The 65,242-nt window shown below is 38.4% G+C and overlaps 1 protein-coding gene across 5 annotated transcripts; it reads left to right on the top strand.

Annotated features, from left to right (window-relative positions):
- The first annotated feature begins 10,812 nt into the window (after window positions 1-10,812).
- Window positions 10,813-39,342, top strand: LOC127441561 (SLIT and NTRK-like protein 3). 5 transcript variants are annotated; one of them, XR_007897331.1, is made up of 4 exons: window positions 10,813-11,184; window positions 13,495-16,206; window positions 38,513-38,755; window positions 38,916-39,342. XR_007897331.1 is itself a non-coding variant. In XM_051699132.1 (3 exons), the coding sequence occupies exon 2, from the start codon at window positions 13,519-13,521 to the stop codon at window positions 16,162-16,164; it is 2,646 nt and encodes an 881-aa protein (XP_051555092.1). In that variant the 5' UTR covers window positions 10,813-11,184; window positions 13,495-13,518; the 3' UTR covers window positions 16,165-16,206; window positions 38,916-39,342. The 5 variants fall into 5 exon arrangements, 4 of the variants coding, with proteins under 4 accessions (XP_051555092.1, XP_051555089.1, XP_051555090.1 ...); XM_051699132.1 differs by lacking the exon at window positions 38,513-38,755; XM_051699129.1 differs by lacking the exon at window positions 38,916-39,342 and having other exon boundaries at window positions 38,513-38,872.
- Window positions 39,343-65,242: the final 25,900 nt, after the last annotated feature.

Here is a 65,242-nt window from a genome sequence, read left to right as displayed (position 1 = left end):
CTTTAAATCTTTCTCCAGCATATCTCCTTTGCACTTCATTCTTGTTAAATCTCTGTGGATTGCCATCACCAGGCGTGGGGATTAACGGATTACTTGTAACTGTGTTAGGTAATCAGGATACAAAAATAGGTATCTGTAATCCGTTACAGTTAAATAAACCCCCATCATAATCAGATTAGAGTTACATTAAAAACAAATTGTGATTACTGTCAGGATTACAAGTTTTAATTTCTGACAAAAGAAATAGTGAATTTTCTTGACAAAGTGATACAGAGAGCTGTTTGTTTAGAGCAGTGTTTCCCAACCACTGTGCCATGAAAGACTGTCAGGTGTGCCATGGAAAATTATTAAATTCCACAAAATAAATAAATGCATGAAAAAAAAAAAAATTTCAGGGATCCAAACTCCTCACCTTTCTGAGAAATTCGCCATTTTGAAACCATAATCGGTCACTTTTGTGATTGTGAAGAGCATTGATTAATGTGCAAAGTGAGTGATATTTATATGCGTTAAGGGTCACATGACTCGCGTCATCACTGCAGAATACATTGAAGTCTATGAAGTGACGCACTTTACACCAAAGTGTTTTTCACACACACGTTTCTGCTTCACCTATAATGTCTTTGAGAGTACTAAGCAACAAGAAATATTTAAAAACTGTCCAAATTTGTGAAGAGACATTGAATGTCTCACAATTTCTTTTAATGAAATATTACCTTATCGTTTACGAATATCAGAGACCCCAGTTATTGAACTAATTTAAATTCACCAAGAAACATAAACGAGTCCTTTTATTACTTTCTGCTATCAAAACAACTGCAAGCTTTTTTTCTCTCTTCCAAATACATGTTTTCAATGTTTATTGTGCACACCTCCCGCTTTTTTACGTGGCAAACTCGTAAAATCGCCCCTCTGTGATGCTTTCTGCAACTCGTCATGTGGAGGGCAGTGCGGTGCTTGATGCTGACGTTGAACGGAGCGTTGACGCCTCGACTCAACTCATGTGAAATGCACTTTACAATGACGAAAGAACATTATTGAAACTCAAAATTATTATTATTTGTCTATTATTGTGGTCTTTTCTGATAAAAGTCATGCTCAGCAGTTTAAAAAGGCTACTGTAGGAAAATGATACTGTAGATCTGCTTTGTGTTTATAATTCTTATAATGAAGTCAGTAGATTTGTAGCCATGCAAGTTTTAATTAAGGAGAAGGATGTTATTGAAACTCACTATTATTGTTGTCTTTTTGGATGAAAAATAATGCTCAGACTGAAGGAAGACTATAGATCTGCTTTGTTCTTTTAATTCTTAAACACTATAAAGTCTCTTGGTAGATTTCGGTCATGAATGACTCAAAATCATTCACTGACTCACTCATAGCACATAAGACGCTCATTTGTCGCCATCTAGTGACATTTCCAGAAGGGGTCACTGAATGGAGCAGGAATAGCTGCCAATACTGACACGATTTGTGCATTATTGCTGGTACGGCATAGACATCCCCTGGTTTGCATGGTTGCAAATGCAAACTGTACTATATTAGCCAGGACGTCCTGTATGTTGTTCTATTCCATACTGAAGCTGAAAAAATTACCCCTCCCCAGGTGTACAGTACTTAAACCATCATCATTTAAGAAAAAAAAGTTTTGAATGCAACAACAAGACAAAAATCAATTGAAAATATACCCCTGGAAAACCTGCTATGACTTTGTCTCCTTATTCACCTCCTATGATTTTGCATCCCTGATCATTATTAACAAACCAAATTGTACACATAGGTACCAAATTAATTGAAAATGTGTTTTAAGTTCTTAGGAAAGAAAGTTCAGTGAAGAATTTATCTGATTTTGATAAATTATTGTTAAGAACAGTTCAAATGTCTGGGTGAGGGAGTAGACATTCTGGCAAATGTAACATACGCAGCATTTCTAGTAATTATGAATAAGTAATTGAAAAGACACACTAAAAGTTTAAATCTGTTTTGGTCTATTCTTTAAAACTAGATTTTGTTTCCTTTTTGAATCAAAACTTTTTTCCTCTTTAAAATCCTCCTTAAACAGTTAAACTGTTAGCTGGTGATGTTTATCTTTGGATCATGAGCAAGCAGAGGAAAGACACTCTCCAGCAATAATAATGACGATGATGATGATGATGATATGATCTACCTACTGAATACAGTCTGAAGTTAATAAATAGTGCAAATTACAATTGCCTATACACACTAACTACAATACATGGTAGAATTACATTATGCAGTGTTTTTGAATCTGAGGTATATCCTATCAGATTTAGTTTAATGTTTACCAAGATATAATTCAGTGCATCTGTTCTGATTATATTTGCTTTATGAGATTTTTTTTTTCTGTAGCAAACAGTGAACTCACCTGATTACATTAAAAATACTGAGTTGTTCGACGTCAACAGCTCATTTTCTGTTTTCTTGGTAGGGTGCAGTGTCAGTGTTTCTTTTCCTTAGATATAATAACAGCTACAGCAGTACTCATAATATTACTCAAGCATGTTCTATTTGCATTCAAGGCATAATTTAAAGTTTTAGAGATCACATTGATTTTATCTTGGCTAGTTCGTTTTCGGCTAATGGCTTTGAAAATCCGATTGGTCAAATTCACAATTAAGGTGAACAGAAGTATGATGCCGCCGTCAACATTAAATTAGCAGAAAACTTTTGTAAAGTCATCATGTATTATCTGGCTGTCAATTACTACAGTGAGTGTGAGATTCTAATATCCTAATTTGTAAATTCAATGTATGTATATGCCTACACACTGATGTTACAATTACAAAGATGGATGAATGGTTGGATGTCAGACAGAGACAAACAGACAGACAGACAGACAGACAGACAGATAGATAGATAGATTTACATGGATTATAATGATGATGCGTCTAAAGGCTAATTTATACTTACTGGGCGAAAAGGCTTCGCTTAGTTCGCCTACAAATGATGACGAAATGCATTGCAAGTGACATTTAAATGCAAATGACGAAAAGTGATCTTTTTGTTCTGCCATGGTGTTCGTTTGGTTTGATTTCTCCAGTTCCCGCACATCTCTGAAATTCTTGACCCAAGAGAACTCGGGTGGTCGAAGATCGTTGATGATTGGTTGAAACTATTAGTGGGTGTGGTATGGACGTGAAGCTTTTTCAATCGCACGTGCCCAGCTGAGGAGCTGTTACCTAGGTTACTGTCGTTAAAATTTATAACTTTGAAGCCTGTCTCTCAGAGATTGTGTGGAAGTATACTTTTTTCATGATTTGCAACACAAACTATACAAGGACAGCACGGCCACGACAAATGAGTGGAGAGAGATTTGAGTTTTTAAAAGTGAAAGAGGCTGTGACAATTGTAATAAAATAAAGAAGCGGCACAGCGCTAAAGTGGCGGTCCACAGAGAGAAAAAACCTGCATTATTGGCTTTACTTGTGGTGGGAACAGTACGTTAAACACCGTGACATAAACGAACTAATTTAAGAAAGACATCGCGCGTAGTATAAACGGCGGCATCGTTCGCCTAGGGTGCTTTAGTTCGTCCAGGAGAAAAAAGTATAAGTATTCTTCCAAAGTATAAACCAGGCTTAAGACTGAATAATAGCATGACTACTAATATATATACAACATACAATGTGCAATATGTTAAACCTTGAGAAAATAATGGCAAATGATCCATGGAAATGTAATTGAATATATCAGATACTGTCACGATTCACTGTTGTTTGCCTTGTGTTTTGCCCTGTCATCTGTACCCCCGGACTACACTTCCCATAATTCCCTGCCCGGCTCACTTACAGCTGTTCCCTATTGTTCTCACCTGTGTGTCATTTACCTCGTTTATCCCTGTATATATATATATATATATATATATATATATTGCCCTGATGTCTATGTAACCTTTGTCAGTTGTTATATGTATATGTGTTTTGACCTCCTGTTTATTGACAAGTTCCAATCGTTGATGTTTCTTTGTTCCCGTGTTTTCCCCTTGTGGATGTTTTCTTTGTTCCTGTGTTTACCCCATTATTCTGTACTTTGTTTATTTTATTAAATACTGTTTTGCCGCACCTAGATCCAGCTCCCGCGACTTCTTTCCTAACGTTACAGAACAACAGACCGCAAAAAATGGATCTAGCGGCATACTTCACGCAATCTATCTATAAGGGAGTATTCTCATTTCTGCTCCACTGTTGCCGTCCACACAGGATTTGATGATGAAATCCTGAAATCCATTTACAGAATCGGACTCCCAACACACCGGTGGAGGGAATTGCAGGAGACTGGAGACTACACGTGGGAGGAATATGTAATTCTAATCTTAGAGACACTCGCTTCAGAGGATCCTCATCTCTCAATCCTGGTTCCGGTTTCCGAGACTTCCACACCTGAGTCCGCTCCACTCCATGTCACAGGCACGCCTCAGCCTGCTCCATGTCACAGCCATACCTCAGCCTGCTCCATTCCATGTCACAGCCACATCAGTCAAATCTGAGTCCGCGCCACGTCATGTCACAGGCACGCCTCAGCCTGCTCCATATCACAGCCACGCCTCAGCCTGCTCCATTCCATGTCACAGCCACATCAGTCAAATCTGAGTCCGCGCCACGTCATGTCACATCCACGTCCATGTCAGCTCCACGCCATGTCGCAGTCCAGCCTTCTGCAACTCATTGCTTCAAGCATTCCGCGGCCCCTGTCTCGAAGCCCTTTACGGCCCTTATCTCCAAGTTGAATTATTTGCCACTGATATCGGTGCGTAGGGCCACAAAGACCCTTCCCCACAAACTCTCAGAGCCCACGCCTGCCACGGCCAACGAGCCAACGCCCACGCCTGCCACAGCCAACGAGCTGGAAGCTTCGTCTGTCCCATTGCCAGCCTCGTCCGTCCCAGAGCCAGCGTTACCTATGTCGGACTCCCGGAGGAGAAGAAAGACTTCCGTTCCCGAGTCTCAGTCCATGCCCATGACCACAGAGGTCGTTCCCAAGTCTCAGACCATGCCCACGACCACCGAGGTCGCTCTCGAGACTCTGCTCATGTTCACGACCACTGAGGTCATTTCCCGGTCATCCTGGACTCTTAGCCTTGAGCCTCCCATGGCTCTGCCTTCCACGGCTCTGCCCCTCGAGCCTCCCACGGCTCTGCCTTCCACGGCTTCGGTCCACATCCGCTATGGTCTCTTTGGTCTCCGGCTTCATCTTGGCCCTGCCTCCCATACCAGCCTTCCTTGGGCATCAGAAGCCACCCACTGGGGGGTGCTATGTCACGATTCACTGTTGTTTGCCTTGTGTTTTGCCCTGTCATCTGTTCCCCCTGGCCTACACTTCCCATAATCCCCTGCCCTGATCACTTCCAGCTGTTCCCTATTGTTCTCACCTGTGTCATTTACCTCGTTTATCTCTGTGTGACATGTCTATATAAACTTTGTCAGTTGTTATATGTAAGTGTTTTGACCTCCTGTTTATTGACCAGTTCCAATCATTGATGTTTGGGCAAAAATCTTATTCTTGATAATTTTTGTATTGTTTTCCTGTAAAAATATCTAAAAATCCTTAAACACCAATCTGATTTATATTGTTTTAGAAACAACACTGCATAAGATGTTTAGGTTTTTCAGAGAATATATTTTTAACATGTGTATTTTGTCTTACTGTACTGGCAGAGATTTTATAGTCAAAACAAGTGAAAAAAAAAAAATCTACCAGTGCTGAAGTAATCCAAAGTATTTAAAATACGTTACTGACCTTGAGAAATCTAACAGAATACGTTACAAATGACATTTTACAGCATGTATTCTGTAATCTGTAGTGGAATTCATTTCAAAGATAACCCTCCCAACCCTGATTATAGCTCACCAGTATAACGCTCCACTTGTGGTGGTCATGGATGCATTCATCAGCCTCTCTTCACAGGATATCTGTAGGTAATTAAATAGCAAGGAATTAGGTTCAAAAGGACACTTGAGCTCTGCTGCAAGATGCTGTCATATTAGCAGACTTAATGTTCTCAATAATAAAAGTCTGTCAGCAAAGATTCACTGAAGCCATTTCAAATAAATCGCATGTCTCTGAATAGAAGAGTTGAAAGAATATTTTAAAATAAACCATACCCTTTGAATTACTATCAAAGAAATACTGTATGTTTGTATGTATCTGTAATGTTAGGAATGAAGTCACAGGAGCTGGATCTAGGTGCGGCAAAACAGTATTTAATAAAATAAACAAAGTACAGAATAACTTGGTAAACACAGGAACAAAGGAAACATCAAAGATTGGAACTGATCAATAAACAGGAGGTCAAAACACATACATAAAACAACTGACAAAGTTTACATAGACATCAGAGCAATATATATATATATTGCCCTGATGTCTATATATACACACAGGGATAAACGAGGTAAATGACACACAGATGAGAACAATAGGGAACAGCTGGAAGTGATCAGGGCAGGGGATTATGGGAAGTGTAGGCCAGGGGGAACAGATGACAGGGCAAAACACAAGGCAAACAACAGTGAATCGTGACATATCAAAGTTCTTACTAGAAAAAAAAAGAAATTATGATCCAACGTGAATTTTCTTGATAAAAATATGATAGTGCCTGGTAACATGTGCATGTAAAATGGCTAGAAAATAGCATTTTAGCTTAGCGTAAAGATGACAATTTACAAGGTTTATTTCTACTTCAGACTTCTCTGTCTGCTCGTATGAATGTAACACATCATAAAGTATTTCACCGCTGTTCAAATGCACTTTGGATCGCATCATTTATATGGATAAATGTTTTCCATCTGAAAGGACTAAATATTAAATGAAACAAATGACAATAAAATGCAAAGTAATCTCTTCAGTAATCAAAATACTTTTTGAATGTAACTGTATTCTAAATGATTTAAACTGTAACTGTAGTGGAAACAGTTACTTATATTTTGTATTTTAAATACGTATTCCCGTTACATGTATTCTGTTACTCCCCAACCCTGTCTATAATACCATCAATAAGCGGTAAGAGTAGATTTCAGAATACTTTCTCTGACAAATCACCTCGTTGCTGCATTCGTGGATTAGACCTATTAGTTTGCACATGCATCTAATGTGATGTATTCAATTAGTTCTAGAGACTACTGAGAGTGAGAGAATTGGAAAATGGCGTTTGGTTATTTCTTAGAACAGGTGATCTGGGCTTCGTAATTAATTCTGCTTATTTGTTTCTGAATTTTACCATTTGAAAGCTTTCTGAGTGGAGATAATCATATTCATTGGATCCCCTGTATAATCTTGTGTGGGTATTACATGCCCGTAAACACATTTTCATTGTTCAATGTAACAGTTCAATGTAATGTATGGCTGCAGCTCTATCCGTCAGTAGGGGGAGCCCTCGTCATGGCCTATTTTCTGCTTCATGTTCTCTGTGCCTACATTAATGTAATTTTTAAGATTTCAAGTATGGTGATTCACATAAGAGATGATATCCCTCTGAGCACGCCTCCTGTTATATGAAATGCTCTATCCCAATATTTTGAGTTTGGGCCTGTGATCTAGAATGCTTTTTTTTTTTTTTTTTAAACCAGGCCTTTTGACAGGAAATCACTGAGGTTAGAATAGAGAAAAGCACCAACACATAAACAAAAAAGACACTAGAAATCATTTTTGCAAGAATTTCTTAATGTTAATGACGATAACAGCATTTCCTTGAGAATTTCCCAATGACACTAAATAGGTTTGATTCACAAAAACAGTAATAATTGTGCAACAAACCTCTTAATAATCCTGAATGGTTTAATTGAAAGGTTTAAGACTATACATTGCAAATGCTGTATTAACACCCTCACTGATTTTGAACTAAAGTTAAATGTGCATCATTCTTTAAGAAATGCTCTGGGTTCAATACAAGTTAAGCTCAACTAACAGCATTTGTGGGATAATGTTGATTACCACAAAAAGTAATTTCGACTCATCCCTCCTTTTCATTGAAAAAATAAAACATTTGAGTTACAGTGAGGCACTTACAATGCAGTAAATGGGGGTAAACATTAAAATACTACTTCAAAATTATAGTCACAAAACGTATACAATATGCATTGTAACATGAATTTAGTGTTCTAAAATTGCTTGCTAACTTTTTTCTGTGTAAAGTTATTTTAACTTATTTTTGCTATGATGGTGTAACGCCTTAAACCCTAAAATGACCATAAAAAAGAAAGCAAAAATGGCAGTAACAGTAAGACACTTACAATGGAAGTGAATGGGGCCAATAAACGCAAAAATACATATGTTTCGCCACAAGATGTAAACAGTATGTGAACATGATTTTAGGAAGATAAAATTACCTTATCTGTGCAAAAATATCCAATATTACAACTTTGTTGTCCTGACAACGAAACCCTGTATTCCCAGATAAGGTTAGATAGCGATTTTGTCACACTAATATCTTGTGAACACGTATAATGTTTACATCTTGTGGCTATAGTTTTAAACAGTCTGTATATTAATGTTAATGAACTGGCACCATTCACTTCCAATATAAGTGCCTTACTGTGACCGCTTTTTTTTTTTTTTTTTTTTAATAAACGAGGGGCGGGTCAAAATAATTTTGTGTTCATCAACAATATGCCACAAATGCTGCTGATTGAGTTTAACTTGTATTGAACACGGTACACTCCTTAAAAATGGGCGTCATAATTTAAAATACAGTAGTTTGTTAAAAAAAATCTGAGAAAATGCAGTGGTGATCTGTAAGTAATCACGACAAGCCATTAAAATCAACTGTGAAATCTATACTTTTAAAATGTATGTTTTAGCACCTTTTTGTACAGACCCTTAAATGGGTTCTAAAATAGCACCATTCATTCACTGCACTTAATCCACACAAGAGTTTACATGGGGACTCCAAAGGAAAGGTTCCCATGGCAACTGATTTATATCCTAATTAAAATGGGAGGGTAGTTTAATTAGCTTAACATTGGTTATTGCTCAAGGCCGACCGTCCTTGGAGGAGGTCCATTTGCGTCAGGCATATGCCAGAGGTGCACCTAACTAAATGGTAAAAGCACCTGTGGATCCAGATACCCCCCCTCCTCCCAAGCACCTCAGTGTCAGCTACGCCCTTCATCGTCTGATTCCTACAGCTGTGTAATTAATGACCATCTTAAGGCTAAATGAGCCTCAAATGGTCCGACCACCAGATTATATCTCGCAATTTCTTTATTTTTTTCAGGAAAAATGACACCTCTAATTGTGATTCCCGATTGTTACAAATTAAGACATTTGCTTTAGTCAGACTCTGTGTTGTTGTTTTTTCTGAGGGGGATTTATAATTGAATGAGAGTGCTTGAAGTGATTTGTTAATTATTTAGAGGTGCTGAAAAACATGTAAATCCCTAATACAATCATTTCTCAAACAAAGCTAATCTTTTGTAATAATATTACATACATTTACTTGCCTAAATTGAAAGCGTGCATGGCTATTTTTAAGAACAGAGAGATTTAATTGTTTATTTGATGACAGTTGAAAGATCCTTCAGGATCTGGCACTCGTTTTCAGAGATGGTTGGGTTTCTGGACCCCATTACTATCCTGTCAATCATCATGCCCTCTTCCACCTCACCGTGTGATGGCTGCAGAAAGAAATCTCATACATCAAGACTAACTAATTTAATAGCATATAGCAAGGCAGTGTAAAAGTCTCTCATAATTTCAACCCCGCAATGTCCATGAAGGTGTGTTTACATTTTCTCTTCAAAGGACCATTTCTCTGTTAAAAACTCTTGCACCAATTTGATGGAGAAACACTGCTTTAATCACCTTTAACAGGCTTTTGAAGAGAAGCTGCTGTCACAAGCTAATTCACTGGAACATTTTCAGATCTAGCACTGATCTGTGTGACGGCATTAAAGATTTTTTGTTCTTGAGATCTTCAGGAAAATGCTTTAATGCTCAAAGGCACATAGAGCTGCTGAGAGTATTAACTAGCTTTAGCTTAGATTCTCTGTTACCTGTGGGAAATTTACAATGAAGGAAAACTAAAGTCGATATGCCTGTGTGTGCAGAATATTACTCTAAATTTCGAGGTTTGGGGTTTTCAGGTGTACAATTTTTCTGACAGTATAAGATATTGCATGCTTTAGTTGTAATGCGGCTGAGGCTTTGAGAATATTCCACTATAAACAATGATAATCTGATAAGACATCTTATGTATTTATGTATAGCACTGTCAAATGACAAACTCATTAGAGCAATTAACTGGTGATTTATAGGATAATTAATTGGTTGTATGATAAATCAACACATGTGAGCAAGTCAGCATTGTTCATTCTCACTTCCAAAATAAGCAACATGCACAAATATGAAACGCCACATTATTGTGCAATAGCAGATGGCACTATGTTTCCATGGTAACCAGAATAAGGTTTCATTAAATTGTTAGGGCCCTAATACCATAAGGAATGATGAACAAGTCACCCAAGAAGTCTTATCGCTCAAGGAACATTTGTTGTATTATTTTGTTATGCGGGCGTGTTTGGTTAATTGAGAAAAAGTAATTCAACTGTCGCCTGAGTTAGGAAAAAAAGGGTACAAACTCTACAAACCTCAACTAGCCTAATTTATTTCTTTAAATCGTCGAAGAATTGTAGAAATGTGTTTACGAGAGCGAGCTAACACATTAAAATAACGCCTACAAAGCCCCTCTGCTGCTTTGATATTATTCTCATCATCTCGCGCATGTTTGGAGCGGGGCTACGGGTGCGCGCGCGCGCTCGCGCTCGGTGCAATTCATTTGACTTGGAAACCGAAAGAAGTCTGAGGTAGCGTCATCCTGTATTTTTTTGTGATGGCAACTTGCACACTTGTACTGGTTTAGTTTCTTTAACTGTCACACCGAAGATAACCGAAGATATTGCTCATCATCAGTCCTCACACTGGTGCTGAACTGCAGCTTTCGCTGTCTTGACTGTTGAGCGCTCGTCAGGGGAGCGGACCTGCATCCTAAAGCAAACCTTTCTAAGACATTGCAGTCTTGTCACGTCTTCGGCTCTCCCATTTGCCTCAACCACGAGAGCGGAGGGGAGGAGAAGAAGAAGTGGCTCAACGGTGGTGACATGGCCAGAGAGCTAGCATCATTTAAAGTGGTCCATCTTCTGCTCTTTTAATTCCACTGCAGCAACCTGAGTGAGTAGCGCACATTTCTGCTCGGTTAATGCCGCTGATATGGATCCGGGCGCGGGTGGTGGTAAATCCAGACAAAGGCAAATGCTGTAAACAATAGATTGCATTTTAGCGCAGTGGATATCACGGTGTATTCATAAATAAATTATGTCTGTCACAGTTATAGTGCAAGATAGTGACAAGAATCGCTAAGCTAAAGAAAATGAATTGTAACGGGCTTCTATAAGTTCAGTTTTTACACGCAGTGCTTGAATGGTTTCCTTAAGTGTCTGTATTGCATACCACTCAGTGCTCAGATGTTTAGATCTATTCTGTTGAGAAAGCGATGTGATGATTTAGGTTGAATTTGAGTTAACTTTGTTGATATTCTGTAATCAGTGTCTCATAATTACATGAGCATTTTGCTTCTGATTTCATCTTTTTGTTTTCTTCTTTTTAAAGACAACAACATGAAAATTCTCTTAACCTAGAAATTTTGCTTGCCTACATGCCTTAGGTACTGTACAATATTTCAATGACCTATGCACATATACCCCATTACCAATCAATAGAACCTTGGTCTTATTAACATTACATTCCTAAGTGCCCTGCTGTGCACATTAGCTAATAGGTGCTCCTGGAGGAGGGGAGAAAGAAATATTTTCCATAGAGGTCAAATTGATATTCCAGAGTCATTAGCTGATTTAGAAACTAAAGCGAAACCTCCAGAGAAGCATGATGACTTTAAATGGATTAGGTCACCAATATATTACATCTTCACTCTCAAAATCACTATGGTGAATGAAGTAGGCTGTGTCAGAAACCGAAGGCAGCTGCCTTGATGCCCAGACAGTCAATGACTTAACAGGCAGTGTTTTTATGAAGGCACCTTTTAAAGACACTGGTTTCAGACTGTCTTCCAAGGCACTGTAATATCACGTCTAATTATCTAAAAAGTGAATATTTAATGACTACAATGCATTTTTCTTAATAAAACTTCACACGAAACTAATTATTTCTTCTTTCTAATACTGTACTTCTTTCAACTGCTCCATCAGACGCCATTTTTAATCTTACAACCACCTGTCGACCCACACAGACATGTATTGTAGACATACATCTATGCGGCCTTCAAAAATCAATCAGATGGAAGCATTTAGTGTACAAGGTGTCATGCAAACATTCGATTCAGCAATGCCTTTTTACCTCTGTATACTGCCTGACAAGCCAGCATTTTTCAGATTTCGGACATAGCCAGTATAAAAAAAAATGTTCCAGGCTCAATATAAGTTAAGCTTACTTGACAGCAATTGTGACACAATGTTGATTACCACAAAAATAATTGACTCGTCCCTCATAAAAAAAATAAAGAAGCTAAAATCATTTACAGCAAGGCACTTACAATGAAAGTGAATGGGGCCAGTCCATAAACGTTAAAATATAGTTTCAAAAATATAGCCACAAGAAGTAAACATTATGCGTGTTAATATGATTTTAGTTTATTAAAATCAAGGATTTACTAGCATTAAGACGTTTAGCAGGTAACAGGGTTTACCGGCGTTATGTCATCATGACAATGAAGTTGTAATATTGGATATAACTTCACACAGATAAGGTTAGTAAGTGAATGTATCACATACTGTATAATTTTTTACATTGTACTATATTTACTAGTTTAAGTATATACTATATTTTTGAAACAATGTGTATTTTATGGACTGGCCCTATTCACTTTGTACTGTACAGTAAGTGCCTTACTATCACAGTGTTTGCTTTTTGTTCTTTTTTTTTTTTTTTTTTTTTTTTTTTTTTAAAGAGTAACTAAAGAGGAATAATTTTGTGGTAATCAACATTATACAAAAATGCTGTCGATTGAGCTTAGCTAGTATTGAACTCAGAACATTCCTTCAAACTCTGGTGCATTTAGCTGACATTGTTAAGTGAAGCCTTGAAGGGGTAATTCACCCAAAAATGTTGTCCTCATTCACCCCAAAATTCTGTCCTCATTTACTAACCGTCATGTCACAAACCTATTTTTTTATTTTGTTGAACACGAAAGGAGATCCTAGGCCCAATGTTAGTATGAGTCACTATTCACTTACATTGCATCTTTTTTTATACAATGAAAGTGAAGGGTGACTGAGGCTGTCTTTCTGCCAAACATCTCCTTTTGCATTCTAACATTCTGCTCTTTCTTACAGTATAGATAGATGACAATCTACCCTATACTTATGTCATTGCTCGATTGCTTTGTCAAAGGTCAAGATAATTTGGATTAAACAGTATTCATCATCCTCTCTGTATTCAGTCACTAAAACTGTTGTATTTTTTCAGTGCAGTGAAGGAGCTCTTGAGGCTATGCACTTGCCTGCTTTTGGTGAAAGCATGTTGTGGGTTACACTGCTAAGCACAATTGCACTTGGATGGATGACTCCTATCCCTCTACTTGATGACTCAGAGGAAATAGATGAGCCTTGCTTTGAACCCTGCTACTGCGAGGTGAAGGAAGGCCTGTTTCATGTTCATTGTGACAGCAAAGGATTTACAAACATTAGTCAAGTCTCACAGACATGGCTTAGACCATTCAAGCTGTACCTGCAGAAAAACACTTTACGGAAGCTCTACTTCAACAGTTTTCTGCACTTTAACAATGCGATTGCCATTAATCTGGGCAATAATGCATTGCAGGACATCCACGTTGGGGCTTTCAATGGCTTGGGCTCCCTGAAAAGATTGTACCTTCATGAAAACAAACTGGAAGTGTTTCGGAATGACACATTTCTTGGATTGGAGAGTTTAGAGTACCTTCAGGCTGACTATAACGTTATCAAGAGAATAGACAGCGGGGCGTTCCGAAATCTCCACAAACTCAGAGTGCTCATCCTCAATGACAATTTAATACCTGTTCTGCCGGCTTTTCTTTTCAGATCTGTCTCTCTGACGCACCTGGACTTGAGAGGCAACAGACTAAAGACGTTGGCTTATAAAGGTATTTTGGAATATATTGGTCGCAGTCTTATGGAGATCCAGCTGGAGGAGAACCCTTGGAACTGCATCTGTGATATCATCCAGCTCCAGGCCTGGTTGGAGCGGATTCCATACACTGCTGTTGTTGGAGAGATCACATGTGAGTACCCCTTCCACCTCCATGGAAAGGATCTTAGAGAGATCAAACGCAGTGAGCTCTGTCCCACATTGAGTGAAGCAGAGATTGAGTCAATTCTAGGCATCCCTCACATGCCAGTCTACACAGGGAGGGTGAGGCCTACTAAGCCGTCATCAATGGTCTCCCCCAATCAAAACACTGTTTCCTCTGTTGAACAAAGGGAAAGACCTCCAAAGCCAACAAAAAGACCAAGGCCCTCAAAGACACCACCAACACCACGTAGTGTGTTCCCTAATCAGCCACCTATAGCCGGATATCAGACAAGGCCACCTATACCAATCATTTGCCCCATTGGATGTACCTGTAATCTACATATCAATGACCTTGGTTTGACAGTCAACTGTAAGGAAAATGGGTTTCGGAACATTTCTGAGTTGATGCCTCGACCCTTGAATGCTAAGAAACTTTACTTAAGTGGAAATCTCATTCAGAGAATTTATAAGTCTGATTTTTGGAATTTTTCCAGTCTCGATTTATTGCACTTGGGTAACAATCAGATATTTTATGTCCAAGAGGGAGCTTTTGTTAATCTACCTAATTTGAGAAGCCTTTACCTGAATGGTAATAACATTGAGAGCTTAACTCTTGATATGTTTCATGGGTTGCAGAACCTCAGGTACTTGTATTTTGAATACAATGAAATAAGAGAAATCCAACCAGCTGCCTTCAGTTTAATGCCCTCCCTGCAGCTAGTCTTTCTTAACAACAACCTCCTGCGTACACTGCCTGTGGGAGCATTCGCAGGGACCTCGCTCACACGCCTGAACCTGCGCAACAACTACTTCCATTGCCTCCCAGTCAGCGGGGTTTTAGAACATCTGCATGCTGTCGTCCAGATCGACCTGAATCAAAACCCCTGGGACTGCTCCTGTGACATCATCCCTCTGAAAGATTGGCTGGACACACTGAGCTTAGTGGTCATAGTTGGAGAGGTGGTGTGTAAGACGCCAGAGCTGATCGCAGGAAAAGACTTGCGCTCTGTGAATGCCGAGGTCATTTGCCCTGAGCTTCGACAGTCCTCGCTCTCTCCTGCTGAACTAGATAGTGGGCTTATCACAACGTATCCCGGGGTGGGGTTGCACCCACCAAAAGGTGCCATACCTCTCTCTGTCCTCATTCTCAGCTTGCTAGTTCTGTTTGTGTCTGCCTTCTTTGCTGCTGCAGCTCTTTGTGCATATGCTCTAAAAAAGCGTGAAAAGCTACCCTTTAGGAAGCAAGGGGAAGTGGGCCTGGCAGGCATTCAGATGGAATGTGGAATATTTACTGAACAGCCACCCACCTTACCCGAAACTCCTCCTTCCAATCACGTGTATGATAGCATTGGTGCTCCTTCTTCGCAGATGTGCAGTAACCCTGTTTGTAAAAGTGGACAGGAGTCAGGGCAGAAGCATTTGTACTCAGAAACAAAAGAGGGTGGATCACACTACCGAACACTTGTGGAGAAAGAAAAGGAGTGGACCATGGCAATCTCTAATTCCCCCATTAACACTATTGTCGGTGTTGGAGCACCTTGTAGTGACATTGCTGGCTTTTGTGAAAATGGAATACTCTGCCCAACTGTCATTGACAGCCAAGGTCCCACTCCCAAGGTGGGATTAGTGGACAGTCTTTTTGGCACGACTTCCCAGTTTAGCAACCTGCCGGACAGGCATACACACCCTCCCTCAGAGTACCCACATGCAAAACAGGATGCCAGACAAAAGCAAATGATAACAACCACCACAGGGACATGGACAGGATGTTCTAATCAAACCCAAAGTGATTACCCTGAGCTGAGGGCTAGACTCAAAACAAAGATGGATTACATTGATATGCTGGAGAGGTCATATCAATTCTAAGACATGTCAGACATAAAAGACTGCACATCCAAAATGAAAATGGTAAGATGGAAAAAGAATTAATGCGATGTAAAATGTACGGTTTTCCCTCAAGTTGCTCTGGAGGAAATCCCTCGTTCCAGTTTTAAAGTGCCTTCATAAGAGCATCCAGCAAAGTTGTAAATGAGTATTTTTGTATCACAGTTTTATTTATCTAATATACATAGATTTACATTGGAAGGGAAAGGATCAACTGCTGTTTCGAGACATTGCAATGTTGGTAAACATAAGGAGCAAAGTTATAAGTATGAATGCAGGGCTTGTGGGCTTGGCTTTTAACTTGTTTGCATTGAAAAATTATGAGATATTTTTATTTAACTGAAAATTGTTCTTCAGCAATAGAGATACTGCAGTTATTGTATAACTGTTAAGTGCTTTGTTGAATCTGTGTTTTCAAATTGAGTAGATTGTCTTTATTGGGACTTATTGAATGGTTTTTTTAGACCAAGGTTAGGTCAAATCATGAAAAAGCTTGAGAACAATCGATCATGCACTTACATGATAGATCTTATAAAAGCAAGGACAGATATGTGCATATATTTATTCTTAGATTTCAGTGTTGCAATTATTATTGTAAGACATCATGTTAAATCAGTGTATAATGATTATGCCTCTGGTTTAGCCTTCCTTGAACAAAATATTCATGAATTCAATAAAGGGGGCTAAACTAAACCAAGTCTAAACATTCTACAAAATGTACCATTTTGAGTAGTAACATAAGTTGCGGGCATACAGATTTTGGCCTCTGCATAGCGTGCACGCACACACAGCACTGTATCCATGTGCTTACAGTACACTTCAAAAGGGATTCAAAAGAACACAGTATTTGTGTCCCCCCATTAACACTATAACAGGCACATAACTGGCACTAAACAGAGTGGAATTTGTCATAAATGGCATGTTATTGACAAATCAGTTTGTAAAATAATCTCTCAAGTTACACAGACCTGGGGGAGAGGAAGCAGAGAATATGTACAGCATTTTTCTACCATCCTCTGCAGTCTCCAGTCCCCTGAGTGTCCATGGGAGGGCATCAGTTAGATACACCTATTCACCATGCATAAGCTGGCTTAACCTAGTTACGCAGCATTGCATAAGGGAGAAAAATACTGTTTTGGCATTATAAAAGCTTTCAATAAAGCCAACCCTGGAAAGAGATGAAACTGAATATTTATGAGTATTGAAGTCCTGTCATCCTACATTTTGACGGTTTTTCATTTTGTTTTTCCTCATCTCATGATCATGCTTCATAATTTGTCTTACATTCTCCTCTCCTTGCTTGAAATGCGATAACAAGCCTTTACTTAAATCCACTTTTAGCCATTTAAACACATGCATTCCCACATCTACTTTACCATTTGGGTTCGTGCATTATTCCAGCTTTTTTTGTTGTTGATTTTCTCCCCTTTTCTCCACAATTTGGTATGCCCAATTCCCAATGTGCTCTAGGTCCTCGTGGTGGCGTAGTGACTCACCTCAATTTGGGTGGCGGAGGACAAATCTCAGACAGTCAATCCGCGCATCTTATCACGTGGCTTGTTGTCTCTGCGGCATCCATGCACAACTCACCACGTGCCCCATAGAAAGTGAGAACCACATTATAGTGACCACGAAGAGGTTAACCCAACATGACTCTACCCACCCTAGCAACTGGGCCAATTGGTTGCTTAGGAGGTCTGAATGGAGTCACTCCCTGGATTCAAACTTGTGACTCTAAGTGTGGTAGTCAGCGTCTTTACTTGCTGAGCTACCCAGGCCCCCGATTATTCCAGCTTTTTTAAGTAATTCTGTAAATATTAAAGTAATGAAATGCCATGGGCCTGGGTAGCTCAGTGGTAAAGACGCTGGCTACCACCCCTGGGGTTCGCTAGTTCGACTCCCAGGGTGTGTTGAGTGACTTCAGCCAGGTCTCCTAAGCAACCAAATTGGCCCAGTTGCTAGGGAGGGTAGAGTCACATGGGGTAACCTCCTCATGATTGCTATAATGTGGTTTGTTCTCGGTGGGGCACGTGGTGAGTTGAGCGTGGATGCCGCAGTGTGTGGTGTGTGGATGCTATGTCTCTGTGGCAACGCGCTCAACAAGCCACGCGCCCCACTGAGGACGAACCACATTATAGCAAGCGGGTTGACAATCTCAGACGCGGAGGCAACTGGGATTCGTCCTCCGCCACCCAGACTGAGGCGAATCACTACGCCACCATGAGGACTTAAAAGCACATTGGGAATTGGGCATTCCAAATTGGGAGAAAGAAAAAAGTATGAAAGTGTGTGCTGGGCATAAAGAATGATCATTTTAGGTGGTCACAAAGCGGCTTTGCTATTGGTTCAGCTCTACTTGAAATTGGCCAGTCGACGATTTGAAAGTTCGAGGACACGAGTGTGTGAAAGGAGGATAATATCAGAGCCCGGACTGACTCTTATCGCGCTGCTCCTGTTTATTATTGCTAATGTTGTACTTGGCAGATTCCATCCCTTACAGGCCATCCATCATTTACACAGTTGGACGTTTATAACGGCATTTCTGCCTCTGGCATCCAAACCTGCCTGTCAAAGAGAGCAGTTTCCTAACCACCTTTCCTCAGTGATAATTCACCAAGCTTTTGTCCAAAGAGTGAGGAGAGATAATCCTCTCAATGGCACTCCAGTAACCTTCATTATATGCCACTGCTGCCCAATCCCACACACGGCCCGGCCAACTGATCCTGTATGCAGAGAATGTGATCACAGGGGCAGTCAGCTGCTCTGCTACATAGTGTGCCTCGCCAAGACAAAGTGGCGTTTAACCATGAGAGCATGAACAGAGAAAAACGGGCAAATGTGAAATGATAGCTTGTGTTTAATGGTTGATGGAATCTAACTAACAGGCAGTTACTTTCTTTGATAGTATTGTAAGTTTTTATGGCAATACATATACATAAAGTGCCATCATTATAAGGTTAATAATGACTTGTGAAAAATGCTCTAAGAAAAGTAATTTAACAAAACACTGTTATTATGAATTCTGATCGTGACATTTGGTGATGAACGTGACAATGTAATGCACAGCACCACAGATAATGTGTTCCCCACACATAAATGAGCCACAGAGTACCTGTGGAATGTTAAATGGAATACAGTTAGTCAGCAAACGGTGTGTACCGTTGCTCTCTGACATTTGCATTTTTACTGGAGACTGTGGCCTTTTCCTCTGGCTGTCATGCCTGTAATGTGTCTGCTCAGACATGCCGTCAGAACCCTAGCCCCTTGGGAAATTCAGGGACACCATGGTGCAGGCAGTTGTCATTTTACTTAGTTGAAATGCTGGACAGCTTGGACATGGTTCAACTGTTTTGCTGTCGTCAGTGCTGTTCTTTCTCAAAATGCATCACCAAGCAGGAAAATCTCAAGAATTTTGCTCTATCTTGTGTACAGTAGATGGTTTCTCCATGACAAGTGTTAGGAATGTTGTTATCACAGGCTATTCTAAGACTGATAATACCTTCCTATACTAACTGTTATTGCTGGGGTATTATGTTCAGTAATGTTTGCTGTGCTTTAAACTTTACCTATATTGAAGTTGCTTATTTGAGAGTAAAGAGCAGGAATAAGAATGTGTTTGAAAAGGACAGTGAGATAGGGATAGAGAGAGAAAGAAATGGAAAGTTTCTTTAGAAGATAAAAGAACACGGAATCTGACTAAGCCCATTGGGAATCTGAAATTAAATTCCACCCATTTAGTTTAAAATTAGAAAGCCACAAAAAGACTCTAGATGTAAGATTATAATTTTATTATTATCTCCCACAGCACATCTATTTTATTTAACCAATTTAATCCCTAAGTATTTCTTTACTATACTATATTATACTATACTATATAAAAATGAAGTAGGGTATTCACTAAGGGGCAACCCCATGAAACTACATTTTACAGGAGTGCATTTTTTTTATTTTACTTAGTGTGGCTGTAATATTAATATCATACATTTTACAAATGTATTCCAAATATAGTGTAACAAATGACCAAATATGGTGGAAAATTATAGTTTGATTTCAGCTGGGTAACTACCTTAAGACAACAAAGTTGGACCCTTTTTTAATTAAACAGCTGAATCTTCTACACTGGAAGGGACAAAACATGTCTTGTCACTCCACAATCGTACTATTTAACAAAAAAAAAAGGACAATTTTCACAACAAAGGAGAAGAATGTAACAGATAAATCTTTTTCCAATTCTAAATAATATTCATACAAAACCTGCATTTTAAAAATATGTGGATTTGGGCCCTTATTGAATTCACTGATTCATATATTTGTTGATTTCAAGTAACATCAAGTCCTGATTTCCCCAATTCCTATCACACTCTGTTGTTATTCTCTCATCGATCCCTGCATTGTCAGATCAGCTCACAAACCCTGACTGAATGATAGATATTTGTTCCAAGTACAGGAAATGCTAAGGAAATATTGCCTCACGCATGAACTGTTATGATCTCTAAATGTTGGTGGTGAAGGAGCAGGCTTGTGTTTTGTATGCTGTACGGGTTCAATACCTCTGCTCGAAGCAGCTCTGACACCATGCTAAGAGCTTTGTCTTAGGAAAAGAGAGGAGGATGCTGTCAAACCAGATCTTTTGTTTTATCTCCCTACTTTTCTTTCTTCATCTGGAATTAAACTCACGTTTTTACAACGAGTAACTGCAACAATGAGAAAAGTTGAGTTTTAGTGTCTGAAGAGTGACTTTGATGCCCAGTTTTCTTTTATAGCACAGAGTAATCATGTACCTTGTAATATGTTTATTCGCTGTCCATGGTCCTGAATTCCATTTGTACAAAGGGGCATTTTCTGCACCGGTATGTGCTGTGGTGTGCAGCTTTTGCAGTGTGCTATTTCCTGCAGTGGGAGCTGTTTTTGTGCATTTGAGGATTAATCTAGAATCTAGTACACTGTGATGCAGCCATCAGCACTGTCTCTTAAGTCCACCATCTACTGTAGTTCTTGGACATTTATGAGAGGTCTGTCAGTGTAATTGTGTTTTTGTCTTGGCTGAGAGGGCATTGATCTTACCCACAGCATATAAGACGTTGCAGCAGTCACTGTCTACACTCAGTAATTGCATGTTTCCATTAAGAAGTCCTGGTCATTGTACAAGGGTGAGAAAAAAAGAAAACAAAGAAAATTATATGTGTTTGTTTATCTGAATGGCCTGACTTTTTAATTTAAACATTTGAAAGTACACGTAATGCTTTTTTTCTGTGATATCTGCCAAAGGGTTTATATTGGATATAGCTATATTAAAAAAAGAGGCTTCTTGGAACTTTAGACAGCTTTAGCATGCTTTTAAATGGGGCTTTATTTTTAATTAGGTTTATCCGGTATCCTCAGTGGAGAATTTTGCTGATAATATTATTGGCAGCAGCGTGTTTTCTTGGATATATGAGAAACCTGGCAAATTCAACAATATAAAGAGAGGAAGAAACAGACAGACATACACACTAATAGCGAGATGGTTTTTTATACTAGAGGCATTTATGCCTGTGTCAGATTGAGCTGCTTTGGTCAGGTGGGAACTAAATATGGAAAAAGAATGTCGAACAGAAAGAAAAAAGCAGAAATGCTCAGATGAACCACAGACAAAGAAAGTGCCTTCATTTTAAATCTTCTATCTACTCCTTTTATGTCCTATTTAATCACTCATGTTATTCATGCAATTACAGTATGTGTGGAATTTTATTTCATAATGTAACACTAGTTTCCACATTAAGCTAATTACGAGAGATTCTGTTGAGATGGATAAGAGGGGAACAGTAGTCATAGCCCAACATTTCCTTAATTATTGTTTTCCAGACTCGTGACAGAAATAGTTTTGCAATCAAATGTTGAATGATGAAAAGCAACCTGAAGCTATGAAGTGTTTCTGCATGATAAAAAATATAAAAAATAGGCATACGAAGTGGGACACAAGGCATAATAAAAAAAATACAATAATCAGGGCAGGTTTTTAATTACACATTGGATGCCACAATATGAATATAAAGAGAGGAAAATTTGTTTTTTGCCCTACCACCTTACAAGATGCAAAAACGATATCTGAGAATATGTCATTTCCATCTCAATTTTAGTCAGTCCCGAAGCAATCAAAATAACTGTGGAGACATCCACACACTGTATTTTTTTCTGTTCCCTCCATCTTCCTTCATTTAAATGAGAGTGCTGACCCCATTAGATAAAAAATAGAAGAGGAGACAGACTGCATTCATTTTGAGAAGAGTGATTAATTACAGATGTTACGGAGACAATGAAATATAGATCATACCGACTGGAACTCCAGCCGGGTTTACTCAGTGTCAGGCTCTTCTAATTTTGATCAGAGGGAGAGAAATTCATCGACGAGTAATTTGGCACAGGTTTTGGGATCATTAACATTCTCTTCAAAGGCTTGCGAAAAAGCATGCAGCGAACCAAAAATTCCACCCCAAAAGATAGAAAGTGTGCTATGACTTTTTGTGGCATGCTATGATAGATTTATCTCAAGAGATATTTTGTTTTTGCAGAGTGTTGCAAATCATATTGCACTCGTGGCTTGTGTAAATGGTGTTGTAAAATGAACTCTCTAAACCAAATCCAAATGAACATTTGCTTCAGCCGACAGATGCAGAGAGCAAACGAAATGGAAACGAGAGGACGTGCAGAGGAAGAGCTGAGAGAAGACATACTTTGGATGGCTGAGATAAAGGACAGATCATTAGTCAGGGCTCTTAATTTAACTGCAGGTACAGGAGAGCACGGCACTGTCAACTTTTAGAGATTCAAGATCTATTTCCGCTTAATGTGTACACATTTCACAACCAGCTGTAGAAATGTAACCTCTAGCTATGTTAATGAAATATTAAGAAGCGTATGTATGTTTACATGCCTTATACTGACAACATGGCTCAGGGCTGCCTTTTTTTTTTTATCATTGTTTGAACAATTTTGCTCTCTTTTTTACATTTTGCTCTCTTTGTAATTCCTCCTGAAAAAGCAATCACTGATTGAGAACTACATTTTGGAACCTCCTTTAAAACTAATCATGATGTTAGAGGAAGTAGTAGTACAACAGATTATTAAAGGAATAGTTTACTCAAAAATAATAATTCTCTCATCATTTACTCATTCTTATGTTGTCTCAATCTCGTATGACTTTCTTTCTTCTGCAGAACACAAAGGAAGATTTTTGAAGAATATTATTATGTGTTTTTCTTTACAATGCAAGTCAATGAGGTCCAAAGCATTCAAGCTCCAAAAAGGACATAAAAGCAAGCAGCATAAAGGAAATCCATACAAATCGAGTGGTTAATTCCATGTCTTCTGAAGCGATACGATTAGTTTTGAGGTATGAAATAGACCAAAATTTAACTTTTTCACCATAAATCTTGACATCTGCATTCTCCTTGGCACAGTCATTAGAGAAGATTTATTACGCTTCCTCATGCTTGACACATGAGCAGAACATGTGTATGTGCAGAGATTATCTTTATGTTGCCTTTATGCAGGGTTCCCACACATCCTGGAAAACCTGGAAATTTGCAATGCATTTTTCCAGTCATGGAAAATTTGAAAAATACCAAAATATCCTGGAAAATAAGTATTTGTCCTGGAAATAATTTTAATATAATAGAACGGTTTGACTGTGTTGCTAACAGAGGTTTTTCATACATGTACAAAAAAATTATAACAATCATGACACAAGTGCACAAAATTGTGTCATTTTGTCACTGCGGCTGCGCATTGTGAAACAACATAAACGGTTAACTGTAATGAACAAATCCCTGTGACATACTTTCTCTGCTTATCTGCTATCATCTCTGCTTTTTTCAAATGAAATAGATTAAGTATTGACATAGTTCAAAATATGACTTTTTTCATTCCAACATTGCTGTTATGTTAACCACAAAAATATTTGAGCTGTAAACTCTAGACAACGATGATGGTCGGACCAAAGAACCAACTGAGCACAGAACTGGTAATCAATACCCACAGCCACCACCATTGTGTCCTTGAGCAAGGCACTTTACTCCAGGTTGCTTCAGGTGGATTGTCCCTGTATTAAATGCACTGTAAGTCACTTTGGATAAAAGCATCTGCCAAAATGCATAAATGTAAATGTAATATATATTGTCTATATATATATTACACTTTTTGGGCACATAAAATGTCCTGGAAAATTGAAAAGAGTGGGAACCCTGTTATGTCCTTTTTGGAGCTTGAAAGTTTTGGACCCCATTGACTTGCATTGTATGGGCAAACACGTGTTCTCACGTACAATAGTTTTATTTTTTTTTATTATTTTTTTTGTGATAGGAGAAACAAGTGCACACAGAATATTACAGTGAGACACAAAATATAAAACAAGAAAGAGTATAAACAGACATACAAATAATAGGACAAATAACAGAATAGCATGAGAGCGACAGGTCTATAGTCATTAAGTCCTGTGATTTTGTTTTTTTTTGGGGACCGGAATGATGGTGGAGCAGCAGGGAACTTCACACTGCTCCAGTGATCTATTGAAGATCTGTGTGAAGATGGGGGCCAGTTGGTCAGCACAGATTTTCAGACAGGCAGGCGAAACACCGTCTGGGCCTGAAGCTTTCCTAGTCTTTTGTTTCCGAAAGACCGGGCACACATCTTCCTCACAGATCATAAGTGCAGACTGAGTAGCAGGTTCCAGGAGGTGTGGGTGTGAAGTGAAGATCAGAGCGTGGAAGGGGTGTGAGACTGGGCTTTTCAAACCTGCAGTAAAACACATTCAGTTCATTAGCTATTAGTTGACTCTCTACAGAGTGAGGGGGAGGTGTCTTATACTTAGTGATGCTTTTCAGGCCTTTCCACACAGGTGCAGGATCGTTGGCTGAAAACTATTTTTTAAGCTTTTCTGAGTAGCTTCTTTTAGCCACTCTGATTTCCTTAGTCAGTGTGTTCCTGGCCTGGTTGCACAATATTTTATCCCCACTTCTGTAAGCATCCTCTTTGGCATGATGAAGCTGTCTGAGTTTTCCTGTAAACCATGATTTATTGTTATTGAATGATAAAAATGTCCTAGTAGGGATGTACATATCCTCACAGAAACTGATATATGATGTCACAGTATCTGTGAGCTCGACCAGGTCTGTGGCTGCAGCCTCAAAAACACTCCAATCAGTGCAGTCAAAGCAGGCTTGTAATTCCATACATAGTTCCATACATAATTACACATAATAATATCCTTCAAAAATCTTCCTTTGTGTTCTGTAGGAAAAAGAAAGTCAAATGAGTTTGAGACAAGTAAATGATGAGAGAATATTAATTTTTGTGAACTATACCTTTAAATAGTGATAGACACATGTTTAGCTATTTATCAGCAGTAGATGGGAACAGTGTTCTGATTACAGATAACATACACGCACATGTGGACACTTAAAAACTATCTCCATGCTGGGCTTGTTTAAATGCACATTGTCAAATATAAAATCCAAGCCTGATATAAAATTGAGGTTATGTATTAATCATGCTTTACTGGAAAACACTGCTCTTCAAACAACTCAGACAAGCCCCAGGTGAAATCTGATTTGAATTTTTGGTTTAGAATCTAGAAGGCTATTGTTCTACTAATTGCAAGACTTTCTGTCAGAATGCCACACGTACCAAATTCTGACCCATACTACTAAACATTATGCAAAACATCAAATTCTATAATAAGTGAATTATAGCCAACGACTATATATTCGAATGACAGTACTATACTGGAATTATGGATTAAAACATTAATTAAAAGTATCCAGTATAATGGCAGTGGATCTGGCCCTGTAATTTATTTTGCAAGTCTAGTTTAAATTCAAAACACCATGCAATCCAAGAGTACAGTGGAGTGAGAAGGAATGGTAAAGTACTGCATTAGTACGTATGAATTCTTTGGATGATGCCTGCAGAATGCTGATGATGGTTTGATGGTGTCAACGGATGAGCTTGCATTATGACTTAGACTTCATTATGAGAGTGAGCAGAATCTCCACTCATTAGTACCATAGTGAAAGGAAATTTGGTTCAGGGGCAAAAAAAATAAATACCAAAATACTCCCTTAATACTCAAATAAAACCTTAATGATTTCCTCAGTTGTAATGAATGGGTACTTCTATGCAGTCAGAGTTTAGTGGCTTTCATTATGAGTCTTTTTTTCCTTTCATCGAGCAGGGTAGGCGATTGTTCACATCATCGCTAGTCTTAATTCCAACGGTTAGTTTTTCAGAGTCCAGTGTCTTCAGAGATTCTTCTCCACTCTAAAGCTTGCTGCCAACCGTCTCTTAATTCTGACTGCTGGAATAACACCCTCACAGTATCAGTTATTCCAGTCTATTTCCCAGTCTTCCCTGTATTCACCATTATCCTCTCAGATATCATTGCTGTCATTGAAATTGAGCCAAGGAGGAAGCGTTTGTCTACCTGGGAATTTGCGCTAGTTTATCCTTGACATGGAATGGATGCACAGATGTCACATTTCAATGATGGCTCGTCTTTTGCGCAACCCACATGTTCTATAGCCCATCTTCAGCAACACAGACCACTGTAATACAGTAACATGGCGGGCTTCCACTTTGTCTAGACTTTTAGAAACGTGGCAACATGATCACACAAAAAAGTCGGCATGTTGATACAGAGTTCCAGTACACTAGGAACAGACACATTATGCCGACTCACTGACAAGCATCATCTCCCATCAGACATTTTTGCATCGGCTCAAGTGTGTTTACCTTCCCTTGGGTTTACCTGGGTTCGGATCCCACATTGAAACCAGAAAGCAATCGAGTTCGCATAATCAGTGACGAGCGTGAAGAGGGGTATGATGGCCAAATTGATTTACTTTCAGTAGGGTGCACACATCACATGTGTGATCATAGCAGTGTGCTTTACATGATATTCAAATTATTTTGAAAGTGTTTAGCTTTGAGAGAAAGTAACAGGGAGCAGTTCTTAAAGGGATAGCTCACCGGAAAATGAAAAGTCTCTTATCATTTACTCACCCTCATGCCATCCCAGATGTGTATTACTTTCTTTCTTCGGCAGAACACAAACAAAGATTTTTAGAAAAATATCTCAGCTCTGTAGGTTGATACAATGCAAGTGAATGGTGATCAGACCTTTGCAGTGCCAAAAATCACATAAAGGAAACATAGAAGTAATCCATATGACTCCAGTGTTTAAATCTATATCTTCAGAAGCAATTGAATAGCTTTGGGTGAGAAACAGAACAATATTTAAGTCATTTTTTACTCTAAATCTCCACTTTAACTTTCAGATGTGAAAGTGAAACTAAACAGGCACTACATGGTGAAGTGGAAATTTAGAGTAAAAAAGGACTTACATTTTTATCTGTTTCTCACCCACACCTATTATATTGCTTCTGAAGATATGTATTTAACCACTGGAGTCTCATATATTACTTTTATGTTTCCTTTATGTGATTTTTAGAGCTACAAAGGTCTGATCACCATTCACTTGCATAGTATAGACCTACAGACCTGAGATATTCGTCTAAAAATCTTTGTGTTCTGCTGAAGAAAAAAGGTCATACACATCTGGGATGGCATGAGGGTGAGTAAATGAAGCCAGCAATGCATTCATTTAGTTGCTCATGAGTATTTGAGGAAAATAACTGTGAATTCTCTGATCTAGGAAGATCTAGGAATTTACTGGGACCAGATTAATAATATGGGAATGTTTTTTCAAAGGTAGTTTTGCATATGATTAAAATTCCATTAAGGTCAATTATAAAAGGAGCTGCAAAATGAACAGTAATTTTACTGCTAATATTGTCCTGTTATGAAACTATTAAACATGTGAGCGCAAGTGAATCTGTGAGTGTATGTGTGTTTGTTTGAGCAGGACTGACCTTGGATAAAGCACATGAAAGGGAAAATGACAGTGGCAGCTGTATGATATGCAGCGGTGCTGTCTTCTGCAGTCTCTTATTTAGGCCTAGTCCCCGAAGTCATTTGCAAGGATAATTAGAGAGGTACATGAATTGTATCTGCAGAGCTTCTCTCCCCGTGCTTAATAAAATATGAAGTTTTTAATGACAGTGTGGTGTTATGCACCATTCATTATTCATCACTTTACGTAACCTTTATGTAAATTCTAAATTAATATGAACTTCAATATGTTTGAGGGATAGAATTTGGATGTTTTGCAGCCGTTATTGATGTGGGTTCTGATTTAGAGCGGGACAGCACTATGGAAATCCAGTTTATAAGATGAGCAAACATGAGCAAACAGTCCTAGTGTAAAACCACATCATAGATGAATTGATGAGATGAATCATTCAGTGGTATTTGTTCATGTGCTAGATACATAATCTGTTTCACACAAAAAGAGATTATAGTTGTACTTCAGTCATGTTTCAAAGCATCACAAGCCTACCTGGTTAACAGATTTCATGGCTTCATAGAGATAGTGAGAGGGCAAATTTGCATTTCCATGAAAACAACATACAACAGGGTGTTGTTTTAAGGGAATTGACCTTTGATGTTAATGAAGCACATTTCCAAAGCACATTTCAGCAGTCATACCTGAACTCTCCATTGCGCACTATCAGCTACCATCAGTTGCCACAAAGCAAACAGTTTTCTCAATATCTCTTTCTCCGCAAGGCCACTAGCCAGATTTTGTATCCCATGAGACTAAGAGGGAAGAGTTCACTGAATTATGGATGTTTTACAGTGCGAAGAATTCTGTGGAAATCTTCTGCAAATACTGTAAGCTTTAAATCAATGCAGTGTCAACATAGATTACCATACGACCACAGAAATTCTGAAAATGTGGCCAAAAACTCTGGAAACCAGCATTAGAGAAAATATAGAAGGGCAATTTTGCAGACAATGCAGCAGAAGTAAAAACAAAAATGCTTATGCTAATTTGTTTAATATGTTTGTTTAGCAATAAATAAAACAGTAGCAGAATTATTGATCACAAAGTAAGAAGGAAAATTAAATGAGATACATTTGGTGGAACTTTAAAACTATAATAATGAATTCCCTGTGTTTTAACTGAAAGCAGATGTGTGCGCTTAGCCACCGAAAGTTGAATGTGGAAGTGAAAGTGTAGATTTACAATACAAAAAGGACTTAAATATTGTTCTGTTTCTCACCCACACATATCATATTGCTTCAGAAGACATGGATTTAACAACTAGAGTCTTACAGATTACTTTTATATTGCCTTTATGTCCATTTTGAACCTTCTGAGTTCTGGTCACCATTTACTTGCATTGTATGGACCTACAGAGATTCTGCATATTCTTCTAAAAATCTCTGTTTGTATTCAGCAGAAGAAAGGAAGTCATACACATCTGGGATGGCATGAGGGTGAGTAAATGATAAGAGAATTAAAATTTTGGGGTGAACTATCCCTTTAAGGGGCCATTCACACAAATGCGTTTTTGCATCTGTATATGCTGTTGTTTTATTCTTTTTCTATGTAAACATGAGCTAGATGGACATCTTTGAACGCTACACCTTTATTCAATGTTTTTTAGGGTTTCATGCAGGAGCATAGGGTTTTTTAGATGCTGTGTCAAGTTATGGTGTGTTCACTTCATGTCGGAATTACTGTAATTCTGACCTGTAAAAAGCTTTCATGTCATCGTAGAACTCGTAAATAAAATTGTAAACATTGAATTTTATTAAAGCTCTGACTTCAGTGGCAGCGGCCTCAACAGTTAATAGATATTTTTGTTTGATATACCGTTTTATTATTCCATTGTTACCTGGAGCGCTTTCTTTGTTCTTAAACATTTTGCAAGAGGTGAATTAATTAGTGAATGTAGTGATAAAAATTTTAAAAAACAAAACCGTTTTGCCATTATACTGTAATTATTGCCATGGAAACTAAAAACTTGCAAGGTCCGGGGACGTAAAAGGCTCTGAGTAGAGTATCTGAGTTGCCATCTCGTAATTACACTAATTTGGATGAAAAGTGAACACAGCATTAAAAAGAACTTTAACTTTCAAAAAAGCATCTCAAGACTAGCGTTCTGTTCTACTCATTGCGTATAGTGTCTAGCTTTTTTTTTAACTCGACCCGGCATCAAAAAATTGTGCCACTCCTGCGCTAGATGCTGAAGTGAACAGAGAGATGAGACACATCGGTCAGAGATGTCCATCTGTCTCATGTTTACATAGAAAAACTATTGAAAAACAGCACAGACGGATACAAAAACACCTGACAAACGCCTTCAAAGTTTGCCTTCATTCACTGGAAAATCAGCTACGGTTGTTTGCCAAGCTAACCCAGCAGATATACCTCAGCTCAAGCTTAGATGTGTTCTCTCCACAGCAGGGGCGGTGCCAGCATTTTTTCACAGGGGGGGCCCCGGCCAGTGTACCTTGATACCTGGGGGGGGGGGGATCACAATGGGGTTCTCACCCCCTAGAACCTCATTGCTCCACAGACCCCTGTGGTCCATTGTTAGACAGCCAGCAACAATATGTTTCTGCCACAGGCCAGTCTTTATTTTCTTACTGGGTTTGGTCTGAGCACTCTGGGTTATTCCTCTGCATCACTCTTCTTTCCAAAGCATCTGACACTCCAGTTAAAGATGTTTTTCAGTGGACGTTTCACCTCTCTACAGGATTACAACTGAAGCTAAACACAAACCAGCAAACCACAAATTTCCACACATTGGTTAATAGAATAAGCATTTCATTTGTTGGATGTTGGCCACCATTGAGTTTGCATCACATTCACAGATCTTTTGAGAAGGTTTGATCTTTAAATGTAATACTCGGCCTCAAGAATTATTTTCAAATGCAAATGAGCTTGTGATTTGCTGCAAATGTTTGCCAGAAGTTTGCTGCTCTTCACCGGTAGTGAACCAACAGCAAACCTTTGGCAACAATGGACAATTTGCTGCAAGTCTGCCACAAAGATCATTTGCATTCAAAAATTATAAGTGGTGAATTTGCCATGATCTCTTGATTTTCGTAGTGCATGGAACATTTCTTTGGTATCTCATACTGATGTGAAGTGTTCTGATATGGAACAACAAAGAAGCCACCAGAGCAAAATGGAAGATACTGGAGCCAGGGACTGCTGCAATGCAGAGAAAGATTTATCAAGACTGTACTTGATATGTCTGTTTGGTATATTGTTTAAACATATTTTATCATCGTGGCCACCACCACAGTGATTGCATCATTTCTTGCACTAAAAATTTGACACCCTAGAATCCAGTAGAATTTCCCTTCGGTTTTTCATTTAGCATCTATTTTTTGTATTTAATTTCAACACTCAAAGATCAGTATATATGTATGTGTGGGAAAGAATGTATGAATATCATTGCATTGGACATAGCATTGGCTTAACAATTGCAATTCTGTTCAAAAGTTTCAACACGGCGAGTGTCACAGTGTGCTATTAAGTATTGTGAAGTTCAAAGAATTTCGTAAATTGCTTCACACAATGGCTTTCATCTAGATTAATTGAAAATTACTTCAGTTGAGTACAGCCTTTACAGACACAATGTCTGTGCAGTGCTGTAATTATTATCCGTTGATTTGGACCATACTGTACAATTTAGTCTTTCTCCTCTCTTTTTTTCTCCTATCCATTATTGTTGTTTGGTAAAGTACTGTAGAAATACAATTTCACAGCTCAGAGGCTGGATCAGGACTAGAATTATGATTAATATTCAACAGAAAATGATTCAGCACTCTGTGTTTTTTGGTGAACTGTCCAAAATATTACAGCATGAGACACAGACATTGAGAATTAGAAGCACTAGGCTTCAACCGGTGCTTTGTAACAGCCTCTCAAAGGCATATTAGTTGTCTGCAATTATTGATAATTCAAGAGAAATTCCTATTGAATTATTCAGAAACAGTCACATGCTTGTTCGGTTAATGTCTCAAACTGTCTTCTTTATAGTCCTAGTTCCCCATTCAGATAATTGAGCCAATTCATTTGGCTTGGTAAGGTGATAAAGTCTTCAGTAGTGTGAGCCCAATTATGACAGTTCAGTTATTAATTACTGCATCCTAAATTTGGTCATTGACTGTAATGCAAGGATATTAAATTGCCACCAGAACTCCATTTTACATTGTGTCAATTTACATTAAGTTAGGACACTTTTGGAAATGCTTTATCTTTCTAACTTTTGCCCTGTAGCTTAGTTATTTTTCCCCTTAAGCAATACACTGAGGGAGAATAATCTGATCCTTTACAGAAGCAAGCACCGTTTATTTGTCACATGACCAGGGTTGCTTGGCAACCCAAAGCCTTCAGTTTATCCACCAGCACAAGTAATAAACCCATTATACAGAAAAGCAAAGTAGCCGGCAAAGACATACATACAACTCACTCCATTTCCACTCTGCCACAGAACCACAGAACATATAATGTATTTTTTATGCCATTATAATGAAATACATTTATTATATTATGTGTATTTAATGTATACTATCTTTATGGTATAAAAGTATTCCAAATGATGGGAGAAAAGTGTGTGAGTGTGTGTGTGTGTGTGTGTATATATATATATATGTGTATATATATATATATATATATATATATATATATATATATATATATATATATATATATAGGGGTGTGGGGAGGGGGTGAATGTCCAATCATCACTCCAGCACCACCACCAGCAAAACGAAATCAACACCTTGCTTCATGGGCGCCAGCAAGATTTAATCTGAGGGTACGCACAGAAATCTGCCATAGAGGTCTGCACGGGCCTTAAAATGAAACCCAACCCTTACCCGAGACCGTGTGGCCCAATCCTACCCGGCCCGAACGATAGGCTACCATCAGATTTTAAGCCCGAACCCAACCGCAAAATCGCTTACTATCTAATTTCTTCTCCTAGCAAGTACTGTTGCAATAGGCTGTATTTTATATAAGCATAGAGGCAACATTTGTAACAATTCTGAATCAGTAAACATAGCCTACACAGTTTTAACAAGGCACAACAGCCCCTTAGTACACACTAGAGCAGAAGAGGGGACTTCACTTGGTGCAGCACAATCTGGAATAAAATGACAGTCTGACAATCTGGAAACACTGCAACAGTCCCCTCTATGCAGCCTGAACTTGTTTAGAATGTTGAATCTTTGTGACAACTGCGCTAAAAACAATCTAGACGCAGCGCAAAGAATGAAACAGAGCTCAGGTGTGTTCTTTTTAACTTGACATGGTGTTTAAAATGTGCCGGTCCTGTCTGAGACGCTGAAGAAAAAGCGAGACGCGGTGCAAATGTCAAAGACATTCGCCCAGCATATTTAAACAATGGGAAATCAGAACAGACGCACGCAAAAACACATTCCGTGTGAACGGCCCCTAACTCGTCCGTTCACGCGTGTCTAGGAGTGAGAGCTTGACAGGCCCGGTTCCTGATCAAAATCACTGAGGGCGCTTCTGAAAATAGTGGGGGTGCTTTAATAGATTAAATCATGTATAAATGCTACTAAAACAACGTAAATTAAATTATTCTTTTATTTATTTATTTTTATGTACAAAACATTTATTTCTTTGTTTTTTCTACATGATCTGTCGCTGAAAATGACAGCAGAATGCTGCGCCTGTAGATTAGGACATACATTGATGCAGTGTTCACAAAATGCAGGGATTTTTGTGTTTGCTGGGATTCAAGGAAATCTGCTTGCCGATTTACAGTATTAGTCTTACAGGGGCAGTGGTGGTTCAGTGGTTAAGGCTCTGGGTTATTGATCAGAAGGTCAGGGGTTCAAGATGCCACTATTGGGCCCTTGAGCAAGGTCCTTGACCCTATCCGCTCCAGGGGCACCGTATCATGGCTGACCCTGCACTCTGACCCCAGCTTAGCTGGGATATGTGAAAAAAAAAAGAATTTCACTGTATATGTGGTAATGTGTGATAAATAAATACAATTATTAATTATATAATTCTTATATTCAACTGATCTGGGATGTGCAATTATTTTGGTATGGGGCCACATCAGCCATTAAGTAGAACATGGAAGAGAGAAGATAAAAATATCTACATAGCTGTATCTTTTAAGCCCAGAAGTAGTAGTGCACTCATGCACTCAGTGAATAATGCACAATTTTCTGAATTGTATACAGACTGATGGGACCATTCTATGATTGCTTGAAGTTTTGCTGCTACTTTTATGTGTTGAATAAAGACTAAATAAAATTATAGTTTATTTTACCATACTTTAATAACCACGTAATTTAGTGTTCAATTTAACACTCTACATCAGTTTGGTTTAATAGTAAAATAAAATATTCTGAAATTATAGATTCTCAAAGCTTATTTTAATGTTTGCCGCAAAGTGGATAAAGTTGTTTTATTCTCAAAACATTATCAACTCATGGGTCATGATCATCGTCATGAGTCTCGTCAATGAGTCTCGTCAGTGGTTTGTTTGGCATCCCATTCAGCACACAACTGAATAAAACAGGCTGTATGACACTGATAAATGATTACTGCCACAGTAATGTTCACATACAGTTGTGAGGGACTTCAGGATTTTACAAATAACACAAAGAACAAACATATTCCTCTCTCGCTTGGTTTTGCTCGCGTGTCCCCTCCGAGTGCGAATGATGTGAAGATCTATTGGGATTTTACTAAAGTTCATCACTGAAAAGGTTTGCTCGCTGACTAGGCAATACACAGCACATGGACCCTCATGAATGGACACGGACTGGATGCATCACACTTTTCTTTGAGCATTATATTGCACTATTGAGCGCTAAGCTTCTTTTCCTTTATTTTTCTTTTTTTTTTCTTTCTTTTTTCAAGAGGAGAGAGAAATCGCGCACTCGCATGCATGGTTGCCAGATTGCATAAAATAGGTATGACATAAGGCGAACTATTTCCAATTTGTGCAAGTATAAATCTCTGATTAGGGTATTGCATCTATTTTCTGGCAACCCTGAGCACATTAAAAGTTTGTAGATTAGCAATAGGTCCCAATGCCAGATAAATTAAAGATCTAATAAAAAGGTTCATGATAAATCGACCCGTGGGCAGTAGTTTGCCCTGGTCTGCAACTGATGGTGCTTTCACACTGTGCACATTTGCTGCGGTCCGATTCCAAGTGCGATTGTTCCCGGTGCCCCCAGCAGCTTTGGTCTGGTTTCACACTCACTTGATTCTATCGAATCCCGGTCCATTTGCGTTCATCTTACGTCATCACAAACACGCACGGAGAACACAACGCGACTCATCATACTTGTTGTTTTTTTTTTGTTATTTTGGTGCCATTATGCACAGCTGAGTGAACGACAATTGCGTATATGTGCGCTTCTTGGTGTAACTCATCAGATGTCCAGGGGAAGATGGCTTGCTGCTGCTCGCAAACGGCGTATTTTGAGGAGACATCTGACTGCGAGGAATTCATTTGCATCTTTGTTTACACTGCACGCTTACTCACGCTCGTGTCCAAGGTGAAGTTATCGCCACTGTCATCTCCTATTATACCCTATATTTATAACCTATAGCATTTATATATAGTATTTATACGGTGTATAGATAGATAGATAGACGTCGTCATCAGCTAAAACGCATGCGCAGGTTACTTCACTTCCTGAACAAGTGCGCACCCGAGTCCGAGTTGCTTTCACATTCACGCGAATCGCACAACAGTTCCATTGCAACCGAACTCAGACCACCTCCTATTTGTAGTCTCGGGTTCGGTACCGCGATGCGCTCCCCGGTCCGCTTTCACATTACCAATTCATGCGAACCGTGCTGTGTTTTGAACTAAACTGCCAGCGTGAAAGCACCCTATGGTTCGTTTGAGGGTGCTACCGCCATAAAACCGGGCCTGGAGCGCGAAACATGTTTGGTAGACCTGTTTATTTTTTCATTCATACAAATCCGAACCGAAGTCCTACTTGAAAAACTGACCCGAACCCGACCTGGGTTGCAGACCTCTAAATCTAAATCTAAATCTAAATCTAAAAAACAAAACAACAACAACAACAACACCAAAGCCTTCAATTCTGGTGACTTTGAGATAAGCATTTTTTTATTTTCTCGAGTTTGAGTAGCGTTCATGTAACTATTGGCTAAAGCGTTTCTTCCAGTATCCATTCAGACTGACGTGTTTTCGAGCTAAAAAAGCAAAACTCACTACAACGAATAGAGCAGAACGCAGTTGTCTCGAGACGCATTTTTATCAGTTGAAGAAGCCTACTTTTTAACTTGACACAGCGTCTAAAAATGCAGAGCTCACATGAGAGATGCAGAAAACACAGTGAAACGTGACACAGTTGTCAAAAGACATCTATCTAGTGAATGTTTACAAGGAAAACGATTGAAAAACATTGCAAGCAGACGCAAAAACATTGTTAGTTCTTTTAAACAGCCAACAGAAATACGGGACACATTTCATGATTGGTGAAATATTCTGAGAGTAAATATTTCTCAGGTCAGTCGGTGCGCTCATGCTCATGGTACGGCCGTACAGCTGCAGTCGCCACTGCCTCGCTTTAATTATATATTATAGACAAAGTCTAAAAAGTAAAACAATAATGAAGCACAAAACCATTCATGAAACAATAAAAATGGAAAAGGTAACATACAAAAATATCTAAACATTGTTTTGACCAGCAAATATTGGTATTAAAATGTTTTATTACTAAATGAGTGACATTTAAAACATATGTAATAACCTGCCCAGATAAAAATGTGACAACATGCCCCAAAGAATACCTTTGTCTTAAGAACATATTTAAACATTTCAGCAGAGATATGTCTTCATAATATGATTAATCCTTGCCTTAATTTATGGAAGTGTGGTTTGATTGGGTTAACTTATTTTCTCAAGAGCTATAATGCAAATATGATAGTATTGGAATTTTAGTTTGGAGGACAGAATTCACAAAAGTTCATCTAATTTAAGAGTGTTTTGAACTAGATGTTTGAAACCAATATACAAAATGTCTGCTACTCACATTTGCACTATTGACTTATGACTTCAGATGTCTTTGTTACTGAAATATAGCACTTGTGACAACTAGCCCATGGCCACCCCTGCAGTATATGTATGTTACTCTCTCTCTCTCTCTATATATACATACATACATACACACACACACACACACACACTATATACATATACACTATATGGCCAAAAGTTTGTGGACACCATATGTGCTTGATGAACATTTAATTTCAAAACCTTAGGTATCAATTTTCCCCTTTGCTGTAATAACAGCTTCCACTCTTTTGGGAAGGCTTTCCACTATACTGTATAGTAACATGGCTGCAGGGATTTGCTCTCATTCAGACACAAGGCTATCAATGAGGTCAGGAACTGATGTTGGTCGATGGGGTCTGACTTACAGTTGCTGTTCCAGTTCACCCCAAATGTGATCAGTGGGGTTCAGGTCTGTGCTTTGTGCAGGCCAGTCAATTTCTTCCACGCCAGACACAGTAAACCATTTCTTTATGGACCTCACTTTGTTCACAGGGAACAGAAAAGGGCTATCCCCAAACAGTTGCCACAAATTTGGAAGCACACAAAGCCCAAGCCATTATATAAAGAAACATTAAGATTTTTCTTTACTGGATTTAATGGAGTAACCAAATACGTTAATTAGAAGGGGGTGTCCACAAACTTTTGGCCATATAGTGTATATACTGTATATGATTATATATATAGCAAATAAAGACATGCGCTTAAAGGAGCTTATAAGAACACCTAAAAGTCTGACCATATATCCTTTAAATATAATTTTGTGTTCTAGTCAGTTCTGGGTGTATATGAGAGCAGCAAGTCTATGCTATCTGTCACTGGGACAAAAGGATGAGTTTTGTCAATGCGGTTCATCTTATCAAATCAGCAAAATGAGTTTTCTGTAAACACCTGTGAACCTGAGAGCAATCCAGACAGTTCAAATAGCAGATAAGAGAAAAGCAATAGCTTTCTACAGATACAATCTCTCTAAAGTGTCCACTTGATTTTTTAGATTGCATCTGTGCTATCTGCTGGCAGACTATCCTGAAATCCTGTCACCAGTCTAGATGCACTGAAAAACACAGGTGAATAGAGGCCATCTCAGCACTAATCTGTAAAAAATACCTCTGGATGTGGGGTGTATATTGCTTTATGCCACTTCAACCACAGAGAACCAAGAAAGAGAGCCGGCTTTTAATGTTTTCTGACTTCCAGCTCATCCTCTTCTACTTGGCTCCACACATTCGGAAACACGATCGAATGTGACCTTTTTTCCTACACAGAAGTGGGAGTATGTTTTTGAAGAGTTCATCTCATAGGCTTTGACTTGATTACTCAAGCTGTGTTGTTTGTGCTTGCAGGCATCATAAAAGACAGAGAAGCCTGGCAAATGGGGAATCTGAGTGCTTCGATTCATGCTGTAGAAACACAGGTCAATGACAGAGCAGAAATGCTCAGCCATTATAACAGCAGAAACCCCCCCCCCCACCCCCAAGTGAATAGGTGACAAAATTTTGACACTCCAAAAAGCGCATTTCATAAAATGAATCCATACGATTCCAGTGTTTTAATCCATATCTTCAGAAGTGAAATGATAGGTGTGGGTGAGTGTTACATCCCAGGATGTATTAATTTCTTTATTTCTTTCCATGTTACATCTGTGGATGTAGTGGTTGATTGTATATTGATTATACAGTGTTTGTATGTTTTCTGTTGTCTTCCTTGTTTTTCCTTGTGTTCTCTCTCTGTCATTTTCCCAAACAGATTAATTGACATCAGCTACCAATGATTAAGGTCACGTGCTAAGCTGCTCTGATTGGTGGACAACATGGGGAACATGTGGATAAAGCTGAGGTGGAAAGTCAGCTCAAAGAGACTCCTTCCTCAGCATGTGCAACTTTGGTTTTTAGTGCTGTTGTAACTTGAAGTTGCACTATGATAAACTGTTGCTTTTTTTATTTTTTTTATACAATCTTGTGAGTATAAAATCCTGAGTTGGATATGTGCTTATTTCCATCCCTTAACATCTATGGAAGCAGTAGAGAGGTGGTCACCATTTTTGTTGTAAACCTTGTTTTCTCCTGTTTATGGCTAGATAGGGAGTGAGACTAGATTTGTTAATTTTCCATTTCTTTTAAGGGTAAGTAGTTTGTGCCCCCATCAGCTAGACTCCTTTTGTTTATTATTTTGGCCTGGTCCCCTCTTGAAGTCTTAATGCTTCCTTCTGTGTTTATAGAAGAAAATAAACTTGTAACTATTGTAACCTGTTGTGGTTGTTATTGGCTGGGACAGGAGTGAAGACCTCCACATGATTCATTTAAATAATTTTATCCTTTATCACCCCTAGATGGGGAGGAAATGTAACTGTGAGAAACAGATAAATATTTAAGTCCTTTTTTTTGCCTGAGATTATTCTTCCTGCCCAGTAGGGGGCAATATGCATAATGTGAATCACCAAAAACACAGGAAGAATGACTGAGCAGTAGAGGTCTTCATGGGCTTTAAAATGAAACCCAAACCCGACCTGTACCCGAGACCAAAACCCTGCCCGAACGATACCGTCAGATTATAAACCAGAACCCGCTCACTATCTTTATGATTTCTTCTCCTAGCAAGTTTTGTTGCAATAGGCTATAATTTATGTAAGCATATAGGCAACATTCGTAACAGTATTGAAGTTTTAACAATGCACGGCAGCCCCTCAGTACACTAGCGCAGGATGGAAAAAAAGCATTGACTTAGTGTTTATGTGCTGAAACTTTGCTTGGTGCAGAACAGTCTGGAATAATATGAAACAATGCAACAGTCCCCTATTTACAGCTTAAACTTGTTCAGGAAGTTGAACCTTTGTAACACCTGCGCTAAAAACAATCTAGATGCAGTGCAAAGAATGAAACGGAGCACAGGTGTCTCGACATGCGTTTTTGAAAATTTCACGTTCTTTTTAACTTGACATGGTGTTGAAACAGTGCCTGTCCTGCGCTAGACACTGAAGAAACAGCAAGACATGGTGCAGCAGTCAAAGACATTCGTCCAGCATGTGATTACATAGGAAAACAATGGAAAAACAGAACAGATGCGTGCAAAAACACGTTTGGTGTGAACGGCTCTTAACTCGTCCTTTTGCGCGTGTCTGTGAGTGAGAGTGCATGTATGAAATAAGTTCAGTAGGCTTGTTTAATTTTTCATTAATTACAAACCTGAACCCAACCCGAAGTCCTACTTGAAAAACTGACCCGAACCTGGACCGAGACCCGTCAGGCCCGGGTTGGGTTGCAGACCTCTACTGAGCAGGGAGGAGAGTTTATAGTAAAAACAAAGGAATTAAATATTTATCTATTTCTCACCCACACCTATCATATCACTTCTGAAGATATGGTTTTATCTACTGGAGTCATATGGATTACTTTTATGCAGACTTATGTGATTTTTGGAACTTCAAAATGTTGGCACCCATTCACTTGCATTGTATGGACCTAAAAGCTGAGAAATTCTTCTAAAAATCTTAATTTGAGTTCAGCAAATGAAAATAAGTCACACACATCTGGGATGGCATAAGGGTAAGTAAATAATGAGAGAATTTACATTTTTAGGTGAACTATTGCTTTAACTTGTATTGAACCCTGAATATTCCTTTAACACTAATAATGCCTTCTGAACACTTCCTGTTGCACACAAGGCCTGTTGCATACTAAAAAAAAGTTGTAACCTGCAATTGTTACAGTACCTCAAGAATCTATTTCTGCTTGATCTAAAGCATAAAAAATTACTTGTTGTTGTAACCTAATTTGTCATGTTGATTTAGTTAGATTAAATAAAAAATTTTACTTAGAAAAAAATGTTACCTGACAAACAATCTTTACAGTGCAGCTTTGATTGTGTATAGTCATGGTACATTTCTGTCTCTTTTACAATTAATTATATATGTAGAATGTTCATTCTTGTATTTGTAACTTTAAATCTCACAATTGCTACAAGAGGGGCCTTCCAAAGAGGACATTGCAGGATCACAATCTGTCCTTCTATGTGACATTCTGCATTAGATATAAAAAAAAAATATTTATCAAGCGCTATGTTTTATTTTTCCAGCATGAATTTCTATCAAGGAATCCTTCAAAATGGTTCTGTGAGCAAAGGCTGCAGGCCAAATGAGATATTAACCATACAGCCCTCGGCACAGAGCAGGCAGAGAGTGGACGCCTATTGTCTGTGGTCACTCACTGGCTATGAATGCAGTTAAAGTTGGAGGACTGCAGCATCAAGTCCGGTGCTTACAGGAGGGTACAGTAAGCCCTTAGCTGTTTGACCGAGAATTCACAAGGATACTTGTGGTAGCGAAGGCGTGGTGGAGCGTGCGTCTGGGGGAGAGAGAAAGTGGTCAGGCTTCACCCCTGGGTGATTATGACAAACAGCTGTTTCTCTTTGCAGTAATCCTGGAAGAGCAATAAGTGGGGAGCCAAAGTGGCAGGAAGGGAGAGAGAGAGAGCGAGCCAGCACACTCATGCCCAGACTCTGCTCTTTTGAGTTAAACATTTGTGTGAAAAGAATAAGTTACCTTGTTTGAGTTGAAACATTGCCCATTTCCTGCTTCCTCTGGGGTAGACAAGAAACTTGTCACAGTGCTAATTCACAATAATGCCTCCTACCTGTATTTCATTTAATGTGTTTCTCTTCTGTAATGAATGATGCAGTGGGTTGACGTCGTCCCCATGACTGTCTGCCTGCATTGATTAAAATAATGATCAATCACAGTGCACTGGATGGGCCCTCATCACGCTCACATTCCCACTGGGGCTCGAACACATTGATGAGTGCGGTTGATCCATTCACTAATGATTCAGAGCTGAGTTAGAGTCAAGACTCATTACAATAACAGATGATGTGCTCTTTGTTGACATGGAATTGCTCCAAGATGTAGATGTCGAAGAAGCCCTCACTGAAATGAACCGTGAGAAGCTTGTGTTTGTGTAGCATAATGGTGCAACCTTGAGATGCAAAGGAAACAAATGCAACATAAAAGCTTTGTGTGTTCCTGATTCCCCTCTTATTCTCCATTATACAAGCAGCCATCATGAGCTGTCTCTCACTTTTACAACAGGTGGGGGTGATTTCTGCAGAGTTTCAGCACAAAAACCTGTCATATTCACTAAGCACCCGCAATCCAATTTAACCAGATGCTAAATGTGCTGAATAAGCGCTGATATGAGTATTTAAATTAAAAGACTTAAAGTCATTCTTTTCAGTGCAAACATACCTCCTTTATATGTAAATTAGGCCTGGTGCAATTAACGTTATGCTGTTACCACCTGCGAAAGGCAGGCAATAAACAGAATTTCGTTTGAAAGAAATGGGCTGCGTTTCCCAATGTCTTACACTTTCAATATCATCTTAAAGAACATCGTACTTTATTTTACGATGGAGTAACACTAGTAATCCAAACCATCATGTAGATCGCACGTTATTAAGTAGAACATAACTTCTCGTTACAGGAGCTATCTGGTCCAAATATGTTGAACTAATGCAAAGCTTTTGCCAGTACGTCCAGGAGTTTGTCTTCTCAACCTGAAAATACTGCCAAATATGGAAATTGTATGTGATCTTGTCGAGGCGCAGCAGGTTATGAAAAATAGCTGAATACTTAGTAAAAGAAATGGCTAAATTTCCTGCCAAAACAATAAATAACAACAAAAACTACCACAGTACTTTCCCTAACACCAGAAACCCTTTGTCACTTTGCACTTCTAAATGTTCCTGATCCATGAGGTATGATTTGAGGTAATTTGATTTCATATTTAAATAACTTTTAAAATATTGCTAATTTATGTAGCTAATGAGAATCCTTGAAATTGTCATTTATTTTGAGGGAAAAAAATACATCTGTAATGTTCAAGGTGATTCAATCAAAAGTTTTTCAATAACTGTCCAATAAGTAAAAGTATAGTATTTGGAGTAGCCCCCTTGTTGCAGGAGCTAAAGGCCCCCATAAAACAAACAGTTTTTCTTAAGTGGGGGGAACAGATATGATATGAAGATTTCACATCCCTTCGTGTTACGATCCCTTCATGTCACCATCCCTTCATGTTCCCGGACTCTTAGTTTTACTCTTTCATGACTTTTACGTTGTAGTTTTTCACACATTACATTTCCCAGCAGGCACCGTCATCATTACATTCACCTGTTTCCCATCAGTATTCGGGAAATGTATTCCATTACAGAATACATGCTGTAAAATGTAATTTGTAACATATTCCGTTAGATTACTCAAGGTCAGTAACGTATTCTAAATACTTTGGATTACTTCTTCAGCACTGGTAGATTTTTTCACTTGTTTTGACTATAAAAACTCTGCCAGTACAGTAAGACAAAATGCACATGTTAAAAATACATTCTCTGAAAAACCTAAATATCTTATGCAGTGTTGTTTCTAAAACAAGATAAATTGAATTGATCTTGTTTTAAGGATTTTTACAGGAAAACAATAATAAAAAAAAAAATGATCAAGAATACGATTTTTGCCCTTATATCAAAGGTCTTTCTAGAAAAAAGAAATTATGATCCAACGTAAATTTTCTTGATAAAAAAAAAATATGATCGTGCCTGGTAATGTGCATGTAAAATGGCTAGAAATAACATTTTAGCTTAGCATAAAGCTGACAATTTACACAAGGTTTATTTCTATTTCTTCTGCTCCAAACTTACTTCAAACTTACTTCTCTGTCTGCTCGTATGAATGTAACACATCATAAGAAAGTGTTTCACCACTGTTCAAATGCACTTTGGATCGCATCATTTTTATGTATAAATGTTTTCCATCTGAAAGGACTAAATATTAAATGAAACAAATGACAATAAAATGCAAAATAATCTCTTCAGTAATCAAAATACTTTTTGAATGTAACTGTATTCTCAATACCAATGATTTAAATAGTAACTGTAGTGGAATAGAGTTACTTATATTTTGTTTACTTGTATTACTCCCCAACACTGTGTGTGTGTATATATATATATATATATATACACACACACACACACACACACACACACACACACACACACTACCGGTCAAAAATTTTGAAACACCTGACTGAAATGTTTCTCATGATCTTAAAATATTTTGATCTGAAGGCATATGCTTAAATGTTTGAAATTAGTTTTGTAGACAAAACAAATTGTGCCACCATATTAATTAAAACTAAAACTAAAATTTAATAAAAAAAAAAAAAAAAAGTTTTTGAAATTGATGACTCAGACCAAATAATAAAGAAAAGCAGCCAATAAGTGCCCAACATAGATGGGAACTCCTTCAATACTGTTTAAAAATCATCCCAGGGTGATACCTCAAGAAGTTGGTTGAGAAAATGTCAAGAGTACATGTCTGCAAATTCTAGGCAAAGGGTGACTTTGGGCAAAGGTATTTTTATTTTTTTTGTCTGTGATTCTTCATTAAACTTTGCATTTGTGTTCAAACTTCATCCCTCTCCATGCTCATGCGTGACAGAAGAATGTTCAGAATTGGCTCACTTTGACTGATCCAATCAAACTGGAGATTCATTTGTTTATGGCGATGTTATGAAACATCAAATGTGATTGAAATTAACAGTAAATGTTGCACCCTTTATGAAAGTAGTTATTTTGAAATAGGCATTATCTTATTTTGTTACTCAAAAAAGCATCTTGCCATCTTAAAAGTATTTGTATAAGCTGACAAATTTTGCCCTGTAACTACTGTCACTTTTGTTTTACACTATATCACTATAAACCCAGGGGCCTTTAGCCCTAGGTGTGGAGGCCTTTTACCCCAAGTTTTTGAATGAATTTTAGTCAAAAGAACCTTCGGCTATTATTTATTTTTGCTCAAATTAAGTTGCTCCATCAATATTCAATAAAAATCTATTTATTTTTTCTAATCTTGAGACACTTTACAACCAGAAAAAAACAAAATTTTCCTTAAGAAGTGCCTTTAGCCTCATTGTACTCTAATGATGGCTTTGGTAAGACAGGGTTTCAGATATACTAATGCTCAACTTCATAGAGATTAATGAGTGACCCAGGTTACAAATGCATATAATGTGATTGCACATGATGTGAATCATTATAAAGGGCTCTCACATAGACTATAGCTAGTTTTGTTCCTTTGGCTGGAAACTTAACAGATGACCATCAGTACTGAACTTCTCATAGACACAGTATCTCAATATAAAGAGACACTTGGTGCATTCATAGATCATATGGTTAGAGTTTGAGGCACCGTGCAATTGTAGCCTTAGTGCCATTATGCAACATGTAATTTGTGACTGCCACAAATGGACTACCAGCTGCTAAACACCTTCTTACTGCCATTGGTCCACGACATCGGTAGGTGTGACCTAGAGTTCCACCTACTCTGAGGCCGACAGCAAATTGCAGTTCAGTCAGTTCAGATCAGTCAACACGAACACACCAGTGTGCAGAGTTATTAGCGAGCTGGTGCAAATTTCGTTCGTCAAAAGCCATTCACACATCTGCCCAAAGTAAGATATGCCCTTCAACATTCTTTTGTTTGTATCCTACCCATTAACACTCTTTTATACATCCATCTTTGCAGTATTAGCAGTGTCATCATAAAGTACAATAACAGTATAATCGGTGCAAAGCCTTCTTTGCTGGTGTTACATGCCAATAAATAAATATTTTTTCATCCTTTCATTCTCATTGACCTTTTTGCCTATGTATTTTCAATCCCTTTCCACTCCTAATCAATCTACAAACAAATAGCAAAAAACAAAAAAAATTATCCAATCAGAATTATTATAAGTGTGACAACTGTTTCACAAATCACACGCCCGAAGCAGCACGTGAGTCTGAGCTCCACCCCATCAGGCCTTCAGAATTTCCACAGAATCCCTCAACAGTGTAAGTGAATAGGCATCTAAAGTCTGATTGTCAGATTCAGTCGGATTGATTTATTTGTTCTTGTGGGTGTGGTCTTTAGGATATGTCCCAGTCCAGACCTTCTAGCTGAGTGACGCAATCACGCTTTAAGTGATTACGTAATTTGAAAGCGAAGAGCGCGAGATCTTGTTGACGAGTCGGCTGTCATCACTGCTGGTATCGCCGTTGAGAAAGAGATCCTTATGGAATTAAAAACCTAAGATGTTCTGCATGATCGTGCGATTGATTAATTAAACAGGAAGGGAGGACTGATTTTCACTTTAATCAAATTGGTAAGTGCTTTTTGCATTGTTATAGCAACATCAGTATTTTTCTAAGTGTAAATTAGGCTGCTTGAGCATTCAGTGTCGGATCAAGTTTTGAAAAGTAACCGTGTACTCTGACGAAACAAAATTTATTGCAAGCAAAATTTTAATTGTAAATATTATTAGAGAGCTTTTTCTTGGTATTAGACATCCTTGGTTCCGGCTTTCGTGTGTGGACGTATTTTTATGTCAGTTGGTATTATTATTTGACTGCCACGTAATGTATGATAGGCATACGGTGTCTTATTCATTGTGAAACTGTGTTTTCTTAATGGTATGAATCGCACTGCAGGCCTAGACTTAAAATGCATGGGCCGCAGCTAAATCGGTGTATATTATGGCTGCACATAGCATGTTAGCGCAGTAGTGCCAAGATTGCAAAAGGTAAACATGACAAATTACACATTATCTACTGCATATGTATTACTTTAAATCATCATCGAGTAGTTAAAGGGTTAGTTCACACAAAAATGAAAATTCTCTCTTCATTTATTCACCCTCATGATATCCCAGGTATGTTTGACTTTCTTTCTTCTGCAGATAACATTTGAAGAAAAATAGAAAAATATTTTAGCTTAGTAGGTCCTAAAAATGCAAGAGGATGGTGATACGACTTTTGAAGCTCAAAAAAAGAACAGACAGTTTGCATAAACATCATCCGTACGACTTCAGCTGTAAAATTCTAAAGCGACACAATTGCTTTTAGTTTGAGAAAGATCCATATTTGAGTACTTTTTAACTCTAAATCATCACTGGTTAGCAGCAGTATGCACATGTGACGTAATCGAGAAGACACGTGAGAACTGATGCATGTGCGACACACCCGGAAGAGCAGTGCTGTTTAAAACTGAGTAGGCAAACCGCTGTACAGAATCTTCATTGGTTTTGGTTTAGATCTGTATTTGTATCTATTTCTTTACTCATGATCGTGAGTTTGTGTACTTATCCTGGATGTCTCAACCGAGAGAAGAACATGAGATTACGTCTGTAACATGGCAACGTGAATATGTCACACGAGAGACCGCGTGATCTCCACCTTCTTGTGAAGCTTACCGGAAGCATTGGATTATAGTTAAAAAGTACTTAAATATTTATCTTTTCCGCACCAAAAGTGATCAAATTGCTTTAGAAGACATTAATTTAAATGCTGGAGTCGTTTGACGTTGATGAAGTTTACACTCAATGACGTTTATGCTGACTGTCTATGATTTTTGGAGTTTCATAAGTCTGATCACCATCCACTTGCATTTTAAGGACCTACTGAGTTACAATATTTTTCTATTTCTCTTCTAATGTGTTCTGCTGAAGAAAGAAAGTCATATACACCTGGGACATTATGAGGGTGAGTAAATAATGAGAGAATTTTCATTTTTGAAAATTTTTACTTTAGTACATCTTCTTTTACTGATCTTGTGTGAATTCTAATCATAGAATGACACATGAAGTCATCAATGATAACACATTTTAATGTTACTTATGTTTTACATGTAGTCTTGAGCGTCCTCATATTTAAATCTCCAACGCCTCCCCAGCAGTGTGGCTGATGTCTGAAAGTTTGCAAACTTCTTTTTGGCTCTGAGCGAATAATGAAAAAGCACTTCGACATAAGTGCGCTGGGGCCTTAGCGTTCTAGTGCTTCAGGAAACCCAGCCAGTTTGTGTACATTTTCTAGTGATTAAGTCAATAGTAATTAAAGGAATAGTTCCCCCCAAAATGAAAATTCTCTCATCATTTACACACCCTCATGCCATCTCAAATTCGTATGACTTTCTTTCTTCTGTGGAACACAAAGAAATTTTGAAGGATGAAAGATTTTGATGATTCTTACTGTCCATACATTGTAAGTCAATGGTGTCCAGAACTGTCTAGCTCTGAAAAGGACATAAAGTCATCATAAAAGTAATCCATATTATTCCAGTGGTTTTATCTATGTCTTCTGAATTGATGTGATAGCTTTGGGTGAGAAGCAAACATCTTTATGCGCAACGCATGATACAATGTCCGGTTATAATGCATGCACGTCAGTTCTTGCATAAACATGCAAGCATGCATGCATCAAACAAGAGGACACATGAACAAGCAAGACAATTGCGTTCAGAACAGATTTTGTGGGCACATTTGCGCCGTTACCTGCTTGCATAATTTCTTTAGTGAACTGTGCACTAAAACAATGCAGACAGCATGTGAAAGTATATCAGACTGATCTCACAGTGAAATCGTAAACAGTAGGTTGACTTTTCTTTAGCTGAAATCAGTCTGTGCATACCAGAATTTAAAACACTGCCCCCAGTGGCCAAAGCAGTAGTAGTTGTTGGGCGTATGCATATTTTCAGCTGTACAGGCTGTAATAGACCTTTTTCACAGACTGTGATGATGCGTTTCCGCCTTATTTAGCATAACATTATGCTTATTGTTATATTACCCTAGAATTAGTTTAAAAAACAAATTACCACAGCTGCGAGGGGGTTTCTATTACAACTGCTGAGAGAGTGACAGTAAATTTGGCATCTTCTCCCATCTGACATCTGACTTGCTTAATGCACCGCTATTTTTTTCCTCTTCTGGAAAGTCATTCAAACGTAACAGTGGATTTTTTCTTTTGCTCTTGGAGCAAATGGGTAAGTAAAAATAATATTTGCTGTGATTTTCCATTCACTCCCATTCACCGCTGTTGAAGTTTACCCTGCAAGTGTTTTCTTCTGCGTTCCAAAACCCGGAGTGTGAAAAAGGTCTATACAGTGAAGAGGAATGCATATTTTATAAACCATACCCCTCAACCTAAACCCCAAAACTACACCTAGCCATCAGTGGATTAAAAGTGTAATGTTAGAGGGAAAAATGCAACCTCCGAATCCCGCTTGTCACTGTTTATGCGAACGCAAATACTTCCTGGTTTCAACGCGTGATTCAAGCCCGGGTGCCCCATGCTGCTGACGCAACATGCTTCCGGTTGCACCACAGGGGAAGGTAAACACAATGAAGCCTATGCAAAAATGTCTGATAGGAGATGCCACTTGACGGTTAGTTGGCCCGACCAGAACTCTTGGGAACAACATGCCAACTTCCCATGTGATATTGTTGAGTATACGGCAGTAACAGCAGGTGCAATTAATTCCTAGTGAAGTGTTATAGCTTAGGCTAGTTTAGTTTACACACATTGAGCTATGGTGCTCAAGTGGACGGCACAAATTCCAATCCGGTACTCAACTGTCCTTATAATTAACAATAGTAATAATAAAACAGTTTTCAAATGTTAATTCATGCTAATGCAAAATACTGAAAGTGTGCTCCGTTCCCACACATATGCTTGTGTGCACTACATCAGCATTCCCCTTCAAGATCCACAAACACTTGCTCTCTCTCACAGAGTATTTTTATTTATTCTTTTACTTTTTTTTTTTCAGGAAAAATATCTGAAGCTCTAAGCTCCTCATAGCTACAGCATGTGCGGAACGATAACAAACAAATCTGCCATTGATTCTACAAACCATTTATGAATTACTTTGAACTGTATATATTACATAAACCATTTCCCATAGACCCTGTATCAGAGCATTAAATAGATAAACCCAATTTTTCAAAGAAATTTACAAACCAACTCGCTGCCTCATTACCCTGGAATTCAGCTGAACTGCACACAATCTGTTAAAAAACATAACCATATGCTTACGATCAAATTGTCTGGTATTTTTAGATACTGTGTTGTTGTCCACCCAGCTATTGCTTGGTGTAGAGGGGTGGTGCGCAGTGCAGTGTGTGTACAGCTGTGTTGCTTCTGTTTAGACATGACTCCAGGGACGATGCTTGACAGTAATCCTACTCCAGTCGTGATCTTTCAAACATACTTACAGCTACAGTGTACCATACCAAAACAAAGAAACACTTCAAACTCAAAATCGATTTTGTCTATAAATAACGCTAACTGGCCATTTGTTAAGGTCACATAACTGGAAAACATCAATCACCCAGACCATTCAGTCAATAGGTTCTCATTAATGTAATCCATCGTCATTATCATCCTGGTGTTAAGTGTTTAACTTAACCTACAGAGGTGGGAATTTCCCTATTATGTATCATGCTGACATATGCTTCAGTTTCATCTATCCATCTATCACATGCATGAAAGGCACTTTGTAAACTGGAGAAAGGAACCAGCTTAACTGTGCTGAGAAAACGGGGTTAATAAAACTATAATAATAACATTTTCTCTGCATTTTGCATTACATGATTTTGCTTTGACACTGATATTTTGCTTTCTGAAATAATTAGGGCCGCTGTAATTAAAGCAAGATCATTTATCCATATTTCTTCATCCTGGATTAGGAAAATACAAAAAAGAAAAAGGAATGGTTGTATATCTATGGTATTACTGCAACCTTGCAACTTCACTGTTTATCTCTGTACTTTCTGAGAACTTATGCATTTAAAATAATTAAAATACTTGAATGAAGCTCAGCATGCAATAACAGTCTTGGAGCGTTTAATTAATTTAATAAATTTAATTCAGCTGTAATACTACGCTCTTCATAGGTGAATTATATGTCCCATTTATCACAAGCTTTAATGACACATTTAGCAGAATCATAGGATAACTATAAATAAAGGTCCTCTTATGTTGTTTCTGAGGATTGTAGTTTGCTTTAAATCCATGCTCCAGACATCTATGGATGCCTATGTGCTTGGAAAGAAAATAATTCGATGTTTTACCAAAAAAAAAAAAAAAAAGCATCTGTTTACATCCTTAAACATAAAAGCCTTCCACAAGCTTCTCACAATAAGTTGCTGGACTTTCCCATTCCTCCAGACAGAACTGGTGTAACTGAATCAAGTTTGTAGGTCTCCTTGCTCACTCATGCTTTTTCAGTTCTGCCCACAAATTTTCTATCAGATTGAAGTCAGGGCTTTGTGATGGCCACTCCAATACCTTGACTTTGTTGTCCTTAAGCCATTTTGTCACAACTTTGGAGGTATGCTTGGGGTCATTGTCCATTTAGAAGACCCAATTGCAACCAAGCTTTAACTTCCTGGCTGATGTCTTGAGATATTGTTTCAATAGTTCCACATAATTTTCCTTTTTCATGATGCCATCTATTTTGTGAATTGCACCAGTCCCTCCTGCAGCAAAGCACCCCCACAACATGATGCTGCCACCCCCATGCTTCACGGTTGGGATGGTGTTCTTCGGCTTGCAAGCCTCACCCTTTTTCCTCCAAACATAACGATGGTCATTATGGCCAAACAGTGCAATTTCTGTTTAATCATACCAGAGGACATTTCTCCAAAAAGTAAGATCTTTGTCACCATGTGCACTTGCAAACTGTAGTCTGGCTTTTTTTAAAAATTTTTTTTTATGGCGGTTTTGGAACAGTGGTTTCTTCCTTGCTGAGCAGCCTTTCAGGTTATATCAATATAGGACTCATTTTACTGTGGATATAGATACTTGTCTACCTGTTTCCTCCAGCATCTTCATGGGGTCCTTTTTTTTCCTGAAGTCTTGGCTGATTTCTTTTGATTTTCCCATCATGTCAAGCAAAGAGGCACTGAGTTTGAAGGTAGGCCTTAAAATACATCCACAGGTACACCTCCAATTGACTCAAATTAGCCTATCAGAAGCTAACTGGCTAATTGCCTAAAGGCTTGACATCATTTTCTGGAATTTTCCAAGCTGCTTAAAGGCACAGTTAACTTAGTGTATGTAAATTTCTGACCCACTGGAATGCCTCCCGGCATCCCAAAACAGGAACATCAAACAATACACAAGATGGACAAAATGAGCACTAACATAAAACATACAACAGAAAGGGAGGGCTACCAAGGAGGGAACTTATGGAAAGGGGCGTGGCTCATCGGCCTGGGGGGAGGCCTCAAGGCGAAGGTAGGGTCAGAGGACTGGGCAGCAGCTGCTAAACAGGGATCAGAGGACTGGGTGGTGGCCGCTGGACAAGGATCAGAGGGCAGCATCCACAGGACAGGGTTCAGGAGGGAACTGCTCAGGGGGCGGAGCTGAGGAAGGCTCGGGCGGCGGAGCCGCGGAAGGCTTGGGCACTGGCCGTGGTAGGGGAATGGACTCCATGGCCGTCAACACCGGCAGAGACTGGGGAACGATCTCCTTGGTCATGAGCACTGGCAGTGACAGGGGAACGACCTCCTTGATCGTGAGGACTGGCAGTGACGGGGGAGCGGCCTCCGTGGTCGTGAGCACAGGCAGTGACAGGAGAACAGCCTCTATGGCTGGGGGCACTGGCAGTGATAGGGGAATGACCTCCATGGCCGGGAGCGCTGGCAGTGACTGGGGAACGGCCTCCGTGCTCTGCAAGTTGGCGATCAGGAGAATCATTTAAAAAAAAATCTCAGCTGGGTCCATCTTGGCCAGTTCGTTCTGTCAAAGATTTGCAGAGACAGGACCCAGGTGCAGAGTTGAAGAAATAAAAGGAAATTTTTTTGATACAAAAAGGGCAAAAATCAAACCAAAACTCCCACAAGGGGGAAAAGCAAACATAAACAGGGCCGTAGGGGAAAAACAACAAAGGAAGTAATCCAGGCTGGGGCAGAAGGTAAACGGGGCACAGGACCGACCAGACCAAACAGGGATGGGAAACCAGACTGATAAGAAACCAACTGGAATATGAGACCAACGCCGACTGAACAAACAAGACACACAAGACTGGAAACAAGACAAACTAAAATAGGGAGAGAAATCAAATGGGTTAACAGGGGACAGGTGAGGCAAATGAACTAATAATAAGCAAATAAAGAGGCAGGGTATGACGTAAGACAGAGAGACACACGGTGATACAGAAACAAAACAAAGCCACATGCTCTCACAAGACAAAACACCCGAATGGCATGAGCGCACATCGCCAAAACAGTAAGGCAACATACGCCCATGCCAACTGACTAACAAGATGAGAGAATGCGTAGCAATGCCAAACAAAGCGATGCCACGCATTTTCACACTAAACGAAACCTGAGCGTACAAACGCATGGCAAATGCCACACGATGCACGCAACAGGCGACAAAAACAAGACAGGACACCTGTGTGAGAGTTTGGCCACACACACACCTGACACCTTAGACCGAAGTGACTGAACCCCAGCAGAACATGAAGACATCTTGCAACCTGGAAACGCAATGCGCACCTGTGTTCGCGAGAGACAGACAAACTATTGGCATGCTGCCAAGATGACATAAGCACTATGCATCCACGTCAATAACAAACAGACATGGAGCACAAGTGTCCGGATCCCGACACAGACCGAAACCAAACCAGACAGGAAGTCAGGATCCAGACACCATACTCCAGACATGAAACAAGACAGACCGAAGAGCGCATGGCAGGGAATACAACCGAAACCATGCGCTCACACAAAGACATACAACGAAACACAAGATAGACATGGGACGAAGATGCCACGGTCTTGTCAGACAAAAAAACAGACTGACAGAGTGACAGGTCCGTGACAATTGTATTATGGAAATATATCCTTGAGAATTTTTTTTACAAGGCTTTCACATTATAGAGATTTACACCACAACTACAGCTTAGAAAAATAGGGCTTGAACTATTTAATGACAATTATATTGTGTTACCTTTTGACATTATAATGTGGCCCATGAGTCATCACTGTTAAGTAATGCTTGACAAAGCTCAACATTGCATTGCGCTGCTGGAAGTCAAAGCATTCCTAAGGTATTAGGCGAAACATTCTTCAAAATACTCACTTTTAAATACGCATTCATTTGAAACAGATCAAACTGTGAGCTCAAAATGAGGTTCTGAGAGAGGGGGAAAAGAGCGAGAGGAGCCACAGCTCCAGTATTGAGCAAAAGGCCTGTTTTGTATGTACAGACACAGAGCTCATTACAGAAGAGGCAGAAGCCAAATCCTTCAGTGCCCGTAGGCAGGGATTTACTGAGGAGATAAAAGCTGGTTCATGATCTCAGTAGAAGTACATGCTTGGTCACTGCACTTAAACACTTCATTGTTTTGGCATTCAGTTGGAATAGTGCTTTGAACAGTGTGAACACAATTGTTTCTGTCAAATTACATCTCTGTTCTCATTATAAAGAGGGTTTTTGCTGTTGCTGTGAAGAATGTGAAATACAAATGTGCAGACCAGCTAAGTTAGGAATCTGTAAGAGGGAATATTTAGAGGGTGTTTTACACACATCGAAGCAGTCATTGTCAACATCTTCAGTGTGCTTCGCTATTGCTTCTAAAATGTGTGACCTCTAGCTGTATGAATGCATTTCATTAACACAAAGCAAGGGCATCCGTCAAGACTTCTGCTTAAAATAGCTGTAAAATCAAAACAAAAAAAATAATAATAAAAAAAAAATCCTTTCTTTCGCATGAATATGAGAATCAGTATTCTCCATAAGGCAAAGTATAACAAACATTTTTGCAGTACCAACAAAATGACTCTCTGCAGCACTCTCCTTCTACTGTATGCATCGACATCGATTCCTAGATGAATTCGATTTTCTCCCCTTCATTCTCTTTAATTGTGCAAGCTGTTTGACATTCCCTGAAGAGTCAAGAATTGTTAGGAATTCATCGAGAAATGCATCAAGGCAAGAATATGAAAGATATTCTTGTTTGACAATGCTGGCTTTGTAATTCCACGGAAGGATAACTACCTAGAGGCTGCGTTTGTGCAGGCTGATATATACAGTATGTTTTCCTTGCTGTCTGATTATAGAATTAACAATTTGCCGAAAATCAAAGGGGGGTGAACAAATAAGCAGACACAAGTAGAGCCTGTTTTTGTGTTGTGTTCTTTGTTTCTCCTGTCTTCCATATAATGTTTAATATAGAGAAAATAAAGTATGCAGACAGTACATTACAGAATATAGAGTAGGTATCATAGCATATCCTTCACCAGTCTAGTGTTTAATGTTTGTAGGACACTGTAAAATGATGGAAATTAAACTGCTCAGATTCATTAGCTCTAAGTCTTGCAGCAATAAGAAAGTAATTAAACTACTGCCGGCATTATGATGCTCCAGTTAAGAAAGAGGCCATGTTCTTTGAAATTGTTTGTGCTGTAATAAAAAAATGGATCTGCAGATTTTTGGTAATGTTATTTTAAAAGAGCAGAAACGCAAGATCATAATGTCTTTTTTTAAAGTACTCACTATTTACAGTGGTCTAAATGTTTTACATTTTTATGAAAAAAGACTCTTCATCAAAAATTTACAAAGAAATGAGAAAAGCAGCTGCTAAAGTAAAATGCAAAAGTACAGAAAGAACAAAATGGGGATTTCATACTATAGAGGAACAGTGTCATATTTTAAGCAAAGTCTTACTGGCTTGTTTACTGAAGATGCTGAAAAACTCATTTTATGGAAAGTAATAAACCACTTCATTGAATACACAGATTATAGACTGGGGAATCAAAACTGTAATCTTTTTCCTTCCCGTGAGCATAGACCCACACTTCTGTTTCGGTTGATGACAAACAAATGAACCTCTGTCTAGGCGTTTTATTATAGAGTCTAGATATAAAAGAACACAATGATAACAGAGGTTGAATTGAATTCTTTGTCTATGTCCATTTGAAAAGAAACACTTTTTTTCCCCCATCTCGCTTGTGTCACGAATGTTTCATGTTTTTCATCCATCTCATATCAGAGAGCTTTGGCATGCGGCTTTAATCTGTACTCTCCTTCACTAGTCTGCATTTGTTCTGACCCCAACAAGGACAAACATTTTTGAATATACCTTGTTCAGAGAAAAATGAACATCGTGTTGCAATTAGACTGGGAGATGAAGCAAATTAACACTGCAGCTGCAACGACAGAAGTCTGATATGAAACAAACATAGACTATTAGAGATATGGTAATTGCATGATTCATAGTTCAAGGAGGCCACTTGACATCCTGTAGTTTAAAAAAAAAAAAGACAAAAAGGGCCCCTAAACAAGTTTAGAGTAAGCGCTGCAAAAGACATTCAAGAGCTGTTGGTTCTCGGGGACCCAGGTTTGAGTCACACCTGGGTCATATCTAATTTTCTCATTTTCACCCTACTGTCCTGTAAATAAAGGCAAAAACAAGAAGCAAATTTATATTATAAAAAAAATAATACAGTTTATAAAACAGCTAGTTGTATGGATTTAACTATATAACTATGTTTATAGAACTTCTGACTGCAGAATTAAATATCATCTGACAGTTATATTTAAAAATATTTTCATCCTTAAAAAAAGCATAGCAAACAAAAGCACGAACACACAATTGCAAAAAAGCTCATTGTAGATGATCAACCAAAATGGGAAAACAACATTTATTTATTATTTAAAGAAAAAAGTAAGCACATCACAGCTCCAAAGAATAAATAATTTAATATAATTCCACCTCAGTGATGTTTCAAATCACATAACTTTTCATTATTATACATTACTTGAAGCAGTGATGTTAAAAATATCCTTAAATAGCTTTAATGTAGTTTAGTTTGCTAGTAAACTGAAGTTTTGCAAACTACTTTTTCAAAAAAGTAGCTTGCCTGTCGTTAAGCTTTTTAAGTAGTGAGTAGCATGTAGCATAGAAGGCAAAATTTTTAAAGTAGCTTCCCCAACACTTGCTAGACAGGCTGTCAGCGTGTTTGTTGCTCACTTGATCCTACTTCGCATTATCAGAGAAAATATAGAAACAAATAGGCCAAACCAGCCAAATCACAGCCATGCAGATATATCCAGTGCAGCAGCATTCTTCCTCATGTGATATTGCTGAAAGGAATAGTTCACCCAAAAATGAAAATTATCTCATTATTTACTCACCTCATGCCATCCCAGATGTGTATGACTTTCTTTCTTCTGCAGAACACAAACAAAGGTGAAAGTGAATGGTGACCAAAAGCTCAAAAAAATCACATAAAGGTAGAATAAATGTAATCCATTCAACTCCAGTGGTTTAATTCATGTCTTCTGAAGCCATCCCATCGGTTTTGGGTGAGAACAGACCAAAATATAACTCCTTTTTCACTGTATATCTGGCAATTGCAGTCCGTAGGCACGATCATGATTTCAAACTCAATTATACTTACTAACGCATGACGCATGCACAAAGTGCTAGATGGCGCTAGGAAGTGTAATCAAGCTTGAAATCATGATCGCCAAGCAGACTGCTGATGTCAAGATTTTGTAAAAAAAGGAGTTACATTTTGGTCTGTTTTCACCCTTAGCAGATTGGATCGCTTTAAAAGACATGGATTAAACCACTGGAGTCTTATGAATTACTTTTATACTACCATTATGTGCTTTTTTGTTACTATTCACTTGCATTATGTGGACCTAAAGAGCTGAGATATTCTTCTAAAAATCTTCATTTGTGTTCTGCAGAAGAAAGAAAGTCACACACTTCTGGGATGGTATGAGTGTTTAGTAAATGATACGAGAATTTTCATTGTTGGGTGAACTATTCCTTTAAATATGCACTGATTTGGTAGCTTCCAAAAGCAGCTCTGACTAGCGCTGGGAACTGTGATGGCAAATTAGCACTGTTGAGACTTATAATGCTCTAAATCATGTAAACCCCCCACTGATGACTGCCCTGCATGTGTGCTCTGAACTGAACTCATAAACACAGACAGCTGGCTGAATTTTGAAATCTGCCTATTTGATTAATATAAAAAACAATAACCATCGATTTCGTTTTGCAGCGACACACTGACAGTTATTTGCCCATAAACTCCAATATTTGATTTCATATTAACCAACTGCTTATAAGAACTGTGGCACATTTCATGGTAGCTGGCAGTTCACTGTCTGTTGGCAAATCTGTTTCTTATTAATGTAAATAACTGGCAATCGTGACATCCTCTAGAGAAAATAAAAACGCAATTTAAAGACATTTTTGCTCTACGAACTGCACTTTGTGACAAAGTGACTTAAATTGTTTAAACATTTGTTCAATACAGAGATGTCAACAGTAAAGTGTGTGTTGATTTATTTATTAATTGTGAAAATAAAATCTGCAAATAAAATTTGACTTTCTGACACCTGCTTGTATAATCAGTAAGTTAGGGAATTGCTTTCAAAAATCTTTCTAACAGATAGAGCTTATTGTAGCTAATTGTAGCACAATTGCATGGCATTGAAGTGTAGCAATTTCAGAGTAGCACAATGCTAAGAAAACAGTTCTGCAAAAGTGTCTCCATTTTTGTTTTATTGTTACTCTATAAGAAAGCTGAACTTGAGGAATGAAGTATAGGTATTATTATTTATCATTATTGATCATACATACAAGCGGGTTTTAGTTAGACCTGAATACTCATCAACAACTGTCGTGTGGTACTGTAAGAAAAGGAGTGATAAAGTCAATGCAAAAGAATAAAAAAATGAAAGGAAAAGAGAAAGAGAGAGAGTGTGGGGAGGAAGAGAGACCTCTCAAGAATCGACTCCTCTGTAAATCAATTCTCAGACTGGTTTCTCAACTGCCTGAAATCTTCTATCATCATGATGAAGTATGAAAACACAAAGGAGAAGAAAAAACATGACTTTTGTTAAGCTTTAAACATCAATACTATATCTGTGCTGATATAAGAACACTGCCACTCATATACACTACAAGGACAAAAGTATGTGGACACCCCCTTCTACTTTGTATTTCAGTGTGGAAGAAATGGACTTGCTTGCAAAAACCCCAGAACTAAACTGCTCTGAACACCTCTGGGATGAATTGAAATGCTGACTGGGAACCCCATCGCCCAGCATCAGTATCTGACCTCACTGAAGCTTTTGTGTCTGAATGGGAGCAAATCCCTTTACCTATGTTCCAAAGCCTTCTAGAAGAGTGAAAGTTGTTAGGGAAGACCAACCTCCTATTCAAATTAAACACTTAACAAGCAAATATGGGTGTGGTGTTTGGGGGTCAACAAACATTTGCCTTTATAGTGTATGTAAGAGGTGCATGTAGCCTGAAGTACCTCAGATCTGACCAAGAACTACTTGTCCTTCTCAAAACAGATCGCATTGAGGTGAATAGTCCAGGCTGCCTATTTGAATGATGCTGGATGTATGTAACTGATCTTATACACTTAGAAACCCCAAAACAATAGTGACTCATGAAAGTTCTAATTTTTTGGACGACGTTGTGGCTTTTATTTGGAGCTCTAGGGAAATTGAATCTATTTCATGAACATTACTCTCTCAGAGGCTGCAGATGGCTCTCACCGGGTTACATGCTTTTGATAATTGCTACTGCAGAGAGGCCTGAGGTTACAGCTGAGTAACGGAGCATCCCGAATGAGAGCCATCAAAGTGCTTTTCATTATCCTCCTCCAGTCTCCTTATCAATTAAATCCTTTAAATCACACATTCACAAAGCTTCCCAGACACACTCCAAATGTGGAACTGAACGTGAACATCGTTATCGCGGAGTACCTTCATCAAGACAACAATCAGACATCTCACCGTTATTCTAGAGGGAGCGGGGCCGTATTTGATGCCTTTTACTTCGTGGTGGTCTAATTGCTGTGATTATGTGTTATTAGTTATGCAGACGTGTTGGATTGACTTTATCAGCTCAAAAAACACAGAGATGTGGGAGTTTGAGAATGAGACCCTATTTTGTCCCTGCTTGACAATGAGGTTGCAATTACTGATTTGCCATTTCCAGTGAGTCCCAAACCCATTGTTTTTAAAAGGTACTGAGGCGATGATTGATGCAGATGTTTTTGTAGCTTGAATAGAAGCCCTGTCACTGACAGTGAAGATGTGATGGCTGCATTGTGTTTTGTGGGGTATCCATCTATCAGACTGTCATATGGTGGCATGCTTTGCACAGATAAGCCAATTGCCTTTTATCCAATAAAAGAAAGCAAAATTTGTGTGATCGATAAGACTACAGTATCTTCAAAATTGCCCAATTGCTTAAAAAGGGGAGGAGAACATATGAATGTGCAGAAAGATGGCTATTAGAAATGTTTGGAGGGATAATTCACTCATTAAATCCATGCCTTGATCTACAGATGTACTGATACAGTTACCACTGAAACGTATCTGTTCTACATGCCAGAGGTTCACTTCAACATTCACAGCACGTGTGATGGAGGAACATTGCAGTCTCTAAATGACTCAAGATAACCTCTAACTTGTCTAATACATTTATAATAACAATCTTCTATCACAATAATTCAGTTCTTAAAGGGATAGTTAACCCAAAAATGATGTACTTATCCTCAAGTCTTCTGTGAAATACTCAAACCTAAGGTTTATGATGTTCATTATTATTAATTAATAAATGTTAAGAGCCTCAAGTTTTAACATCTCCTTCTGTGTAATGGTCTTCAACCTGATCCGGGCCTGACGGTACCTGACAAAGCTAACAAGCATAGGGCAAGGAAGGGGCTGTTTACATGTGTTTTTGCAGAAGTCTGCTCTGTTTTTTAATAATTTTTCTGTGGAAACACGCGCTGGACGGACGTCTTTGACCTTTGCGCTGCATCTCACTTTTTTTCCAGCATTTTGCCAAATGTTTTCGATACCGTGTCAAGTTTAAAAAGAACTTCAATTCACATTGCACTGCTTCTATCTTTTTTAGTGCAAGTGTCACAAAGATTTGACATTTTTGAAGACATTCAGGCTGCAAAGAGGACTTAATGTGATAAACTGTTACACATTCCAGATTATTTTTAACCTGACAAAGTTTCAGCGCTTGATAAACGGTAAGCCAATGTTTTATTTCCCTTTTGCTCTGGTGTGCAGACAATAATTCCTTAAGTTAAATGCTAAACCATTTAAAAATCAAAGCATCCCAAAGAGTTTAATAAACTGCAGCAGTGTAACTCCACATGAGCGAAGTAGTGAGTGATTTTATCATTTGAAGATCTATGTATCGCGCTTTTTAGGCTCATAGCTCACTTTACACTTTATTCCCTGCTATTTTGAGTAGTGTTTGACGCACATTACAATAAAATTCTTTATTCCCAAGTCTCCACCCCTGACAAATAAGTGAATAACCATCTGTGAAACCTCACGATTAACCAATTATTACAAGCGGTTACTGTGGACATCCCTATTAGGAGCAACATGAGGGTGAGTGAATGATGACATTTTCATTTTGGGGTGAACTATCCCTTTAAGTCCCACAGTTCCAGGCAACACACTACTAATAACAATGCATAAATCACATACAAAGTGAAATGAGTACAATATGCAATGAATGAAAAACAAGTGGTAAGAAACTTTCTAAAAGTGCAATTGGGTTCTCAGTTGTTCCATTTAAGTGTCAACTTTGTCTGAGATGTTTCTCTTAAACACTGTGGGAAAGGTTTTTCAAAAAAGTAATCCACTATATATACTAATTACTTCTCAAACTGTAATCAGATTACACTACTCAATATTTCAAGAAAAAATTAATCACATTACTAATTATTTTTTAAGTTACTTTTGAAAACCCCTTCTAACACTTTTCACATAACTAATAGTACTTTAGAAATATGTGTAACCCAAGTTGCGTTTGTAACATATTGAAAAAGTCAATAAAAGTCATCTGATTACAAGAATTAAAAATTTGATCTATTACACTACTATTTGACTAAAAAATAATTAGATTACATTAACTAATTACTTTGTAATCACATTACCTTCAACACAGCTCTTTAAATTCTGGAGTAAGTGCATAGTGCTATCAAATTTATGTGGATAGCATAGCTTAATTTGGTCTTGAGAGAACTTGATGAGAAACGTTTGAGTTCATATTTAAATCTCTGACTTTTGTTAGCAGATGTTAGTGTCTTCAATAGTGTCAAATCTGAGCATAGTTTTACTCATTGTTCAGATGTTTTTTGTTTTTTTTAAAACTCTAGTACTATTTTTAAGAGAAAAATACAAGAAGCAGGAGACCTAAGCAAAAGTTTCCATTTGCTCTCCATTTAATCTCATTGTTGTTTAAGAGAAACATTTGAGTGATCAAAGAGATCTAATTAGTTATTTTCTTTCGTATGGGTTTCTAAATGTTATCCAGAGCACAGTGCATATTGTCCCTTTCCGACAGACAACATTTGGACAAGAAAGGATTAATTTGACATAATTATTTCGTCTTAGCTACGGACCTCTAGTCACAGCTATAAGAAGATGCTGCAATGAGCTAATTTACTGTATTGTCAGAGGGCCTATCATGGCTTCTGATTAGGCTGCATGGCAAATCCTAAGCTAAATGATCTGTGTCCAGCCTTCAGAGGGAAAGAACTGCGTTCTACTGCAAAACTACTGCCAGCATAATTGAGATGCAAGAACTGAAGAATAATCCTCTCTTCTTAACAGATCTAAATGCAAGGACGTGCACAACGCAGCCGCTCATGTATACACTTCACCCAGCGCAAACACTGACTCATCAGCACACACCACCTGTGAAAATACAACACTATTTTCACAAGACTGAAAATGTACGAACGTAAGCACTCATTTCACTGTTATCCAGCATCGTTGTGTGTCCTAAAGCTACAGTTTATCACATAAATGCCAGATAAACCTAATCACTATGCTAACATTTGCAGCTCTTATTGTGCCAAACACAGAAGCGTTAATCTAATGTTCTTGCGGCATAAGCACACAGTCGCACATGCAGTTACGCTGTGGGAGTAATTTGTAAGCAGGACCTTTACAGCCTGCTCGCAGGGCCTGAGCGTCAGAAATTAGGCCCAAATTCAAGCACTCGTCCAGGCAAGCCTGGGCTTCTCCTACAGGCCTCAAAATGCCCGGAGGCGCCTTGGGACTCAAGGAAAAGCACAAGCTCCATCTGCAATAGGGGTAAGGAGAGCTCCTGCTCAATGCGCTTGGGTGTTATGAGTATTACAAGCTGCCATCTCTCCACACATTAGTGTCACAGCTAAACTAAAAAGGACTCTGAGTCTGAGTGTTTAGCTGAGGAGTTATTGATTTAAGGAACGAGGTGGTCTTATAAATCACCAGTGCACTCTAAAAAGTAATTTAGGGGACCTGTTACCACAACTTATTTAAATACATGGTTGCAAGATAAAAAATGCAAATTTATTGATTTAATTAAACCTTTTAAGTTGCAAACATTATTTTGATGAGTTGTGTTGACATAATAATGTTGCTAATTACATCAACTTAATATTGTGTGTAATTTAAACTGAAATTTCTGCATTAATTGAATTAATTCAAAAATGTAAGTTGTAGTAACTTAATGAAATTGGCTTGATAACTTATTTTTTCTCCACCTTGAGTTCAGGATTTCAAGTCCCCTCCCCCACCCACTTAACCTGGACACATTCAGACAGTTAAGACTGTGTTAGAGGACCTGTAGGCTGAACAGATACAATACAAAGGACATTTAAGATAACTCTTTCAACAACAAGATAACAATTTGAAGGTGAGTATAATTTCATTTACAAATAAATTCTACTAAAGCAATGAATTTGGGCATATCCTCAATTTTGATATGACCGGAGGTTAGGCTACACGTGCTAATACAGTTAATGGAATATGTTGTACTACTACACGTAGCTAATGCTAGTCATATTTAGCAGTGTAATCTGACCATCTGCCCTTTAGTTTAGCATAGCAGTGGATAAGAATGATAAAGTTTAATTTGACAAATCTGCTCAGCTAGAGAGGGCTTTTCATTTGTGCCATAGGGAGGAGGGAAAGCATGATTCAACTTTTGCTAATTCGTGTACCCATCAACTACTTTGTGTAATCTAATTTCATGCACTGACACATTTAAAAAAATCTTTTGTCATTCACATAGATAGCCTTCTAGTTCCATTGTAGGCAATTTGCTGTTTGACCAAAATTAGCAGCCTTTGGACTGTGGATAGTTCTGTGAGAGGGATAAAAGTGGTGGAGGCAGAGTGTTTCTTTTTTGTGTGTATTGCTCATTTCATCCAGTGTTGCTTTTATGCCTATAAAACCTGCAGATAGAGATGTTAGGTATGATATTTGCATTGTTAATGATTCTGGATTTTGGTTACTATTGTTATAAAACTTAAAGTTTGTATTTTTTCTGGTCTTAAAGGCTGCATTACATTTTTCTTAAGATGTCAAGATGTGTAAATTATCATTAATGTGATTCTATCAGTATCATCCAGACCTTCGTGTATCTACTTGACACTAAGACTTTGCATCAACAGTTGATGCAAATATACTATGACATTCTAGGCTGATTAGTGTTTTGTTAAGTTGGCCCATATCTACAAAAATGGGCTGGGGGTGCAAAACGTGTACATTTGAAACATCTACCAAAACAGGGTTGCTAAAACATTACAGGTTACACCATGGTCATAGTGGATAACCACTGCCATGTCTTTACCAAGATTGTTTTTGTTCCTTCAAATCATTGGGTAGCCTTAGATCACATCTGTCAAGAAATCACTAAGGAAACTCAGGAAAGAGTCAGATCTGCAGAAAGTCTCTCTTTCACTTGCCAGTGTTGCAATGCCAGTGCAATCTCCACAGAAAGAGAGTTTTTTGAACACCTTGGTCGACATTTGAAAAAACACGAGACTGTTATCTGTGTTTTTAAGAACTGCAATTTCAGCACTAAAATTTATGGAACATTTGCCTCCCATAGAAGCTGAAAGCATACTCCTCACTCACTGCAAGACTTAAATTAAGACCTACTAAAGAGGTTTGCAAGTTCTTCAAACACAGATGATAATACTGATGTGGATGTTCAGGATGGGGAACTGTCTATAACTGATGATGGTCGAGATGATAATGATGTAAGAGATTTACCAAATCTCACTGAAAAAAATGTGGCTTTGTTGTTTCTAAAACTGGAGAGCACTTTTAATGTATCTAACTGGTGTACTGATGAAGAGTTAAATGTTATCTCTCATTCATCATCATGTCCCATCATCAAAGACATTTAACAGTCCTGTTTGAGG

Source organism: Myxocyprinus asiaticus, chromosome 5 (genome assembly GCF_019703515.2).
Source record: "Myxocyprinus asiaticus isolate MX2 ecotype Aquarium Trade chromosome 5, UBuf_Myxa_2, whole genome shotgun sequence".
NCBI lineage: Eukaryota > Metazoa > Chordata > Actinopteri > Cypriniformes > Catostomidae > Myxocyprinus > Myxocyprinus asiaticus.
Note: the sequence above shows the minus strand (reverse complement) of the source record. Positions and strands in the feature narration are given on the sequence as shown.

Coding starts and splice junctions, on each gene's coding strand:
- LOC127441561 (XM_051699132.1), top strand. CDS start 13,519: ATGCACTTGCCTGCTTTTGGTGAAAGCATGTTGTGGGTTACACTGCTA.